This window comes from Chanos chanos, chromosome 2, assembly GCF_902362185.1.
Source record: "Chanos chanos chromosome 2, fChaCha1.1, whole genome shotgun sequence".
NCBI lineage: Eukaryota > Metazoa > Chordata > Actinopteri > Gonorynchiformes > Chanidae > Chanos > Chanos chanos.
This window is the reverse complement of record NC_044496.1, coordinates 9080753-9152841: the sequence shown is the minus strand read 5'-3', so window position 1 is coordinate 9152841 and position 72089 is coordinate 9080753. Positions and strand designations below refer to the sequence as shown.

Below are 72089 nucleotides of genomic sequence, written 5' to 3'. Positions count from 1 at the left end.
GAGCTCTTGATTCAGTTTTCCAGTGGAGGATACTTACTGTAGTAATACAAGCACAGTCAAGACTGAAAAATATAGAATTTCCATACCCTATGCATAGAATTTCCATACCCTCTCATCATCTGTCATTCCAACAAAAACAAAAACATAAAGAACAATATAAGACTTCAACCATATCTTTCTGTGGTTCGGGCTTATCAGTTTTGTCTGGGTGAAGTGGTAAAAGAATCATTGTGCAGACTGCGGCATGCTGTCATACATTGTTAAACTGCGGAATTTGATTTAGAAAGAAACGCGTTCGGGATGAATCTGCTGAAATCACGATGAAGGAAGGTTGTCAGTTATTTAGAGCTTCCAGAAAAGTTAGCACTCTATGTCTCAATCCAGTATGAGACCACTACCCCTCCCTCCCTGTCTCTTTCAGCACAGTCAGTTCTTGCATTAAAGTTAACATCAGATATGGACAGCAGCACATTAAATTGGCACGTCTCATCCCTTCCCACCAAAGTGAAAATGAGATATTGCAGCAGAATACAAATAGCCCGGATCAAATTGACTAGGGCTTGAGCCTGTTATCTCTGCCAGTCAGTCAACGTTGAATCAGTCAGACTACAAAGACCTGGAGAACACTGTGCCCTCTTCCTTCCCCCTGGCACTGCCTGGCACAAACAGCATGATAACATCTACTGTCTGTCTCACAATGAACGTTTCCAAACTGTTTTCTCCTTACTTGTAATTCCTCTGCAGTTTAAGGAAGGGAGAATGACTGCAGTCGGAACTGTCCCAGAGGATTATGTCTTTTGTGACGACCAGGATAGTGAATAGACCATTTTCCATACCCAGGCAGCTTTTTCCAATTGACTTTAAAGGACGGTGTTTTCAGCAGGCACACAATGAGTGAGGCAGAGGTTAGGCTTAAACTGACAGAAATGTCAAATGGCTGAATGGTTGACTGGAAAGATGGACTCTGTTTCTCAATTAATATGTTAATTTGCCAATGTCATGACAGAGAAATGTGTCTGGCAAGAGGTTGACAGGTAAGAAGGTAGTGGATTAGAATCAAAGAACTTTCACAGTTCATGATCAGAGACCACCCAGATTTAGAGGAAAAGCATGGTGCAGGCAGAGTTTTTCAGAGATGCAAGGGATCCGATTCATGATTTAATAGATTGCAAGCAAAATAAGAGGTTCTGTATTTCACTGCTCTGGCATAAAAGAGGACAAATATACACAAGTTATGGTATTTTTAGTTTGCACAAGCAGCACAGTAACAACCAGAACTATGCGCATTAATGAAGATACAGTCCTACATGTCTCTGAAAGAGGAAATCACAGTGATGTGTGTTTCGGTACTGAAATTCACACTGGTATTAAATTTTTTTTGTCTCACTTGTATCTCATCTCCAAATGAGATTTTTAATTCAAAACACTTGCCTATGTGTAAGTGCATAACAGAGCAAATAAAACCAAAGAGCAGTGTTTGCAAAGAGCAGATAAAGGTTAAAAGGGTCATCATGAAGATTGTTTAAGGAGAGGTATTGGATCATGGTCTGGATAAAGGCTATTGGTATAGTGAACACGGAAGATGTCGAGTTCCTCTGTTTACAGTGAGAATAGCATCTTCTTCGTTTAAGGCAGTGCTGGTCGGATAACATCACAAATGAAGTATCTTTTATTCAGTAAAGGGCCAGCATTGTTGAATAAGCCTCATCTGATAGGAAAACACAATCTCATAATGGGTTACTAAACTCTGACTTTAAAATGTGTAGACATTCTTGGGCACATACATAAAAAAAAATAAACCTGACTTATGAGTGGCCTTGACTCTTTGACAAAGATTAAAAAGGAAGACCGAATGCAAATGTAAATGGTATGCAAAAGGTACATGTTTATGTCTGATTATTGCACAAAAGGAATATAATTTAATCTGTCCTCTGATATTGTTATGTTTAAGGTACAACACCGAAATTTCTCATATTTCATATTTCTCTTACAATTTTTCTCAGTTAAGAAATTTTGTCAGATTTGGTCATTGCAACTATTACGAGACTAAGCGAATCAAGAGGTTTTTTTGTTTTGTTTTGTTTATTGTTAAGCTTGTACTCATCTTACATGCATATATATTACATACTGAAAATGGACAATGTTCAAGCAAGGCTGCAGATGTCTGGAATATACCCTTGGAAATGGCTTATTACTACAGAGTAAACGCTGTACGAACACGAGTTACGAATGGTGATCTGCAATGTCAATCATGTTGTAAACAGGAACTCTAGACTTTCATTGGAAAATGTACTCAGCACCGATCCAATCGCTTCTATCTCGCAGTATCTCGCGACAATTGGGGATGAGGTCTACTGCTTGCAATGTTAAAGGAATTGAGATGTACACAGTAAGATATTGGCGGTGGTGGAGTAAGAGGTAGCTGCTCTTTCATGGTAAAGCCAAGTGTAACTTACCAATACCGATTTTAAGAGTCCCCAACATTGCTTTCTTTCCTTCAGGGGAGCTCTAAAAAGTTCTTAGCTCCATGGTTCTATGGTAAGTTTAAAGTGTTTCTAAACGGCTAACGTTAAGAAATTAATGTGGGGATGTTTCATCTTTTCTTGGGGAGCAATGCTAACATGTCGACAGCGCTTGCCTTTAAATATGCAGCATTGTTATCCACGCTGCTAACCGCTAAACTCCTGCTTGTGTTTATCAGTGGCATATATGTTTTTGCAAAGCTCTGTAGATTTGATGCGAGTTCTGTCTGTTTGAATTTACAGTAGGGGGTTGTTTATCAGTCTTTTGCAACTGCCGAGGATGCAAAGAAGTTATCCGCCTGCTAGTCGTGCTAGTTAGAATGGATAACTTAGCTGTAGACAGTGTGGCAAAACTTAAATGCACTTACAGTGAAGAAGCGAATACTTGGTAATATGTATTTTTTGGAATAATACATTAGTATGAGTCCGTTCTCATGCGCTCAACGAACTGTATGGCGTGTCCTGTGTTAGAGCTTGCTTACAGGCTTAGCCAAGTATAAACCTTTCAGTTTCTGAGCGGTTCGGTAAAACATTAACTTAGCCCTCGCTGACTTTTTATCGCTGTAAATTAGTGAGTCCATGGGATGGCCGGCAAAGAGTTTTGGGTCCTATCTGATCGCTTATGTTACTTTAACAGTATAGTCACTTTCCTGAACAATTGTAATTTAGAATGAAAATTCTCCATTAAGAATTCAGGGTCTGATCTAGTGCTTGTCTGATAATACAGTCCTAGATGTTTTTCGAGCACCTAAATTATATAAGATTTTGAAATACGGAAAGAGACCGTTGATGCGAAAAGAAACCACTGTTTCAGTTCCTCTGGCTTTAGTTTTCATTTTATTTACCAATCTTGACCTTAAAATAGGGCTGTTGGGGAATATGTGATTAGAACTTTTTTCCTTCGCATATACCTGTAACAAATATAAATAAATTAGATTACAGCCCAAAGGCTGGGTGTCCCCACAGTGTTTAGTCTAAACTTCGATATTTATCTCGGAGAGCTCTGGAGTTTCATGATGTTTATAAAAGCTAATGTGTTTTTGAACTCTCAATATTTCATTATTTGGAAAATGTAGCTAACGTCTTTTTTTCCCAGCAAGAGGTACCGAGAGTTGATACTGTCTCAGATTGTAAATATTCTACTCAAAACGGTTTAATAGTTTTGTGTAGCTTGCATTGGTGTTACTCCTCTTGCATAGTGATAAGAGAACTCTGTCAGGCCTTGGCAGGTATAGCATGTCTTTCAATAAATGTGATTTATGACTGATATTGGCCTTTCCCGATCCAGTTTAGAATCGCAACTTTGACAAATTTGACGATTACGACTGTTAAGACTGCTGTGACTGCTGTTAAAATATGGAGTACACCAGAGAGTTGGTGCCAACTGCAGTGTGTAACAAACGAATGCAGGTATCTTCCAAAATAATGATGTGGGAAATGAGGAGCATAAAATATATCAAAGCAAGTGTCTCCGCACATGTCATTGTAAAAGATAACATTCTGTGTGAAGATAGGTTTACGTACCTTGGCAAGAGGAGGTGATATCAATGTTTTTGAAATGCCGGTGGTTGTTGGGGCATGTTTAACAGGATCTTGAGTTGGGAAGACTGCTTAGTTTCCTCATGTAATGGAAACATGAGGGAAAGATATCATCAGTACCCCTTGACCTTGATATCTGTGGTTTGAGATGCAAGGGAGAACCAACAAACAATATTTTGAATCGCTTCAATTCAGATAACGATCATGGTTGTAACTGTGCAGTTTCCTCCACAACAGTCCTCTGAGAATTCTAGGGAAGGATAGTGCATTTGAGTTGTACTGGTTGTTCCTAAGATGGTGCTAAGAACCCTTGTTTAATTTTCATTGCATTTTCTGGCATGGTTTAGGTTCATTCAGTGCCAGAGAGTTCAAGATAAATGCCTGCAATTGCAAAGTTATTCTAAGTTATTGCCGTCATTTGATGGTGAAGGATTTCTAATGCTGATAGAAGTCTCATCTCGAATGACGGTACATCAATGTACAGTACATTCATCTATAGGGGGTTGAGAGGTCACTGAATGATTTGTTGAAAACAACAAGCTGTTGCCATCTAAATCACCAGGTCTCAACTCAGTTGAGATTCTGGTGGGACAGCTAAGATCTCTCACGGATGACTTGTGTCACACCCCAGACCATTTCCAGACACAGTACAGTCTTTGCCAGTGGAGTTATTCTGGTGGCCCGTGATGTCCCAATACTGTAGGAGGATTCTTTGTTTAGGTGTCCTGTTTACATCTCCAGACGCCTCTAGGTCAGGGCAGAGTTGCCTATTATGGACTATGATGTGCCTATTTGAAATATTTTGTGCCTTACATTTGTGCTGTACTGACATAAAGAACATCTTAAACAGACGCTCGGTTTCTTTGTAATTCCGGTGTCGGGAAGTAAATAATAATAGTATTTATGACTTAGAAGCATTTTGTTTAGGGCTATTTAGCCTATCTGTCAAAACGAAAGCTTCTCTTGCAGTCTGAGTGTATTTAAATGTCAGGTCAACTGAGCTGATTTTCTTTTAAATGACCCAGAAATGCATCCATATTGTCTGGTTTGTATGCCTGCCAAGAAGCTGAAATTCACAAGCCTACGTATTTTTTTTTTTCTGTCTCTGTAAACATTTCAATGTGTTTAGGTTCAGTTTGTGTTGTCAGCTAAGTTGTTATTCATTTTTTTTGCTCTCATGAGCTGAACTGTTGGTAATATGCTCCATTTAGAGGGTGTTTGTTTTCTTAATGTCCATGCAGTTGTGTGAAACAGTAATTAAACACAATTAACGTTTTTTTCCCTTCAAATTGAGTTCCACTAGCAAATCCCTTACAAAGTTTTTTTTTTTTTTCTTGATTGTGCTTCATTCATTGAAAGGTTCAACTACACTTATCTCAAATCATTTGTTGATGTAAACTGTGTTTTGTTGTTGTTGTTGTTGTTGTTTGGTTTTGGTCACTTGTAACACAAACAATAAAATGTATCGATTAATATCTTGTCGAACTTACGTCTGCAAAAAGGACACTTAAACAGGAAGGCTGAGGCGAGTAAAGGAAGAAGTGCATCTAATCTGATGGAGTATTTTAGCTGAGGCATCGCTTTGAAAGGGGAGCAGTCTTTGACTCCCTGTGAAAAACAGGTCAGTTAAATTGTCTCCCTCTCCTCTGGCCATTCACTCAAATCTTAAGTGTCTGGCAGGAGTAGCAGGACCTCTGATTCTACCGACTCGGATCGTTTTGAGAGTTGTTGTCATGCAGTACATTGTTTACTAAAATAAATGCTTCACTCTGAGCAACCACAAAAAATTGATAATGTTAAAAACAATCATTCTTCTACATTTGCTGGTTTTATTTAATAATGTGCATTACTTGTGCGCTTGATCTTTAAGATAAAGCAGTGTTCATGGATGATGTTTGAAAACCTAGTGCCGTAGAAGTTGTTTTTGTAAAAAAGGAAGAAAACTGTATTGTAAACATATGTGGCAAAATGGTTGTGTCTGAAGAAACAGTCAATTGATTTTAAATCACAAACAGTGCTCAGAAATTCCTCAAGACCTAGAGTGGTTTCCTAGAGTATTTTCATTGATCTGAATGAAGCTGTAAATGAACCGTGTCTGGTGAATTAGCATTGTGCCACCTTTTCCGTGACCAGGTGGCAGATGGTCACTCTTTACTCTTTATTTTGAGGGGGAGTTAACCCTTAAATCCTCTTTATTTAACTTCTGTCTCCTTTAAAGAGTGACCAATAAGATACTCTGGTCTTCTGTGTCTGACAGCTCTGGTAGCGAGCCTAAATCTCCAATAGGATATGTCTTTGTTCTCATGTTCGCTTCAGATAAATCAGTACATATGAGAATAACACTACATCAAATGATCAGAAGTGCTTTTAGGATTTGAAGTTTGGAGGTGTTGTAGGAATGACCATCATGAAACTCATTTGAACGGCAGTCTCTGTGGAGTGCTTGCTTTTCATCATCTGTGCTCAGATTTACAACACAAGGCCCATTAGCATTCAAAAGAAATAACCAATGTCGTTCAAAATCAGTATTTTCAAAATGTAATTAAAAACTCTATTCTGATTCCAAAGAAGAAAAACACAATCTCACCTGGATTAGTTGTTAAGATGGAGCACTTCAGATCCCTTTCCTTTATTGTCTGTTGTTAAGGCATTAGGGACTTCACCAAGGCCAAAGCAGTGCTTTGATTAAGAAGCGTATGATATTGTACTTGGCTAATTAGGCCAGAAGGACTTTTGGGAATTTTTGATTGTGATTTTGGCTGAGGAGACTTTTGGAGCAAAAATGAATCTGAGGTGAAGCTGGGAGAGTAAAAAAAAAATGTCCTTGTTCAACCTAATGATAAGGTCTATTTTTAATACACCAGAGAGGTGTGTGTTAGTGAGCTTCTATAACCCTGCTTTAAAAGGCAGTCAGATTGGAAGGAAATGTACGAAGACACATCATCGCGTAGTGAACCCTAAGCCAGCTATGGTTCTGACGCGGTCAGTGACTACTCTCGGATAGTGGCGGTGTCTTTGCTTTTCTCCATCTGTTGCCAGTGTCCATCTTGCTTGTTTGGATTTGAAAGGAGCTCTACGCCGCCTCATAGTCCATCAGATGATTCTATTTCTGTCCCTTTATCTTTCCAACTTCTCCAGCAGATAGAATCAGTTCATGGAGCGTTTTTTGTGCCCTTTGCTGGAACCACTATAAAGTGCCAAGGCCCCCTATAGTGGCTAATAATAGTGTTATGCGGGAAGTTGGCCCTGCTAGGCTCTTAGCTGGGCACTTCCTGATGCCCTGCAGCCTAGAAGCCACTCTGGTAATTTGGATCACTTGGAAGCCTTGGGTTACTGGGTAACTGGCCAAGGAGCAAGGCTGTCAGAACCTTCGCCAACATAGCTAATCCAGTGCTGCCGCACTTAGACTGAAACACAGCCTTGTTTCAGCGAAACACAAGAAAAAGCTTGCTGCATTCTAGTAAGGACACAAAGGCCAATAAATGCAAGATGCTCTAATGGATTTTAAGCATCTGAGATCAATAAAACCTGGAGACAGCAATGTGTGTTGTACCCTTGTAATCAATATGCCAACGCTGGAGTAGACTTTTAAATGGACAATAAGGTGTTTTGTTTGGAAAGAAGGACGTAGCCATGTCTCTTTTTTTTTCCGTTTCATTTTCCACGTAGGGCTCTCCGTTGTTGCGTTAGTTCCATTACAAAGGAAAGGAAGCTTTTGAGAAGTTGACCTTTGATCACTGCAGTGCTTAATGATGTTTGGACAGAGGTCCATGAATCGATAAATGTCAGATTAACAATTGCCTCACTCTTATTTAGGGGAGCAATTTTTTATCTGTTGTATAGTAAAGGGAGGCCCACGTGCTTTGGAACTGAAACCTATTGATTTTGCTTTTAGTATCCTCATCTCAAGTGTGCATTGATGACTCTTGATCGCAACACAGTGGTCTTTTTGTCGTGTTTTGGCAGAGGGCTTCTCTGTCACCCAGTAAGGATAGCAGTGTATTCCAAAAATGAGTTTTCAACGCCAAAGACAGCTTCCAAAAATTTGAAAACAGTGTTCTTTGTTTAGTCAGGGCTCGACGCTTACTTTTTTTTTCCCCCCAAGGAGCACGTGTACTCCTAATACCCCTAAGTTGAAAAATTTAGGAGTGCATAAGGAACTTTAGGGCCGCAATGAACATTTATCAAATAATGTGTTTTTCCTTCATAAGGGGATACGAGGAGACATTTACGAGCAAAAAACGATTTAATTTATTTGAATACAAAAAGTACACTAGGTTTTTTAATTGTGCTTCAAATCTTCAGTTTCTGCATATCTCATAACATCTTAAGCTCTGCTCTGTATTAAGCGACGTATTCTCCTCAGCTCAAACCAAATTATTGGCAGTCCATGACAGTAATGCAGGCTGCATGGCTTAATTTTTCTCCCACGGCCATTCACCTGCAATTTGAACCAACCAAATCTGTCAGCTGACATTAACCATTGCGCATAACTTTTTTTTTTTTACTCTGCCATTTTAATCAGATGTGACGGTGGTTAAGGAGGAAATACAATAGCTTTACAAACAGGCCTGTTTTCTCTCTGTCCCTCCACACCAAATCAGTGTCACGGTCTGCTCACAGTGCATGCTGTGACCTCGATCAGTATTATGAGTTTCACGGGGGTCCTTGTGTGCTCCCCGGCTGTCTGGGATTGTTTGTCCTGGCGCCTTGGCCCCAAGCTGTGTTTCCCTCAGGGTCCATGGTCTGGTTCACACATCCCACCGTGTCAACAGTAATGCTGTCCTGCCCAGGATTCCCTAATCCTATCCCCTAAAATGCAAAGCCCAGCAGCCCATGGACAAAAGACCATAGGCTTCGCTGCCTATGGTCCAGACAAACAGATATGCAATTGTGTTGTTACTCGCTCTGGTGTTTCATCTATGCCACTGAAAGAATAGAGAAAAGGGTGATTTTTTTTTTTTGTCTTTTTTTTTTCTTTTTATTGTCTGGAAGCATAACTCCTGGCCAGACCTTTTCAGTAGATGCCAGCTTTGTGCAGCAGCCAAAGTGATTGTGACTACTCTCCAAGACTTGTTTTTTTTTTTTCAGGCAGAATTGGACATCTCCCATTGGCCTGCTGTGCCTCCTGCTGTCCGGTGAGATGCCAGACACTTGACATGTCTGTTGGTCATGGCTCCCACCTGCCCTGTTTTCATATCCAGCTGAGATCAGGTCTGCAAGGCTGAAGGCAAATCCCAAATGTCTCCTTGTTCACTGCTTAGTGTTCCATAGATAGCCTGAATTTTCAGCTCGGTTCAAAAGAAGTCCTCTAACCAGGGTGCCCATGAGTCATTCGTGACACACTCTCTCTCAGATGGCAAGTTCTTGCAACAGAAGCCTTCAAAGATGGAATTAAACAGCAGTTGTCATGAAAGGCCATCTAGTGTGTCATCTTCTGGGTAAATGAGGTTGTTGACTGTCATGTCATCTACCACCCCCCCCCCCCCCCCCCCCCCTTTTTTTTTTTTTTTTTTTTTTTTTTTTTTTTTTTTTTTTTTTTTTACAAACTTTGGTTTTGGCGTAAATTGCTCTGTGGTGTTGTTCCCAAAGCAGACACTTATGGGGACCTGTCGAAGGTTAATAGTGATGCCTCCGTTACGCTTCTTTTTTTTTTGGTCTGTTTTCACATGTACGGTACTCGGGTTTTGTCTCGTTGTCAAATGTTATTTTCAGCTTTTCGTGTCTATTCGTGTGACCATCCTCTCAGCCTTGGGCCCTCATGTCTTGTTGGTCCTCTGGATGGGAAAATGGCAGACTGTTATGTCAGTGCTTGCAGCTGTGAGCTTTTGCCTTGACCCTGTGCCCATTCATGCTGGGGGTTGTCAAGGGTGATTATCTGAAACTTTACTGCAGCATGGAAGAGAATTCAGACTCGGTCGGTCACGTGGCCACCGTAGTGCCTCACTCCAGACACATGATCAGAAATAATAGCTTTGTGATTTCAGCCTAAAATAAGGCTGAAATCCACAATGGAATTTTCATTGATGCTGGATATTATACAGCTGGCTGTGCTTTGCATTGTTAGTGTGATTTACCATAGTTACACGTGTTGTAATGTTACAGTTACACGTCGTTCAGTTGGAAGCTTATTGGGAATTTTTGAAGAATCTGGTAAGGGCGTGTAAATAGGTCAGCTTTGTTGTGTGCAGATTCTTGTCTCAGAATACACCAGAAGTAGGCTCATGATTTGCTGCTACGAACACTCAAATATTGAAACTCGGAGCTCTTTTCCTGTGTGTCCTCTCGGAAATGAGCGCCTGATTAATCATCCTCAGCCCCCACCCCACCCCCCCAACACCCCCACCTCGTCCTCTCAGTCCAATGTCTGGAGCTCTTCGTTCAATGTCGCAAACAGAAGTGTCGCTCAGGCTTTCTCATCCCTTAGTCAAAACGTCTCATTCCTCAAGCCCCTTCACCCAGGAGGGAAAAGAAATCCACTTGTGTGATGTGCCTCTGCAGATTAATTTCGTTCGCTCAAATTCTCCCAGTGTGGGAGAAAGTCAGGCTGGAAGACCTTTTTCTCTCCTTCACTCTAAAGCAGGGAGAGAAATGGGAGGTGTTAGATGGGGATGCTTTGAAGCTTCTCCTCACAAGCTTCTGCTCAATCATCTGCTCCTGCACTCTCTCTCTTTCAATAGCCCTCATCACGGCAGTCTTTGTCCTACTCTGGCCGCTCAGACTGATGAAGCGCTTTGGGGTCAAGAGATCTACCATTTGTCCCCTTGTTTCATACGAAGCCTGGAGGAATGATTCCCTTCCAGCGCTAAACTGTTGTCCATTTCTCGAAAAACTCTTTCCTATCCGTCAAAAACTTTTCAGCTCGCATTACAGAATTGCAAATTTTTTCGTAGTCAGTCTCTGTGTCAGAGACACTTTGAACTGGAAATAGAATGTGTGTATGCGAATTCTGAATCTTTAGCAGCAGAATACAAAATAATTTTGCTCGGAGGCTGGCCTTGCATGTGTACTGTCAGAATGTGCAGATAAGAAGTGGCAAATTTTGAGCCACACACATTTTTGCACAGCCCACGTCTGTGAGGACCATTCATCTTTCACCCATACTGACTCTGTCAATAGGCTCTAGAATTGTGTGCTATAGGCTAGAGGAGATAATGAGAGAAAAACCCGACTGTATGTTCAGCTATTTGTCTTCTTTTTCCTCTATATTTAGGAGGCTTTTTTCAAATTGTAGATTTTAAAAGCAAGTCTATACTTATTCTAACAGGCGAGCCAGAACCGATTTTTTTTTTTTTGGGAAGGGGAGGGGGGAGGGAGGGGGGGGAAGCTCAAAAGGCGCTGGCTTTTTGTGTCTGTATTTCATAAGAGACAGAGCAGTCTAGAAACAGCGGAGTCTGAAGCAGGAAGTCTTTACTGAGCTGACAGGCTTGAAATAAAACCATAAAGAGAAGTGATTCTACTTCCCTGCTGAGAGTTTGTGTTCAGCTGTTTTCTGGAGACGTACACAAACCCGTTCGTATGCCCGTTTTCTCTCTCGCTCGCTCGCTCTCTCTCTGTCTGTCTGTCTGTCTGTCTGTCTGTCTGTCTCTTTCTCTCTCTCTCTCACACACACACACTCACACACATGCACACAGAGACACACACAAATACACCTGTGTATTTGTTACCCTATCTCTCTGTGACACTCACATACACACAGGCTCTGCAGTGCGTATGTACGTTATCCGTCTCTGTCGCTCTCTTAGCCACATATGTACTTGCATGCTGTATCACACACAGCCACACAGAACCGCTAATGTGCTTATACTGGTAAAATCAAACAGACGTTCATTTGTGGCATGCCTCCTCCATGCCAGTTTTCCTTCTGGGACATGTGCTCATGGCACTAAGGCAAGCTAAACGTGTCCTCAAGGCTCCACCCTCCCTTTGAAGACGAGACACACCTTGGACATCTGCTAATTTGGAAACTCATCTGAAAGGACTTTGGACTGAAGTATGTAGTTTAGTTTACAAAGAGGAAAACAGGCCAGGTTTCTTTGCAATTACAGGGGTTTGCATCAAAGGAAGCTTCAAGAGGTCTGTGAGCACAGGTCTCTATGGACTCAGGATGCTAGTGTGCTCTTCTGACAGGACTTTTATGTAAGGTTGTAAAGAAAAGCACTCTGAATTCATTCTCAAGAGCTCTATTTTGGTTTTGGCACCGCTGCAGAAGGAACGTCTGCTTCCTCGAATGGCACGGTCTCATTTTCACCAACACCCTACAGGTTGAAAAAGGTTATGTGAAGTTCCCCATCTACTTCAGAATACCTATACTTAGATCACTATTCTTTTCATGCGCCAAGTAAGAACTACCCACAGTTCACTTTTGTTTTCCCCATATGAACATACATACACAGAAAGGCTGTAGTTTCTCCCTCACGCTCATACGTGCACCCCTCACGCGTAAGATTCTTTGTATGCTCTCTCTCTCTTTCTCTTTCTCTCCCTGGTTGTCTCTGAGTTACTGACATCACACCTAATGCACTCCCCTCAGGTCTCTCTTCCTCCTGTAGATTATTCCACCATAGAAGCAGGGCTGCTTGGCTGCGTGGCATTTTTACCCCCGCTCAGCTCTCTCACTGGGGCACACAGACACCCTCTCTCTCTCTCTCTTTCTCTCTCTCTTAGAGGATTTATCCTTGATGTCTGCGGTGCCAGGTGGGAAGGTCAGGAGGCCTTCGTTAGCTTTGTAAGCACAGCTTCAGACGACCCAGGAGATGGAGCGAAAACCACAGAGAAACTTTTTCAGCAGGCCTGCTCTGTAGGTTGAATAGAAAGCAGCTTGCGGCGCTGATTATTATCAAGCCTCGCTTTATGCTTTTTGATCTTTTTAAAAATAATTTTTAAATAAATATTCATGAGGGTTTTTTTTTTTTTTTTTTTTTTGAGTAGGTCTTCTTATTGACTGTGTAAGCCTGAGCTGTGAAAGCCTACTGCCGGAGTTTATCAGGATTTGGAAACGACGCTATGTAAAAATCCAAACGCATGCTTCAGATTTGGCCTAGGCTCCAGTGTTAATATTTGCATTTCTGCCAGTGAATCGGAGACTGTCACCACCGCTCAGACATGGCCCGTGAGAACTTACAATATGCTGCAATCTGACAGGATTCCACTTGCTTTATATATAGGCCGAAAACAAACATCTCCAGACGTATCTGGTTATCCTTTGCCTCTTTATTTGGCTTCTGTATAGCTATATGGTTTATGATTAATGCTGTTAAGCTCTGGGACTAAAGCAGGTTTCGGGGGGGGGGGGGGGGGGGGGTGAAAGAATGCTACCTCGGATATATTTTGACATTTCAAGTGAATGCACCTGTTCTCCTCAACCACAGTGGCTTTGCTTCCATTCATCATTTAAATCTGTAAAATCTCATGCAGCCCACAGCGAGACGTTACCAAATAATTTGACAAAAGACGACTGAGCGTTTATGTCGCTTTAGGTTAAGCGCCGTGCTCCACTTCCATGATTGAAATATTACAGGTGTGTAAATATGTTCTCAGTATTTTTTTTTTTTTTTTGGCCCCTCCTTCCCGTGGACCCATTCCATTCCTTCCACCAATCAGTCTTCCACTTTTATGCAATGCACACAGACCACAGTGGGCCTTCATAAAAAGACTAACTAAACTGTTGTGACAGTGTGAACGTGAGTTAATGCTGTTATCCTTTTAACAGTATGAGACAGATCAGACCGGGCTGGTTAAAGATTTGTTGCGGAGTCTCACGCGTTCTCACGCTGCTTTTCCCAGTTTGAGCATTGTCTGTGCGGCGTTTTCATGCTATTTCGCCCGAAGAAGTGTGCGCTTGAAGCCGCGCCTCGCGGTGGAACTTTAATTCCTCCGATTTTAAGTGCTGTGCTAAATTACAATTAGAGCCCGTGGGCTTCTCGTTCCACCTGGTTATATCTCTGAGTATTGTATTTCTTTTTAAATATCGGATTGCCTCTTTTCTTTTTCTTCCCAGAGCTCGCGTTAAGAAGCTGGCATGCCTTACGTGTCTTGGAATCAGTGCGGCTCTGTGTTTTGGGCCTACATTACAGGACTCTTAAAGGTTGCCAGTTGCCATTTGTTTTGATTTCAAACTCATGCGCAGCTATTCCTTCTCGTCGAGTCGTGAGTCAGATGGTACTGGTGTTGGATTGATTCATAGTGTGTCCTACACATGCTTGTCAGCCTACCTTTGTCATATGTTAGGGGAGGGACATCTGCTGACCCTCTGTAGATTGATGAGAATTTTATTCCAGTCTCAGGCTGTCGACCGTCGTCAGCCGACGGGTTTCTATCTGTATGGGTAGAGATGGATGCTCAGAAGAAGTCTTCTCTTGTCCCACTTTCTGTCTCTTTTTTTTTTTTTTCTCTCTGCCACTTTTCTCTCTTTTCCTTCCTCCCCTCACATCTCTCTCCCTCTCTGCTCGTCTGTTTTTTTTCTCTCTCAGTTGCAGGATCAGAAAGTCTGATGTGAAAAGGAAGCCTTTGATTAGTGAATAATATCTGGGTGCCTATGCGTGGTTCTGATATGGGTGAATAATCTCTCTCCCCCCCCCCCCCCCCCCACCCCCTTCTCTTCCTTGGTAGCTTTTCTCTTCCCCTGTCTTTATTCATTCTCTCTGTCATATCTGGAGCTTTACAGAGATGGTGTGATATCGCTGCAACTCTTTTGTTTTTCTTCCTTTTTTTTTTTTTCTTTCCTTCCCCCTCCTTTTCCTGAAATACGTCGCTTTTCAAACTTGCTTTTGATTTCACATGCTTGCTGTTTAATATTCCAGTCTAGTTGGCATCCTTTCATAGACCTACAAGGTGGAGAGGGGATGTGGGGCTTGTATTTATCTGCTGACAGCTGGGCTAAGACACTCTCCATCTCGGCTCCAACACGGCGATCGGGATACTTTTAAAAGGCCTCCTTCCCTGGAAGGCAGCCTGTTTTTAGAAGTGAGTTCATACGAGTGATATTCTGTTGCAGTGCTGTTTCTTTATTAACACAACACCAAGGGACTGAGGAAGTACAGACGCCGTAGGTCTGTATGGCCTAGATCATTTTAAAGCTGTGAGGTGAGTTGCTATCCTTGGTGATTCATACATATGTGTTTGTGTTTAGACATGTGTCTGTAGTCTTTGTGATGTTGTTTGCAGTCGACTTCATGCGCTGGTGTCCCCTCCCCCCCCCCCCGTCTCCCCCTCCCAGTAAAGATGACTACTTCATCTTAAGTCAGTGCTTTGAAATGTCTAACACTCCACTCCTTTTTTATGTTGGGTACCGAGGCTGTTTGTGCTGCAACACAGGAATCCAGCTCCGTCTTTCAACTCTGCGCCTTTTTTATATCAAGTTTTTCTCTTCAGTTTCAGGCTCTGTGTGCTGGGGGTTTTTTTTTGTTTTTTTTTTTGACCAGGTGGAGAGAAGCTGTCTCCCTTCATACATAGTTTCCTCTAGTCTCTCCAGAGCTGCCACAGTTTGTGGATTTTAAAGTATGTTTTCTAAAGTGTCCTAGATGTGAGTTTTTTCGAAACAAAAAAAAAGCAGATTATGTAATAAAATTATAGGCAAAACACTACACCTTATTCTTGTTACATTGTACGTTATATAAAACCTTCAAAGGCAAATATTGTGGATGTGTTTTGAAATCCATGTTTGAAGGGTTCGTATAGCCTAACCGTAACAAGGGTAAAAGAAATGTCTTGCTTTGTTATTTTGTTTTTTTTCCCCTCCACCCTTTTGAACTTGCATTAATGTCTTCCCAGCTGTATTTAAGACCAGGGCGGTTCTGCTCTTACTGTTTCAGAGCAGTAGAGTAGAAGAGTTGCCATGTGAAGCTGTTGCCAGGCGCCTGCTTAGTTAGAGTTCTGAGGCTACTGTGCTGGAGAGGAAATGGTTGGACGTCCAGCGGTGGGAAATGAGGTTGTAAGACAGAGAAAGGGCAGAGAGACACAGAAGAGTTAGGAGGGTGCAGATGAGGCCAGAGAAGAAAAGACCCGAGATGAGGAAACAGACGTACAGTGATGGGTCGGAGTAACAGCTGCTACCGTCTGCTGATAATCCACAGTGCAGACTGATGGATCTTCTATCTGCAGCGCGAAGCTCGCAGTTGAGTACGGCGACCAAATCTGTATGCAAAGCCTCCCAGAAAAAACCATTGGAATGTACTGACAAGTCTATGTTCCTGAGAGCTTCTGACAACCACAGCGCTTCTCCCCGCCTGCAGCTCTCAGCCATTCAGCACCTCTTTGTTTGTTAAATCCACTGTGACAAGGACGGCTATGTTTTGAGTGTCTCAGGGGCCAACCAGGGAGGAGTTGGCAGATCACAGAAACCATTTTGAGGGGACACAACATGTTGGGGTCCCATTTTTTGTTCACACAGGGGTGAACAAAAGAGACTTTCTCTTCCACAAAATACCCACTGTCTTTTTTTCTTTTCTTTTTTTTTTTTTTTTTTAGGCTTTGTTTCGCAGAATTATTTAAAGTGTCTGTTTTTTTTTTTTTTAAGAGTTTTTAAAAGGGCGAAGCTTACGCAAAGTAATGAAATCCAAATGGGAAGCTGGAAGGTCCATTTTTTTCCCTGTTGGTTTGTATAGCTCTCAATACTCCCATCAAATTTCAGTAGTACTTGATCCTCTGGCCTGATGTGGAACTAGACGGTGTGTATGAAGATATTTTTCAGCAGTCCATCTTTACATGTGGCATATCTGACAGACTGCTATAAATCTGGAATGAGAAGGATTCCTTTTTTCTTTCAAGTGCACATCTATAATTTAATCTGCTATATTTTATGCAGAATGGAAATTAGCTTGGAAAGAACCACTTTCTTCTCCATCTTTATCTGCTGCTGCTGCTGGACAGAGTATTTATGTGGCTTAGTGTCAGATGATTCAAGGCTAGTGTTTCTGTCTGTAGTTCTCTGATGTGTCTCAGCACACTTTCCGTTCCTCAGACGTCTCTTTGTGTGCATTTTCCACCCCCCCCCCCACCCCCCGCCAAGTTCTTTCTTTTCTGTATTGCAATTGTTATAAATTAAGGCCATAAACATTCCCTTTAGAAGATTTACTTGAAAGCCTAGCTGTATTCTCATCTCTTGCAGTTAATCATGTTTGACGTGATAGAAAACAGAACAATGTCTATACTGTTATTGTCTATTTGTTTTCTACTGCAGCATTTCACGAGAGACAGTTTACTGGATTCTTCTCTCTGTTTGCATTCAGAACACCTCCATGAATCTTTTATCACCTCCTACAGAGCACAAAAGGATTGAGGGTTTGTTGGAGTTGATTTGGTGTGATTATGTTCTATAAGTTGAGTGTCTTCAGGAACCTTCCAGAACAGGCTGCTTTCCTGATGGTGAAGAGAGTGTCACAGTGCTTTGAGAATATTGGAAATCTCATCCAAGAGACTCTGCCTCTGGGTAGTGTCTGCCTTTGGATGTGTGTGCATTGTTTGTTGATGATGCAGGTCAATATGCGCTAAGTGTGTTTTTTGAAAGCGCTAAGTGTGTTTTCAAAGCCCGCCTTCATTCATTTGATTTTGTGCCTTTTCCACACATTAAATAGCTCAGTCAGTTTAAAGCCACTTTTTCATAAGATTCTCGCCGGTAACCTGTTTTTGCTCTCTCTAGCTCCGACTTGTTGCTTTCCCAAGCTCCTGTTGTAGTTCGTTACTTTATCTCAAGATGCCTAAGGGCAACGTGATGAATGCCAGTCTACGGCAGACAGTGACGATCCAAACTCCTAACTCCAAAAAACAGTTCTCGTTTGCCCTACCGATTATGCTGTTCTTTAACGAGTCACAGTGATGGTACAAGAGAAGATCCCTAGTACTAGTATGCTCTGGCTTTAATTACAGCCCTCTGTAAGGACTTCTTTGGGTGGCCACATGTGCCTTTTGGCTAAGCCGGGTTAGAACTCACTTTGTCCAGATGCACATTCCAATGAGCAAACTATCCTGAGGGAATGCCACGTTAGCACTCGAGGAGTGGAGCTGTTGAAATGGCTTAGTGTGATTTCGCTCAGACTTGTTTAGAATGTGTCATTCTCATAACTTTCAGGTCATTGCCTCGCTATTCTCCACGTTATCGAGCTTTGGTGCACTTTTTTTTTTTTGTGGATTATCGAGTCCGACGCCGACTAACGGGGGCAGTCGCTTGCATTGCACCGGTGAGTGTCTGTGAAAAACAGTTTGCGGGTTGTCTTTTTCACTTCATCTTTCTCTATTAATTTGAAGTTTTTAAACAGGCAGTGTAACTGAGAGTCGTCCTACTTTGCGGTGCTGTGCTTATGTGATTCAACCTCGTATACCGTGACGTCGTGTTAAAGGCTCGGTCCGCGCTCTGTATCCCAAGGACCCGCTCCACTCGGTGTTCGTTTGGAGGAATGAGCTTTGCTAAAGCTCTGTGTGATCTCCCGAAGACAGCTGGGGCAATTGAAAATCCTGTTTAATGTCACGCTTCTTGAGTGTGCTGCTCTCCTCCTCCTAGACCATAGGCCGGGGAGCTTTGCAGAGTGCAACCTGAAGGAATTGCTAAATAGCTGGGGTTTCGTTGCAGTGCTGATGTGATCTTTTTTTTCTGATGATAAAGCTGCCATGTCAGGTGTGTGTGGGTGGGTGTGTTTGTGTATTTGGGTGTGTTTATGTGCCAAATTGTGGGCATCTACCTGCGGTTAAGATTAAAGAGGTTCCTTGAGCTGCTAGACAGTGTGTCCTGACTATTGTATTAGCCAGTGTTGAGATTTGAAATTCTCACTTGGGTGTGTTTATTTGGTTCAAATATGGGGAGTTTTGAATTGTGTGGAGTTTGCACACGCACAAATACTTTGAACAGTTTCACCACAAACTGCACCAACAAGATTCTTCATAGAATACTGTGTTGCCTTCAAACCTTCACAAAACCTTGACGTTTTAGTAGCTTAAGAGTGTCGCTAAGTCTTTAGTCAGTGAGGCCTGTTTAAAATACATCTCTCTGCTGTTTTCAAATAAAGCTAATGACAGCATAGTATGAACAACTGAGAATTATTCATCGCTCTGATGCTCTGAAGTGGACTGATAATTTGCGAGGGTTTATTTCATGTCAGATCACATTGACAGTCTACCAATGAAATGTCCCATCTCTGAGGTCTTCAGCCAAACACCCCAGTCTCTCAGAGTAACCTTTTTGTGTATCCTTCAGTTCCCCGTTCAGTCCTTTCTTACAACCCCCATCAATGAGCAATGTATTTGACAGAATGTTATACACTTTCTAATACCTGATTTAAGTGCTTTGTCAATAAGCTCATTTTATGAAACGATCGATCCACTCTTTGCGACGTGATTTAGGGCTGTCTTTTATTTAACAACCGTCCCTCTGGTGCTGGAGGGGCTTTATATGGTAGAGATTAATTGCAGGGCAGAGAACCCCAGTCACTTGCACCTGATGGATTGTCAGTACATTAATGACCCAGCTGTTGAGACGCCTGTAAATTCATCATGGATGCAATTACAAATATGTATTTGTTTCCCCAGCGTGGTTTATGGCCTATTTAAGGCCTGTAAGTCAATGCAGTGTGATGTAGGAGTGTACTTTGTGCCTGGTCAGACATTGTTATGCCAGGCAATTTGACTTGTAAAGCCCCCCCCCTCCTGCCCCCACCCCTCCCAAATAAACGTTCTGTCAGTATGGAGGTGATCAGTCATGATATACTCCAGAAAACATGTGACTGCATTTCAGAAACATTGCACCATCCAAACACGCAGCACTGCGCGTCTGTATTGGAAATATGATGACAGCCAAATTCTGCACTAACTTGATACTGTGGTATTCTGAGCACTGATGGCTCCACAATTGTTACAGACATTGTGAGGGTAAGTCGTGAGATAGCAGTGTGAAATCCCTGTTATTTTCCATCACGGATATTTATTCCCAACTGAGCCATATGTAAACTAATCAGATTGGCTGGAATTAACAGATGATATCTCATTAGTCATTATTCAGACGCTCATCCGAGCATCACTGGGTTGGGTATTACTGAAGGCTGATGGGTCTTTTGCGGAAAGTTCCAGTTAGGGAATATGCTGAGGGAAAAATCTTCAAAGAAACATTGGCAGAACAGTGGAATGTGGAAAACCAAGGCAATAAAGGAGAAGTTTTTATTCCCAGCCCTGCTGTTCAGGGGTCTTAATTGCCTCAGTAACTCATGACTGTTTTGACTATCTTGCAGGTGCTGAACAAACTGCATCTGGAGCGCACGGCCAGATGAAGTAGTGCAGAAGACCGATCCGGCCACCTCGGACATGATGAAATCACATTCAGACATTCTCTGGTGAATGGATCAGGGTAAGATACCCAAAGCTATGTCTGATGTTTTAATCCGTAATAAAACAGTGTTGAAAAGCGAAGTGTGAGAACGGAGAACGTTCGACACGGAAGGAACGTCAGTATGGAACCTGAGCCTAAAGGAATCCAAATCTGTCTCTGTATTGTTTATTTAATAACCGCTCCCCGTCTCCGCTAATCTTAACAAACTGAGAGTGACTGGTAGATTTCTTTTAGAGTTTTTGGCAAAAGGAATGGAAGTTTTGTTAGCCTCAGTCAATGTAGTATCAGGACGTTTTGCCACAGACAATCTGCAGCTGCCTATGGGTCTGCCTCTGGGTCAGATGGGAATAAATTCTGTGTCCCACTGCGTCACACACTACTTCGAACCTTTTTTTTTTCAAAGAATAACAACAACAAGAGTAATTATACTTTGTTTTCGTTTTATAAGAACATCACAAATGATGCCGGCATGGCACGAAACATCGTTTTTGCAGTCTTCTGGATCCATGACTCTGGATCTTTTTGGATCTGTGACTCTGTACCTTTGAAGCCGACTGCAGTTTGATCTCATCCCCTCTTATAATCTGAAGGAGATTGGTGTTTGTTTGCCCATACTGTTGTGACTTGTTTTTCCTGGTCCTAAGGGCTACAACCGATAGTTTATTTCTCTCTCTCTCTCTCTCTCTCTCTCTCTCTCTCGTCTTGACTTGATGAGAAGTGTGTTTAATCTCCCTGTAGGCTTTAACATTGTAAGCTTTTCAGTAATAACCAGAATAATCCTTTGACTGCAGATGAATTGTATGAAGGACATTAACTTCAAAGCAATTTCCTCCTCTCCCCGACTGTTACGAAAGATATAAATACTGCTTCATTGTGCCGGACTAATTTGAGTTGACTTTTTATTAACCTGTAAATTTGTCTGTCCTCTCAGATTATTTATACACAGCGTTCAAGAATATGCGCTGACCTGCGGTCCAAGTGGTCTGTTGAAAAGGTTGTTTGGATGTAGCAAGGGTTGGGACGGCGAACCGCTTTCCGTGCCTTTACCAGCTCGCCCCGGTATACTATCGAAACAAAGCGGAGCGAGAGCAGATAGAGATATTACAGAGAAATGTAGACAAAGTCCCTTGGGAGAGTCGGTAAAATCAAAGGAGAGAGCTAGAGAGAATTGAATTAAGAGAGTGTTCGAGTGCCAAGCATTCTAAAACGCAGGTCCACTCTTGTCTGTTTGCTCGACTATGAGACAAGGCTTTGGAATGCTGTGTTTTTACTGGCTTTCAGAAAAGATTCAGATTCACATAAAACTCACCTGACTACTCAGAGCTAAGCGCAAAGTGCGCTGAAGAGGACTAAGATGGCATTGCTCACGGTCATTATTTAGGTCTGTTCGCTTGAAAAATGGCCGCACAGTCTCCAGGCAGTTTTTGCTCCCGGCCTGGTTGTCAGTGACTTATAGCTGTATTTGCCCATGCCGATCCTCTACTGATGGAACAGGTGTGTGTCAGAGATTGTTACTCTGGCCGTTTTGATGCCTGTGTCGTGTCTGTTATCAGGTCGACTTGACCACTCCACCTGTCAAGCAGTGTCCGATGTAACTGCAGTGGGGAAGCCTGACTCTGCTGCAGCAAAGATCAGAATTTGAAATGCATTCTGTATCCATCACCACGTTGAGTATTAGGTCTGGGATCAGTTATGTTTCAGGAAGAGTTTTCACCACGGACTTCCCTTTATCCTCAACTTTTTGCCTTTTCTTTTTTCTCTGTACAGTGGAAAAGAAGAAAAAAAATACGTAACAAACAGATTTGGTTATTGTGAGCCATGCATTTGTAGGTTGTTGATCTGTGAATTTCAGTGGGCGTGCCCATGATTTGTTCTCTGCTTGGCTGGCTTTTAATGAGTATTAGACTAGATGACACAGAGGGACTGAAACCCATTATCGTGCTGTCATCAGCCATGGCTGTACTCTGGTTTGTGCCAGTGAGAAAACCCAATAATATGCTCTTGTTGACTCAGTAGCTCAGATAAAAAATTTGTCTCTGTTAATGAGTCTGATAATCATGTTGTTTGTGATGTTGGCAAATGGAAAATGGAAGTGATTCTCTCTGATTACTGACTCAGTTAACAGTAATGTCAATGATGTTGGAATAACAATGACTGTTTTTTTTTTTTTTTTCCATCCCATCTGTAAGTGCTGGCTCATCCTCTCCCTACAGTAATGGGGAATGGGAGATAACAGGCATCTAGATTGTGGTTCAACCTGGTGTTTTGTTTTTTTTTACCCTGTATCCATCCCCAGGATGAATTCACAATGCAAGGAGTGAAAAAGTCGAGAGTTTAGTTGGCATCTTCACACCTGTGCCCTCTCGCGTGACTGCTGCTTTCTCTCTTCCCTGAAGGCCAGTTCCCCGCAGTGTTTTCACATCGGTGAATGTTTTTGCCATAGCAGATTACTCAAAGTGAGATCTGGAGTCAACACACTGTTGTACAAGGCTGTCCTTCATCCTCTGGAGGATCGTACCATGTATTTTGTCTTTGTGTAATATCTCAGCAGAGGAGAAGACAACCAAGCATCTAGATTGTATTCAAGGTCCCTTAATAATTTCCTGGGGCTCCAACTGGACTAAAGAGGATAAAGCATCCGTGAAGATGGAAGACTCGTGATTTTTAAACGTCATATTTGACTGCTTGTCCTGAAAAGTTTCTAACCCATTCTACAAAGCTTTAGTGAACTAGATTACTTAGTATCTGCCTCTTTGCCTTTGCCCATCTGGTTTGATTTGATTAGAGTTTTTTTTTTTCTGAAATAAGCCTATTTCTGTCTGCTAAACCAACTGGGAACTTAAGGGGTCAGAGCTGGAATTTGAGCTTGTTGAGTAGCTGGAGCTTCTGATAGCTGTTAGTTCACGCTGCCATCCATGACATGCTAACAATGTACAACAGCTGCTATAAGCATGTGACCTGTTGGCAAATGGTTCTCCGTAGATACTGGCTCATAGTGATGACTGGAGGAACTGCTGCACCAGCTCCATATAATAGCACCATAGAGACTAATGTAATGTGTGTGTGTGTGTATAGAGATATGTGTGTGTGTATATATATATCTATATAGATATAGATATGTGTGTGTGTGTATGTATGTGTATATATGTGTGTGTGTGTGTGTGTGTGTGTGTGTGTATATATATATATATATATATATATGTATATGTATATATGTATGTATATGTATATATATGTGTGTATATATGTATGTGTGTGTGTATGTATGTATGTATATATATATTGCATAAAATATATATGTTCTCTGTGGCTCCATCTTTTGTTTTAAAGTGCTGAAATCTCTGTCTTGAGTAGAAGTCTCCATATCTTACACTTTATTCATCAGGTTCGGAGTATTGCGTCTCAGGCGCGAGATGTTTGAGCAAAAATTGCATTTTGACAGCAGCTCACCTCAATTTCTCTTCCTCTCTCAGGATATTAAACACAAATCCCTCAAACTTGCCACTGTAAAATAGGGACACTTGCTGAATAAGGATGTATTTGAATTTGTCTGTGCTGAGTGGACAGTTCATCCAGCTCTTTAATTCAAACTCAAACAAAGTTGTTATCCGATAAACCGGCCCGTAATTGCCACGGCCCGGCTGTTTACCTGACACGGACGGTTTGAAAAGCCGGCGGGAAGCCTCGAAAAAGCTTTACCTTCCATCTCCATTCATGAATCCTGATGAGTAACTGTGGCCTTTACCCCTGTTCCTCATTGTTTTCCCTCTGTGTGGAGAGCACATTAAAACACTGAGTGGATAAGACAGCCGTGAGGGCTCTGGGGAGAGTCTGTATGGCCTGTGATGCCATTAGCACTGAAAGCAGCCCATTCATGGAGCCCAGTTTCTCAGTGCCAGCCACGGCCTTCATCGCTTGATGGCCTTCACCAGACCACAATACATCCCCTGTGTTTCCCAGAGCTTAGGATGCCAGCACGGAAGAGCAGGCCAGGGGCACTGGAGCCCTTTGAAGGCAATGCTGGATAATATCTCTAAAGGGAAGATATGTGCTTGTGATCATCCAGTTATCTGGCCGGCTGTATGGCAGGGTTTCAGCCATCGATCCCTTGCCCCTTGTCCCCGTTTGCGTTCTTGGATGTCTCGCTGTAGGGGAAGGTCATGCATCATTCCGATGAGGACGCTCGAAAAGGCGTGGCCGCGGCTAGGTTGTCGTAGCAACGAGGAGAGAATTGAATGCGTACTTAAAAGGAGTTCTGGTCAGAAATTCGTTCAGAAATTCTGTAGCTGTTTTTTTTTTCTAAGTTGGTTTTCTAAGCCTCGCTACTTGTTTTGCCGATTCAAACAATGCGACGATTATACTGCTTTAAGCCTCTGCATTTCATATTACGTTAATTTCCTTGGAATTGTACCAGACTTGCTGTACTATTCCCACTAAGTCGGCAGCACTACTTGATCGGAGGGATTACATCAGTGCAACACTCCTGTGGTGGGTCTGATCTGTGGATTACACAGAGCTCAGCTCTGTCTCCTGCTTTTTAGTGGATTTGAATACAGATGATCCCCATGTGCTGCTGTTGGGTTGTTTGGTCCAGCTGAGCTTTTCTCGTTTCTGTGTTAGAGCATGATTACTTAAGAAAAACACATTAAGAGATTTTTTTTTTATTCACGTCGGCATAGAGAGCAGCGAGAACTTAAGCCCCCGGAAGTTTCACAGAATTTAAATAACGTTCCCGAGACCCCGGAAAAGTCCTGGCGCTTTGCGTTTGACGTAACCGGTCCTCACCTTTATTCTAATAGATGAGTTTATGGTGTGGTTGGGGTTCGTGATGTCTGGGTTGAGCCAGGTTTAGACCACTCTGCTGCTACTTCTCTTCCTCCTATCTTCCCCCTTAGAAAGCTGAAGAAAGAGCAGATTATTTATAGTCTGAGTAAATGAGACAGGCTGCTTATTTTTCAGCAAGCAGTCTCTCTGCATCACCACTGCTCTCTCAGCACAGAGAGGGGGGGTGGGGGGGGGGTGAGAAGAGAAATATCTGACCTGATCTATCATCTGAATATGTAACATCTTTTCACTAGATATGAGCAATATTTTTTTTTTTTTTTTTTTTAGGCAATATTTCATGGTTATCGTGTCTGTCAAAATAGAAATTTCACTGAAGACAGCATTTTGGTCATGAAATACTGAACTGTATTAGAGCATATGAAGTTCTGTCTTTTGAGATTAATGTGTTGTGGAAGCAGACACCTCCTGTAACACCTTTTGAACATTATTATTACAGTGTGCGTTAATTCTCTGTTGTCATTCCCTCACTTAAACGCTTTCAGATCAATCATTTTAATTAGAAGAATCCAGGCACTGTTACCTTGGCAGATTGATGGAGCTCATTGTTGAATTGATGCACGGTCATTGTGCTGCTGACCTTAGACTTGGCTTTGCCTATGCAGAGGCATTGAGTGGAACTTGGAGGTAATGATTTTTTCCTCGGGATATTTGCGGCTGCATCTTTGTCATTGCCTGCTCTGCCCGGCTAAGCCGCGCACTGTAATTAGCAGAGGTAGGAGGCAGCGCGGCTGGCCTATTGATTTTTATTTTTCAGGCAGATTAAATGCCAGAGAGCTGTGATTTGTAAGGGATGCAGACTTCCTTGATTGGCATTTGTAGCTGGCAAGAGGCTTCACTCTGGTCTGTTGGCCCAGAAGTCGCCTACCCTACTTGTTTAGATTTTACAGAGTCTTAGCTGGACCTTTCTTCCGTTTAGTAGTCCATTCTTTACAAAAAAACCCCAAAAAAACGTTTGTCCTTAAAATGTAGCTAAGAGGATATGAGAGTTGAAGGGCTTTTTGACTGATGCATTTGGTCTTTGGCTCTGATCTTACTTTTCTGTATACTTTGCTGAAAGATTTCAACATCTTTTGTAACCTTTTCAATTGAAATGTCATCTTTGGAATGTGTAAACAGAATCACAAAGGAATATGATATTGTATTTTCTGTCAAATTGCTGGCCCACGTGCACTGCAGTCTGTGACTGAACACAGCATGCACTCACCTGCTCAGACTCTTAAGACGTGTCCCCTTGTATTCCACTGCTTGCCTTCAGAGTCGCACGTTGACTGAGCCGATATTGGATTTTCCACTCAAGCTTCGTTTAAGCATTAGTGGAGGGAAATGATATTGATTTGGCTTTTAAACAATATGTGAATTTATATCGACGGACATCGATTTTTTTCTTTAATTGGATTACAGACAACCTGTCAACAATGAAATGTGACTGCTACTTGTGTGGGAATAAACATGTCTCTGTATGTGTGTCTGTCTGTCTGTGTGTGCCTGCAGGTGAGGCGTGAAGATGCGTTGCCTCGCGGCCCGTGTCCACTACAAGACCCTGATTGTGATCTGTGCTCTCCTCACGCTCGTCACAATCTTACTCTGGAACAAATGCACAAGCGAGAAGGCCCTGCGGTTCCTCCCCAGACCCCAACCCGCCCCAAGCCCCAAGGGAGACGTCCACCAGCAGCAGCCGCAGCCTCCAGAACCTCCGCCCGTGGTCGGAGGCGTCCGCTACGAAGAGATCGACTGTCTGATCAATGAAGATGTCACCATCAAAGGCAGACGGGAAGGCCATGAAGTATACCTGCCTTTCAGCTGGATGGAGAAGTACTTTGAGGTTTTTGGTAAAATTGTACAGTACGACGGCTACGACCGGTTCGAGTTCTCCCACAGCTATTCCAGAGTGTACGCTCAGCGGGAGCCATATAACCCCAGCGGAGTGTTCATGTCATTTGAAGGCTACAATGTGGAAGTTAGGGACCGTGTGAAGTGCATCAGTGGAGTGGAAGGTGGGTAGTTCTGTGTCTCCTCCCGTCTTGCATGTATTCGTATCGCGTGTGTGTGTGTGTGTGTGTGTGTGTGCGCGCTCGCGCGCGTGCGTGAGTCTTATAAGACATACATTGCCCTCAAATTGAGTCACGTGGATTGCGACTCACTTTGTACCTGAATGCGTATCACGTCAGTCCTGAACTTAATTGGAGAAAAGGGGACCCGTCTTAAACTCAAACGGCTGGTGTCCATTAATAGTCATTTAGCTACATGGTCCAAGGAGCAGTTTTCCTGGAATCCAGACTTAAGTAATCCACCCCTAGCCTTCTCTGAGTAATGCACCCTCAATTGACTTACATTAAGCAAATGAAAATGGGATTGATTCTGCAGATTACAAGAGCTGATTGTGGTGACCCCAAACTTAATGGAAGACCATTTTATGTTTGTGCCAACATGCATCTTTCATTGCAAGGAGAGATAGAGAAAGGAGAGATAGAGAAAGGAGAGATAGATAAAGAAAGAGAGAGAGAAAATGAGAGGAAGTCCAGTGACGGTGCTCTGACCAGCTGGCATTTCGCTTGTCCTTACAAACAGCGGTAGTGCCTGGCTGTCTAAGAAAGTCATTTTTCTATCTGTCAGTGTCCACCGCGTAACCAGCCATCTCACTCGCCGCACTCCATCACTGTCCTTGCAGTTTGACAGTTGACTTTCATTTATCTTCCTGTGGCTGTTTAAACATGCATTGCTCCTAAGGACAGTTGGGGGGGGGGTGGGGTGGGGGTGGGGAGGGGTTCTTAAGAGCAATGACAAAAAGCACAGACTTTTACGTCCTGGCAGTGCGAAAGTTCGTTCACTTTTACAGGAAGTCGCTGAGACGCTGCCAAATGTGAGAGGGGAGCGCTTCTCAATACGTCTTCTGTGGATGCCCTTCACACTTCATTTTCTTCCTCCCCTTTTTCTCTCTCTCTCTCTTTTCCTGCTCTCTTTACTCTCTCTCTCTCTCTCTCTTTCCCCCTTACTCTCTCTCTCTCACTCTCACTCTCTCCATCGCTCTCTCTCACTCTCACTCTCTCCCTTACTCTCTCTCTCTCCCTCTCCCCCTTACTCTCTCTCTCTCTCTCTCTCTCTCACTCTCTCTCTCTTCCTCCCCTTGTCAATTGCTTGCTCCTGTCATTTCTCTCGCTCATCATTTGACCTTCTCTCTCATATATTTCTGTTGTTTGTGTGCAAGTTGTTTGCCCTTTTAAATAAAGATGAAATATTTCTGTAAGACACATTACATGTGTTCTGTAGAGAATTCAAAGCATAATTAAAAATGCTGATGATCTTTACAGAGAACGACAGGACATGTGTTGTCACCATATGCCATCCATTAAACGTGATTGTTAAGGCTTTACAGCTTGCCTGATCATAGATCATTAGTTAATGCTTTGTTGAAGGTGCTGAGAAGAATCTAAAATGTATCCAAGATATTTAATGTGGCTGTCTCAACACTTTCTAATTGGATGAGACATTCTCTGATACCATAACAGTTAAGACCTAAAATGATCTCTTCATTAGGAACTATTGCAAATAACCACAGTGAGTAATCTCTGTGATGGGTCCAGTCTGCAGTCTGTTCTAAACTATGATGTTAATTGGCATTTCCCCATTATCAAAAAGGATTTGCCATGTCAAAGTATAAAACTGTTTAACTAGACGCAGGACAGGATCACTGAACTACTCACCTAAATAAAAAGTCGCTGTCTGATGATGCTTTCGTCAAACAATGCAAATCTGAAATTCACTGGAAGTGACTGTCCTGACAGCTTTTTTGTTCTCCCGTGAGCAAGCACCCCTTTGACTGTTTGTGCTACAGGGAGTTATTGTGAATGTCCACTGGCCTGAGATACAGGGCACTATTTACAGTGATGGCCTTTACAGTGATGGCCTTCTGCAGATAACAGCAGCATCTTCTAGTCTAGTTACATTCTGCTTAGAGCTGTGTTACACTAAATTAGTCTGACCCCTGATGGACCTCTTCACAACCAACTGAAGACTTTCATCTGCATTCATTATGAAATTAATTACAGAACTTTTGCACTAAAAAAAGGATCTTGAACCTCAGGTTGGCCCTATAAGCGTGAAATGCTTATACCCATTTCATTCTGCTTGCCTTTTCATGGAGGCGTTCAGAGTGGTAAATGGCAATGTCTTTTTTTTCCCTGCGTGCCTTAAAGGGGCAGGTTTACTTCGTAATCCATTGTGGGGGAAATTGGGTCGTCTCTAAATGGAGACAAATCCATTGGCAGTGTGAAAGCGATGGAGTGTGAATTATTCTTGCGCTCTCATATCCTACAGGGCTGAATTTCTTCCCTCTCTGTCTGTCTCTCACACTCTCTCTCTCTCTCTCTCTCTCTCTCTCTCTCTCTCTCTCTCCCTCTCTCCTTTACTCTCTCTCCTTTTCTGTGCATTGCCTGAGTCCATTAATCAAGCGTCAAGCTTACAGCTTCACAGAAGCCTTTACACCTCTACACAAGTTTACGTCTTTAAAGTACGGCCCCACTGCATTAATTACTTCACTGAAGCGTGGGGCCCCACAGCCTCCTGGAGAGTGTGAAATGTTTCTTTTCGTTTCTCTTAGTATCTGTGGAAACTTGCAGAAGAACTCGCCCTGGAAGCATATGCACTGAAAATGGTAGAGATGGAGCTTCGGTTGAGTAGCTGTTCTCAGATTCATCAGTAGGCATTTTCACGCAAAAGAGGAAACAGGCTCTGGAAATGTGTAATTAATGATGTTTTTCTGTTTGAATTTGAGGGATCACCCACCCATTTTGTAAAGTTTGGTTAATTTAAAACCAACTCTAGGCTTAAGCAACACCTTTTTGGCTTTGAAACTTAACTCACTTGGTGTGTTCTCCAGTGTACGTGCACAGGGTCTCACTTGCATGTTCCTTTTCCCAGGCATATTTTCAAGTAGAGGTGTTAAACAGAGTAACTGATGGTCTTTTTTTTTTTTTCCATCTAGGGGTTCGTTCCTAGCACAGTGGCTCTCTAGCACTGAGACATAATGAGACAATATAGACAGAAGCCTTGGGCAGTGAGTGAAAGCTCAAACTCGTATAATTAGATGGAGGGGTATGGACCACAGCTCTCCGCACCACGGCGCTAAACGAGAACACTTCCTGTCCACACAGTCCTGTGACAGATAACTCTCCTCAAGCAAGGCCAAAAAAAAAAAAAAAATAATAATAATAAAAGAACTGGACCTGAAAAGAATCTAGGCCAGACACTATTGCCACAGACTCCATTTGACTCCTGATGTGGATTCCACTTTCTCTCTCCCTCTGTGTGTGTGTGTGTGTGTGTGTGTGTGTGTGTGTGTGTGTGGGTCTTTGCTGCTTGCACAACCACAGAGATGGCCTGGAGAAATGAAATGAAGTGCCTATGATTAGTGCATGTGGGTGCTCACTGAATCCAAATGCATACATGTGTGTCTGTGGGTGTCTGATGTATCTCTGTGTCTCTGCACAATTAATACCCCCTTTCCTCTCCAAGTTACTTGTAAAGCAGCGTTGCCCTGGCATGAAATGCTTTAGTTGTTAGTGTTGGCATGCACTGCTGTTAAACAGAGCTGAAATGCTGTGAGAATGAACCTCCACTTGCTGTATGAGAGAAAAACAGACATGTTTAGTCATGAAGGAAGCCCTGATCTTTCACACAGCTATTTCACCATTGTTGGTTACATGACATCGTAGATGAGGACTGGTGTTGAAATCAACACAAATATGCAAACTGAATTAAGTGTGTGCACAATCCTTATTCTAGATTTAGTGGTGCTTTGCAAGATTGAATGCAGTAGGTTTTTATTTCCTATGTTTGTAACCTTCTCAGTCATCTGCTCTTTAAGGAAACAAACTCACTATGGGGACACCACATTTCTTCTCGAATAGACTTTCTGCCAGGAGAGCTGAAAATGGACCTGCTTAATTTAATTTCTGCAGCAAAACATTGCTAAATTACCTATTTATAACCTCCCATACTTCTTTTTGTTAGATTGTTTCATTTAGGTTTCTATGTATGAGCTACTAATTGTATTTCAAACCAGTTAACGGATGACCTCCTTTACACTTTATCCAATAGGATGATAATGATACTTGTTGGTGCAATTGAGAACTCATAACCATTCATCCTGACCTTACCAACTTTTTTCCTCAAATTCAAATGTTTTGTTTTCTCTCTGTGTTTGCTGCCAAACTCAAAATGAATGTTTCTTGCCCCGTGTAGGCGTGCCCTTATCCACTCAGTGGGGTCCACAGGGTTATTTCTATGCGATTCAGATAGCCCAGTATGGCCTGAGTCACTACAGTAAGAATCTGACAGAGCGGCCGCCCCACGTGGAAGTGTATGATACGGCTGAGGAAAGGGACAGCAGACCCAGTGCTTGGACTGTCCCTAAAGGCTGCACCATCACCAAAACCTACGACAAGACCCGAACCAGCTGGGTCCGACACTTCAGTGCACCAGGTACAGCTGAGCTCTGGACGGCGTTTGTCTTGTTTTGGTTTTGCTATCTTATCTCTGATTTTCATTTTATCTTCATGTTAATCCACTCTTCTGTTCCCATCAGTCTTTAAAGGTTATAAATAGGGCTCCAACCTACCTTCCTGGCTTTGCTTTCAACTTTCCATCTTGTCCTGCTTACCCACTCTGTTCGCTGATTTGTCTTTAAAGTCGTAATGGAGTCCACAGTTTCGCTGCATCGGTCTGTCATTCAGACACTGACTCATAGGGCTCTCTGGAGTTTGTGCCAACTTTAAGGAAGTGCAGTCAGCAGGACCTTCAGAAAAGATCACCATTCAAATGCTTTTAACACCCGCAGTCTTTTCAAACCCTCTAATCCTGTCTTCTCCTCTAAAACGTGTTCATCTATTCATACATTCTGCCCGCCTCTCTCTTAGTCTCTTTCTTTATCGCCCTCTGTCCAATCATTTACATTCTTATTTTATTACTGCAATCAACAATAACTGCTGAGCAGTTCCTTACTGTTCCTCATGAGAAAAATCAATTTGTGCATTGCAGTAAAGAAAACACTGCGTACTGGAAACAGTGTGAACAGTGAAGAAATTTTGCCAACATAAAAGCAAAGCTTTCATGCTTTCAAACCAATACAGTATGTGTTCTGTTCTTAATAATACAGTGAGGCATTTTGGGGTCTCAGATAATCAATACCCATTAGAATTAGCTGGGCTGCTGTTGAGGCAAGCAGTAATTGGTGTCATCACCCCCAAGCATTGATCTCTTTGGAGCCAAGCATGGATGCAATGCCGTGCCGCCCTGGCTATGCACTGGAGCCGGGATCTTGTCTGTATTCCCTGCTCATCCTTTATTGATGGTGGAGTAATCAGCAGGCCACAGTACAAATCCACTTACTCACAAGCTTGCCTTAAGTAATGGATTTATGAGTGCATTAAACAGTGGTAGGAATTGTGCTTGCCAGACAGTCAGAGACTGGCTCTGTTATGCGCTCTTTCTTTCTGTCTTTCTCTAGTTCTAACAGAGGAGCACTCTTGCACTTTTTGTTTTTTTTGGTAATCTTGGAAGGGAATGTACTAGATCAAGGAAGAGGCTTCGTGATGAGTGTACAGTAAAGTACCAATTTGCAAGAGTTTCTGAATCTGTGTTTTTAACATGTACAGCAGACATTGGAGGTAGATTCAAGATGACTTTAATCCCCCACTGTGAATAGCACGCATGTGCCTTTAGCTGTGATCTCCTAGAAAGACTCTGGAACTCCAGGACTCTCGTCTCAATGCTGGACAAATTGCCCCCCCCCCCCCCCCCCCCAATCCACTGCTATTTCAGCCAAATACCCCCTCTCTCTAAGCCAGTCCAACCTCTTTGTTTAATGAACCAGTGGTAATGCATGTGACCCAGTCTCTCGTTGGACTCCTTTCTGCTAGAATTATCAGACTCTCTTTGACTGTGATCTGTGTGTGAATAGAACAGTGAGAAAAGGGGAAAGATGGGGACAGAGGTAGGGAATTGAGACAACTTATGTATAATTTTCTCCTTTTTTCCCCTTTCTGTTTTTGATATTACACAGAAAACTCGGAGGGCATCTCTCTTCCATTGAGCAACACCAAGGACTTCATCATTTCTTTCGACTTGAAATTCACATCCAATGGCAGCGTTTCTGTTGTCCTGGAGACCACAGAGAAGGGGGCTCCGTTTATCATCCGCTATGTCACCAATACTCAGCTCATTGCTTTTAAGGACAGAGACATCACCTATGGGATCGGCCCTCGGACATCTTGGAGCACAGTCACCAGAGATCTTCTCACCGATCTGAGGAAGGGTATTGGCCTCTCCAACACCAAAGCGGTCAAAGCTACCAAGACCATGCCACGTCGTGTAGTCAGACTCATTCTGCATGGTCGAGGAGCCATCGACAATATCACCATATCGACCACCTCCCATATGGCAGCCTTCTACGCTGCCAGCGATTGGTTGGTGCGAAACCAGGACGAAAGGGGCGGTTGGCCAATCATGGTGACTCGTAGGCTGGGGGAGGGGTTTAAGGCACTGGAGCCAGGCTGGTACTCTGCCATGGCACAAGGGCAGGCCATGTCCACTCTGGTGCGTGCCTACCTTCTCACAAAAGATGAGACATACCTCAAATCCGCCCTGCGAGCCACGGGGCCTTTCCGTCTGCCCTCTGAACAGCACGGTGTCAAAGCTGTCTTCATGAACAAGTACGACTGGTATGAGGAGTACCCCACCACTCCCAGTTCCTTTGTACTCAATGGTTTCATCTATTCTCTCATTGGACTCTATGATGTGGCTGAAACAGCAGGGGACAAACTGGGCAGAGAAGCAGGTCAGCTCTTCAGCAAAGGCATGGAGTCACTTAAAGCCATGCTTCCCCTCTATGACACAGGCTCAGGCACCATCTATGACCTGCGGCATTTTATGCTGGGCACTGCACCCAATTTGGCTCGCTGGGACTACCACACCACGCACATCAACCAACTCCAGCTGCTGGCAACTGTGGACAACTCGCCCATCTTTAGGGACTTTGTCAAGCGCTGGAAGAGCTACTTGAAAGGAGGACGGGCCAAGCACAATTAGCACTGCCCATTTAAAAGTTTTAAACTTAGAAAAATGGTCTGACCGACCAGTGTTCTGGTCTGGTGGAGGGAGTTGGGTGCCTTCAGGTGAAAGAACACAATCTGCTGTCGTGTCCAGCAGGAAGAAGTCACTGAGCTCCGCCCCCCAGTTTGCTCTCTGAGACTGTGATTGCAGTGCTTGTTGTCTCTGTGCTACAGGTTATAATTATAAGTACAAATGTGGCTTCCTGTAGTGGGTTCTGAATGAAAGGAAAGATTTTCCTTTATTTATCTAGAAAATAGTATATTTGCAGCTTTGAATGGGAAATGTTTGTCAGTGAGGTCAAGGACTGTTCATGTTGTGGTGCACAGTTAAAGGACCTGAAGTGCAAAACAGCATCTGTCAAAAATTAATTTAATTTTTTTTTCCTTTCCTGTTTGTCTTCTTATTTGTTGGGGGTGGCTGTGAGTGAGTGGCAAACAACACTGAATAAGTCATAGATCATGAATATTCATCAAAAATAATCAGATGGAAAGGAAGGAAAAGGAAAACTTTAAAGCTGAATTGATTTGGGGGTTTTTTCCAGAAGATTCTCTGAGTATGAATTATATAAAGACACTCCAAGTTCAACCAAAAAAAAAAAAAAAAAAAAGAGGACAAATACACTAAAAAGTAGCTACATTTATAAAAGTATACAGCTATTTGGCTTCAAGTGTTCTACCGGTTCTCCAACACTATTTATGCCCATCCTGTAATATGTCAGCTTTCCATACTCTTACATCTTATATACAGCAGAAATCTTCCACCCTCTGTTCTGAACAGCCTGACCACAATCTCATTGTGTTCACACTAATGCTGCCTATACCAGAGTCGTAACGAGATTAGGGCTTTGGTCTGATGTTCTCAGGTCAGTTAGGCACTGCGTGAAAGCCCGAGGTTCTCTATGGAGGTCGTATCCTTATTCCTGTCCGCAATTGAGTGCCATTTCGGGCTTTTTACTCCAGAGACAGGATGAAGTGGTGTTTCTCATCTTATGACTAGCTGCTTTGTTAAACCACCATCTGCTGATCTGAGTGTCATCGTTTCTGCAGGTTACTCCATAACATTTGTGGCGTAGGATTTGGTTAAAGAACAGGTTGTGGTTCAGAAGTTAAAAGGAGGGAAAGAGCAAACCATGTACTGTAGAGGCTTCATCACTTTAGGCAAGTTTTTGGAGGGTTCGAAAGAACAGAACAACCGAATTGAAAGGCTTGGTACTTCAGTCCACAGCTTTATGGAAACTATGAAATAATGTGGCTGAAATTTTTGCCATTTGCTCGAGTACTTCAGTGTCATAATATAACCATTTGTTACAAGTCAAGTTCTCTGGAGCCACCGTCCACTTGCTTTTGATTCTGGCCAAATCCAGTTTAGTACGGTTTGTATTCCTGAACAGTGACATAACTGGATATCATTTAGTACTGAAACAGAGGGAAAAGAAACCAGGCTGTGAGTCTCCTGGACTGCATTTGAAAATCGTAGCTGTAAACTATACAACATAAGGAAATCAAGACAGAATGCAGCTTCTCAGCGTTCAGATTACTACCCCCCCCCACACACACACCCACACCCACACCCACACCCACACCAAAAAGGTTGGGTCATTTCATACATCCGCCTTATTATGGATGGCAGTTTCTTCATCATATGTAGAAGAATGGGAACTCCTTAGCTCTCTGTGTTTACTCAGTGAATGATTGAGACACTAAGTCTCTCTTCAGTCTCTTTGCACTTTACCCATGGCATACGTCAAGGTGAGGCCTTCAGAAGCTTTTCTTCCTGACTGAGATGTTTTAGACATGCTCCATTGTCCCTTAGTTTGAATAGCTTCCACTTAGTTTGGATCATATGGCATGTGTTGATTAGTTCTCTTCAACCTGCCTGTCTGATTTCACAGAAGCTATAAACAGACTAAGAAACAGTTGGAAGTCTGTTTTCTTTTCCCCGTAGACTTTTTACATTCTCGCATATCGTTGGAAGAACAGAATGTCATCACCAGGTCTGAATAGTAAGCATTACTCTGCGGAGCATAAAATGTGTGTGTTTTTGGGTTTTTTGTTTTTGTTTTTTTCTGCCATGAGGTCTGTATGAACGTCAAGACAGTCCTCCTTCAGTATTTATCAGTCCGGATATAATTCCTTAGTCTTCTCGTCAATGTTCCTTTGCGAAGTCACAGTGTCAGTGATCAATAATCGGTTTACTTCAGCGACGACACATTAACGTGCCAGTATATTCCAGGAAGACAAGGGCCACATAACAGGCTTGTACACACATCCCCCTGCACACTACCTTTACGGTCCTGAGAACTTTCACTCATTACATGGTCTGATACGAACATCTTGTGTCTTTTGTTGGTCGCTCACACACGATTTGAAATGTAGCTTAGAGACAGGGGAAGGGCAGTGATTTGACCCTGTGCTGCCTGTGAAAGGGAGAATAAGTTTGAAGAGTGGAGTTACGGTAATATTAGTTTGGTAATTAGCAGTTAAATTGGGTATGGTCTGTCTGGTGTTGTAGTTTCCAGAATATGGAGATCAGATTTTCCATTAACACTTATTTTGTTGGTAAAGGACACTCTTTGAATATTCAAAATGTGGGATGGAGAGCTCTTTGCAGGGTAAAACTGAGAGGAAAAAAAAATTACCATTCCCCTTAACGTTGACTTGTCTGTTCTCTAAATAGAGATGTTCTGCTGTTGAAATGTTTCGACCTTCTGCTCTCTTCCTGTTCCTCCAAGTGATCGTTCACTGGACCTCAGTAATGACCTTTTGACCTTTGCCCTGGTGTTTGGCTTGATGTCAGGTTGCTGACAGAGTAGAGCTTTTGCAAATCTATCGTGATTCGCTTAACAGAGATTCGTTTTCTTGTTTTTTTCTTCTTCTTCTTCTTTTCTTTTGAACATTGGGTGGCTAGCGTTTTGTCTAGCAATCACATTTACTATGCACATTTCATACTTGCCACTTAATGAGACTGAAAAAACAGCGTGTTCTTAAAAGGGAAATTGAATCTGTCAAGTTACCATGAGGGACTTTAAAGAAAGCTCATAATTTTTTTCATACCAAAGTCTTTAAGTCTGGGTTGTTAGTAATATGATTGTTATTATTATTATTTTTTAAAGATTTTTTGTTTGTTTGTTTGTGTGTTTACTGTTTACCATTGAACATTCATAATCATAGACATTTGGAATGGAGCGATGTTAGATGTCATGGAATGGAATATTTTGATTGTTGAATGCCTTCCTTTTGAAGGGTAAATGCTTTTTTTTTTTTTACTTTAATGCTGTTTTAGTTTTTTAAAGCATAGAGTTCTATAGAGTAGAGGTGTTCATCTAAAAAAAAACAAAAAAAAAACAAAACAGAAATGTAATCACAGCTGTCTAAGGGGACATGTGCAACTGTTCAAGTAATGTTAAAATCCAGTACTATTTCCAAGGGAAAAGTAGAAGCTTACAGTGTACATTTTTAGGAGTTTCATTTTAAACCTGCTTAATTTTGAAATCTGCATTTGAATTTATTTGAAATGAGGTAATAGTTTGACCTATTTTAAGCTGTTCGTCAATGTAAACAGCAGAAAAAAGCACAAGTTCTGTCTCTGGTTTCACTCATTCTCACTTTTTTTTTTTTTTTTCCTGGACAATGTGCAAGGCCTTCCTCTGAGAGCTGCTATTATTGTTCACTGTGTAATTGTAACTTTTTTTTTCCTCCTTCTTCTTTTTCTTCTATTCTACTCCTCCTTCTCCTTCACTGTCCTGACATGTGCAGTCACATGTGATGTATGCAATAAGATGTTAAACTGGATCGCTGTAGCTGCAAGCATCCAGGGAGGTTGTACAGACTTTGCAATTCAAGCACAATGTGCACATGCGACCATTTTTATGCAGAAATTAAGAGTGTTTATATAAAAGAGTCAAATCTTTGTGCTTTAAATTGCTTTTTAAAGTTGTAAAATAAAGGCATTTTTCTTAAATTGGTTGTCTGGTTATTGTACTTGTACTTGGACCAGCATTGTTTTGGAGAGGAACGTGCAAACATCAGCCATTGTCAAATTGCTTATTGTTTCTCATTTTGATGGATTCAATTAAGCCTTGGATTTCATATATCTACTCCCCCACACACACACACACACACACACACACACAGGCAGAGACACTCGGTCGCGCACGCACACACACACATGAACAGAGCTCTATGTAAACAGTGATGTCGGAAAAGGACAATAGGCCATAAACTGAGGCAGTGAGGCTGACCTTTGCATTGCCCTCTAAAGGCAAGTCTTAACCACATTACCTGTGGTATCTGCCCTCTGTGGCTTTTGTCTTCACGCATAAATAACACACTCTGGCTCCAAGGCTTTTCCACAGCATACTGATCACTGTCTCTCTCTCTCTCTCTCTTTCTTACTCTCTCTCTTTTTTTTCTCTCTCTCTCTCTCTCTCTGAGCTCCAGCAGATATGACTCTGATAACATTAGAGGAGTTTATGGCAAAGGGGAAGCAGGGGAGCAGGCAGTACTGAGCTCATTTCAATGCCTGTCTGATCCGATTACCACCTGCATGAACCAGCCATCCCTCTACCGACTGCCTCATGTGTCGGGGCTGTGTCCAGGGCTAGAGGGGACAGTGGAAGAGCAGGAGCTGAGGGGATTTAATTTTTCTTTACAGGCAGGGAGTGAAGGATGGCGCGCTGTAAACGCGTACAATAGCATGCAAAGTGGATTTATCACACATCACTTGCCGAGTAGCAAACAGAGCCGAGGCCTTCACAGACCTCTGCAGGGGGTAGGCTAGAAAGGATCGAACCAGAGGTGGCCGTCCAGCATCTGGCAGCCTGAACATTCCTAATCCAGTGGCGATCTTAACACGCTGGTCTTGAAAATTAAAATTCTTCAGAGGGCTCGAGTCAAATCGGGTGTCTTAGATTAAAACTGAATCAAAATGCTTCAAGAAGGCAAGGTACAGGATAGAGCCATCCCTGTTCTGGACTGAAACCTTTATTGGTTATCTTAGACTCTGGTACATTTCTGGCATATTTTCATCCATTGTTTTAAGCCTGCCTGTTATTTCCTGCATTATTGTTCACTCCCATGGACCCGTGTGGCATAAATATTCTTCCTACACGGGCAGTCGTGTCAGAGGTGGCATCAGGGGCAGGGCTGGCATATTGTGCTCATCTGGGTGTGTGCGACCCTGTGCCCCAGCCGGCATGCATCTGTGCTTCTCTCGGTCTCTCTCTTTAATTATGCATCAGGGAGAGGGCAGATTGGACCAAACGGCTGCTGCTTGGGTACGTCCATTGGGTGGTATAATCGGGGAAAAGCAAGGAAATAGTAAGAGTGAAACTGGTTTTAAAAAAAATGCATGGGGAAAATATCAGACAAGAGCTGAAAAATATAATTAATGTATATTTCTCAAAAATCAAGATTGATACCTTGAATCAAAAGTGTGTCAAAAGAAGCCAAAGTGTGTCAAAAATTCTACACTCTTTTTTTTTAATCTGATAATAACTGCGTAAATACATGTTGTTTTATTTGCTTTGTGAACTTTTGTCACGTTACTAATTGACTTTTCCATCCCACGTTGCGACACAAAAGTTACAGTGAATATGGACGAGTTAATGAGTAAATGCTCATTCATTAGACCTAAAAAGAAAGCGCCGTATTAAACACAGCATGAAGACAGAGCTCAGCAATTGACCGAAACAGGAGGTTGCCTCGCCTCCACTCAACCACTGCCCACCTAAGTTCAGAGACTAGACAAAAAAGGTTTTAACAGCCAGACTCTGGGATCCGGGGCAGGGCTTCTATTGCTCAGACACTCAGGACTCTGTGGAAAGTGTTCGCCTGCAGAGCAAGAGGTCTTCTGTGCTGTGTTATGGGGTGAAAATGAGAGGCGTGGGTGGAAGGAAAGGTTGGTGCTGAATACCATTCTGTTTTTTTTGTTTTTTTCTCTCTTATAGTCTCTTTCTCCTCCCTCTTTTTTTTCCATTCAGGGGAATTTGCCAGTAGAACTCAACTCCCAGGTTTGAGGACTACAATGTTTCTACAGTGGTTAATGATGAAGCTAGGAGTGAGTTTGCTAGCTTTTTTTCAAGTTGATTGCTTTTGAATACGTTTAGCTGCAAGCTAATACATACTGTGACACTTAAACACTCAGAAATGTAACATGATGATTCATTTCTGATCAGCCAAGGGGCCCCCACAAGCCTAATTCTTGTCCTTGGACACTGGTTGACTCCATAAAGCTGAATTACATTCTGGAGTGAGGAATGATTTGTTGACAAGGGTCTTGGCAGGTGAAGACTCACATTATATTTCTTCGGCAAACCCTTGCAATGCTTTACAAAGGAATATTCTGCTGTCTGGGAGTGTCCTTTCTCTGTCAGAGAGTGACTCTGTCATTCCTCTCTTCTGCAGTGCAGTGTTGTTTGACCGAAACCTGAATGTGACCACAGTTATTGTACTGTACAGCTAATGGATCAGGGTCCAATAGATATTTCACATTGTTTTGGTTAATTTAAAGTCCAATTCCTGGCCCTCCAGTTTGAGATAAAACCACGTTACATTGATGTATGAACAAGACATTGGTTTGTTTATGACTGTGCTGGACTGTTGCCCATAGCAGGACTCTAAAATACGAATAGACTGCCCCCCTGTGTTTAAATATCTCATTACATGAACCTGAGAATGAGAAGGATCAGTATATGACTGTACAATATCAACATGTCCTGCATGTTCTAGTCTATTTTATTTTTATCTAACAGTGTAAGGGTAATACTTATTGTCAGTGCTGTCTTTTCTACATTTTAATGTTTGCCAATTTGCACTGCTTTGAACAACTAAAGCACTTCAAACTCTTTAATTGTTAACATAGTGTATAATGCAGAAATGCTATGTGAATACCTTGTACTGTGATCGATGGACACCATACATATGTCAGTTGACTTTCTTAAGAGCAGATAACGGAGTTCTAACATCCAGTGATGAGACATTTGTTAGAATTTCATACCTGTATTTGACTACGTCACTTTACTTGTTTTGGCGTTTACGACTTGCCTGCACTCGTTAGCGTAATCAAAACTTTGAATGGACTGGCAATAGTGAGGAAGTTCAGTTGCCCTTTGAAACTCAGCTAAGTAAATTTTCCTCACCAATATCTGTCTCAGGTTCCCAGGCTCTTGAATCTGTCCCATTAAAGAACTAAATGCCTCACCTGAGCAGGAAATTAAGTCATTAGATGCCCGGAGAAAAGAGAACAGCTGAAAATGGACGTGAGATTTCATCATAATAGAGATAATTAATTGCATAATACTTTTATCTGAACTCCAAATATTCTGTGACCTAAGAGTATGTGTGTTTGAAAAATTATACAAGAATATGTAAATTAAGAGTACAGTTAATGAACTGAGTAATGATCTATGCCCAAAAGCCTGTTAAAAAGAAAATAAACAGATGAAAATTGTGTTGGCACCCTTGAATATGAATACTGATGTTTATTCTCCAAGGAGGTGGAAGACAGTTTCTTGTGCTGAAGAGGAATCCAAGGTGCTTTTCACACTGAAGTGTTACTACATTAAAATGCCTTTGTTTTGTTCTTTTTGATCGCCCATACCAGGATTACATAAAGAACAAAAACATATGACTCTCAGATTCGCAGAAAAATCTGGCAGCTATGTACTCCGAGAAAGCACAGACATTCTTTCGGGCGGAATCCAAGGCAGTAGAATTGTATGTGTAAACAGGTGTACACCCAGATTCTAGCATTGGTTTGGATCTCTTGTGAAATTCTTATTGTCTGAGTCGCCCACACACAATGTACTTGGCACTACTTAACATTTTACAGCTTATTATTGCTTGTATCTAATTTGCACTTCTCAGCAGAAGCAAGACCATGTTTGTCATAAGAGATGTTGACTGTATTTCATAGTTTAAGTTTTTTTTTTTTTATGTTTTAAAGTTTGAAGAAGATAACGTGTTGTGCCTGAGGGAATGGAATGAAAGGTCTTTGTTTGCTCTTCGACAGTCGTCATTTACTCACACCCTCCAGCAGAGTTACACCTTCGCTTTAGCTCATCGAAACTGATAAGCACTTTACCCAAACAAATCAAAAAAATCCAGAGATGGGAAAACTCTATATCACACCTGTCGTTGGATGCTGTTCAAATGGCAGCTTGTTCTATAAATAAGTACAGATTGTGAAGCCTTTTCTAGTGATGTCAGTTACATCTGGTTCAGTGTAACTGAAGAGAGGGTTTGGTCCCTCTTGTTGTTATCTCATCGTGCTAAACTTGTTTGACTTGTTGGATTCTCCTATAACGTAACATGTGATGATGCTCTTGCCACTTCAACAGAATTTTTGGCTGTTTGTAAGTGAACCGACCCTTTGACATTGTGCTGATCCAGTGTTTTGTCCACAGTGCGATATTACTTACCGTGCGTGCGTGTGTGTGTGTGCGTGTGTTTACTTACTCGTTTCTCCTTTTCTGTGCCCTCTGTGTCTATGCGCATGTATGAATGTGTGTGTCTGAGTGGGCGTGTACGTTTGTATTACTCAAGTTGGCCTGGGAGTTTTCTCACTGGCACTTTGTGCACTGGGAGGGGGAAGCGCTCCTCAGGTGCACTGGGTGGAGAGGTGGGCAGGGAATACAGACAGAGAGTTATAACCAGCCATACATTCTCACACTCATTAGTTAGTGTCTGTGGTTCTCTTGATTGTGGAGTTGTATGTGGAGTCCTCTCTCCTGTGGATCATGCTAAGCTTGATCAAACTACCTCGAGTCTTCACTGTCAACCAAGTGCCAAAGGCAAGTTACTTCTTTTACCTGTAAAATCTACCTTTCTTTCTATTAAATCATAAATTACACTTTGAATGTTCTACATACTAAAGGATGATGTACGTATGTATGTTGAGTATGTACAGTTTTTAATAGTCATTGGTTTGTAGTTACCATACTGTAGAGTTATGAAGAGGACATTTTGTAACCCAGCTTACCTTCATAGCATATCTGATATATTCGTTTCTGTAAATGTAAACAAGTGATAATGAACCAAACAGTTTGTCACTGTTCTTTCTCACATCTACTCTCAAGTTTTATTGCTTATTTTATAGATGTATTTCACAGGCAACAGTATGGGTGATATACATTATATGAGGCATGAAGTTAGCCCAATGTACGACAAGGTTTCTGTCTCCTGTAGGCATTCCATGAGGACAGCATCATTTCGGGTTATCGACACCCTCGTAGTTCAGCCACAGACTGCGTCCTCAGCCTCTTCCAGTTAACCAATGAGACTCTCAATGTCTGGACACACTTCTTACCGACATGGTAAAGTTATCCATACATACACTCATTTTTTCCATTAATGTTGACAAGACATCTTAACTCTCCTCTACGTTGTAATGACTGTTGGGTTTAAAATGTACAAATAACAGTGCAGCGAACTCACTGCGGACCCACTACATGTCTCGAACCTACGGCAGAGACACTAAGCCTGTCTCTCTGACAACACTGGATGCTTTTGTTTACTGGTGCAGTATGTGGAGTTCATTTCAACAGGGGGTGAAACAAGAGAATTACTCTCTTGAGTTTCCAGAGTTAATGCATACTTCCCCAGCTGAGAGTTGACATAGCAGGAATGTTCCTAAGAGAACATACCTGCTGCTCACCTGTTAATCTCTCAGCACTGTTAATGAGCTCCCAGCATGAACTTCACATGTGTTTGTGCTGTGAGTAAACACTGCAGAGCAAAGTGATATCACATAAAAATGACAATCACACCTTAAAAAAAAAAATGCATAATGACATTGGTGCCTGAGACCAGCTTTCCTTCTATGTCACGTTTATGCTAAAAAAAAAAAAAAAAAAGGTAAGATTTGGACTGAATTTGGTTAACAGGACAAATTTACCACAAAAAAATATTATACCATCAAGAAATGATCTGTCTCTGGAGGAAAGGAGTGTATTATAGTACTGGTATGAATTATGTCTCTGTCCCAAATCAACATCTCCTCCTTCCCGGATATCTACCTAATAGATATAAAGTCACCGGAGATAACTCCTGCACCCCCAGTGAGCAGACTTTTAAAAATGATTTTATTAAAGATTAATGTGGCTAAAAGGGGCTGAATTAGTTGCCTCCACCATTTGGCAAGACTCACTGACGTTTCATTCACTGAAGAATAATGGATTTGGTCTTATTCAGTTCAGCTTTATGTATTTACTGCCTTTTACAATAGATAATGCCGATACATATCAGTCTTGCAATCGTTCCAGAGGTTCATCCCTTACCTTTCACTCTCTTCATCCTTGTGTGTGTGTGTGCAGTTCAATGGGAGGAGCAGGAGGGTGGGAGGGGAGGAGAGAGACAGAGAACCAGAAGTGGAAAAATACCCCCCCCCCCCCAAAAAAAAACACTTGTGATGTAACACTTTTAAGCAAAAGAAACAGCTAGAAAACATTTCGTTACCTGAAAACTGTGTTTTCCTACATGTTTTCCTCCATTGCTTGATATATCAATGCACTGTACATTTAGCAAGGGCCGTAACTTGCTATATTGTTATAAATTTTGTGTCCTCAGTTTTGTGAAAGGACCTTTCATCTTCTCCTAAATTTAAATTCCGGAAAGAGACAGAGGTGCTCTGTAATTTATCCATAACCATTACGCTGCCCTTATCACAATGCTAACAACAGATTATGAATTCACCATGAGCAAACAAAATGGTTGTATCTGCCTAGTACGGATGTGACTGTTTTTTTCCGCTGTATAACTGTCATTGTGTCAGAGATTCTTGCGGTCCCTCAACTATTAAAGGGTACAATATGGAAAGAATATGAAAATTGATCAGAAAGGCAAGACATGGGAACTACGGAGATGTATGGGTCGTTATCAAGTCACTTACCTTATTTAAATACAATGTCTTTCCAAATGCTGTTGCTGTACCCACTCTCTTACATAATACAAAGGGCACAGTTCAGCATGGAAACAATGCTTTGCACTGTAAAACAAACTGAAGCACACTGATTAGACTTGTTTGATTACTTACTGGGGTGGGGGGGGGATCTACCCTTGACAAGTCTAGACAGGTAAAAGCATTTCACAAAGCATAGACATCATGTCAAATGAGGATGATCGACTGATACGTACACTTTGGTCTGTAAGGATAGCGTGCATGCATTTGCCCTCACTTTGATGGTGTCTGTAACCGTTTTCCGTGACACGTGCGTGCATGTGTGTATTGGTGTGTTTTCCAGTGTGTGAATATATATGTATGTACACTAAAATATTCTCACTTTGACAGGTGTGTGTGTGTGTGTGTGTGTGCGTGTGTGCGCATTTGCACAAATATTTATATTTAGCATGAGTATGTATATATACCCTCACTCTGACAGGTGAGTGTGTGTGCATGACTCTCAACAGGTATTTCTTATGGAAGCTGCTGACAGTGGTGTTGATGAAGGATGTGTGGAATGATGCGTTTACCTGGCCTCTGCTGGTGTTCCTGTTGTCTTGCTGCATGTACCCGCTGGCTTCCAGCTGTGCCCACACATTCAGCACCATGTCAACCACATCCAGGCACATCTGCTTCTTCTTCGACTACGGAGCTCTCAGTTTCTACAGCCTGGGTCAGTATGGGAAGCAATAGCAAAAAAAAAAAAAAAAAAAAGGACGCACAAAGACAAATGAGAATACACATGCCTCAGTCCCTTAGCACAAATGTACTTAGACACATACCTGCGGTGATCACACACACGCATGCACCTACACATGCGGGATGTTTGTCCAACTGTGTGTTTCAATGTCTCTGCAGCGTCAGCCATCTCGTATTCTGTGTACGTGACTCCTGACATTTGGGTCAACAGTACTTTTCATCAGTACTTCATCCCCATAGCTGTGTTTAACACAGTCGTCTGCACTGCGTTAGCCTGCTACTCACGGTAAGACGACCTGTAATAACACACTGTGCTTTCAGAATGCAGCCAAAGAAATATTACTTGAATGCTCTGGCTCGCGACAGTCTAGACTGTTAGTGCTAATTACACATCTTAGCAAGAGTTAGGTAACCCAGCGTTGTGACACTACAAAGAAAATGTTATAATGGTCAAAGTCACACTCATGCTCATATAAGAGTTCCTTTGAAGAAGAAGAAGGAGAAGAAGATGAAGAAAAGACCTTTCTGTGTATGTTCAGATCAAAAAACTTTAAAGTATGGAGATGAATCCAAAATAAAAAGCTATGAGGAATCTAAAAAAACATCTATAATAAAACAAAAAACTGCCTGGTAGTTAGAATGTATATCTTACATCAGCTATTTAATCCTTTCACTTTAGCTCTCCAGAAAACACCAGGAATAGCTCTGATTCCATTTTCAAAAAATGTTGTTTTTCTCAATGAGTTACTGTACCGTCTAATGGTATGTTTGGTATCGATACCATTGTGTGTTATGTTTTCAGATTTAGAGCATCATGCTGTTTCTTTGGTCACATGTCCATCCATGAGTCTACTTTTGCTCCAGTGTTTTACGTTTTAGCTTAACCTAGCATGACAGGTTTCTAAAACACTCTCTTCCTCTCTTCTCCTTTGCTAAGGCTTGGTTTGACATTTCTACAATATAACCATAACAGCCTAAAGAGGTAAAACAAAACAAAACAAAACAAAACAAACCAAAGACAAATGACATCACAAAACCTTATTCAGTGCACATACAGTAATCATTTACCTGCGTAAACATGAGCTAGCTAACTTAGGCCTACTCTCCAAACAGTGAATTAATTAGCTTGTTTCCTATATAGCCATTAAATTGATTGGTCAATTAACATCACAGTCAAACTGAAAATAATTATCACTCAGGATCAGTTTCAGAATTTCTTCAGATCTCTACCAGCTCTAACATTAAGAGGTCTGATGATACAGTACATTTGTGTTTACCGGTATGTAGTGTGTATTTAGCATTTTCTCAGTTGGAGCCTAATATTCACTGATGTAGGACACATAGCTCTGCATACAATGGTTTGAATCATGTGATTACATAATGCAGATAAATTCAGTATGGTTTTACTGTTTTTGAGCAAAGAGCCTATCAATGACATTAGTCAAACATTATTCCTTCAGTTCTTTAAAGTTATCATTTGTGACCTCCAGTGGTTTACTGGTGAGTGGCTGTCTTTTGAGCACTTGGTTATATCACACTCAAAAAATAATTGTGAATTTAAATACATGTTTCAGAATCTTTTGACCAAAACTGATATTATCTGCCTCTGTCTCTCTCAAAGATTTCCAGAATTCCACAGTCCAAGGCTTGGAAAAACACTGCGCATTGTTGCCTTTGCTTACCCCTACCTGTTTGACAACATTCCTCTCTTCTACAGGGTAAGTTTCTCAACGCACGCGTTCAAACCCATATCCACTCGCACACATCTCGAATCTTCCAGATTAAACTGATACTACCTGTCAGCTTAGCATGACAGCGCAAAAGCAAATAAAAAAGGGAGATTAGGTTTGGGTGTTTAACTGCTGAATTCACATAAAACCACACAGGCAAGAATTGGTTTCCCACTTAATACATTCTGATTTAAATTCATTTGAGTACCCAAAAACACGAATATTTAGGACTGTGACAGTTCAAATGTAGTCAGAGAAATGTAAGTATGTTAGCACATAAACTAATGTAAACTGTAAACTAACCAATTGTATGATCTCTTTTTTGAGGACAGTTAAGCTCAGGGAACAGTGTATTTCAGTATTTTACACTGTACAGTTTCCACTTTACTTCTCTAAAGTATGTAGACACAGACCTTGACATTTTTTTTTATTTGGGTAGGGTGTTGGCTCTTTTGTTTGAAGCAGCCTCTTTGCTGCACCCTCTGAATGGTTCAGAGGTTATTTCAAGGACTCAACAGTACCAAACTGAGACAGGGATAACCAAGCATTCAACTCCAAGCTACCTTGGCAGTTTTCCCTGTCACAACGAAACCCACGGAAGTGCTTCCCTCACTTTTTACGCTTACCTGTCACCTACGCGTTAGGCATACCTTACTCTAGTGTGGTTCCTCATACGCCTATAAGTACACTGTACAATATTGTCTGTGGAAAACGTTTCGGCCGAAAACAAATTAGTGACAGCAGAACCCCAGAACCTTCTGTTATACAAACCTATCAGAGTCAATGCATTATAGCTATAGGCGTGCCGTGGAAAGCGTGACGCTTTACTGTCCCTATCTCTCTTCTGTGTGCAGTTATTTCTGTGTGCAGGTGAAGGCTGTACTGATAACCAAGCTAATACTCTGCACTTCTATCACACTGGCCTGGCATTCCTCACGGGATTTCTGTTCGCCACCCATCTCCCCGAGAGACTGGCACCAGGACGCTTTGACTATATAGGTATATTATGAGTCATTCGTTTCTGTTCAATTGTCAGTTAGTCCGTAATCTGTGTTATGCAATCCATAACAGCTCTATAGGGTAGGATATGGTAAAAATGCACTGTGACTGATAGGGGAAAGAATGTGACCTGGCTACAGCAGAGGTGAAACAGCAGAACTTTCGAGAAACAAATAAAGTATGACAGTTTGTTTTTTTTCTTATGTAATAGCAAACATATTAGGAACGTAGCATTTGGTATGCTATACCGCTAAATGGTCTCAGTCGTAAGTTTCTGGTGTAGTTACTCATAAATGCATGAATTTCGACGTGTTTCCCTTATTGATTTTTCTTGTGTATTAATTACAGGTCACAGCCACCAGCTGTTCCACGTGTGTGCGATCATAGGCACTCATTTCCAGATGCAAGCCATAGAGCAGGACATGGGACTGCGCAGAGACTGGCTGCTCGCTCACGCTCCACCCATTACCTTCGCCAACACTCTCGGTGCAGGGCTGCTGTGTATCACCGTTAGCCTTTTCATCATCCTCATCTTCAGTCTGTGCCTGGTGCATGGCCCCCTCTTAAAGAGCAAACGGAGAACCAGTGTGGGTTTTACCACCGCTGGAGTCAAACAGCAGTCAGAGAATCACTGAAGAGCCTTAAGAAAGGAGTGATTAAGGCGTTGATACTTCCTTTTTTGTTTTATGACGGGGAGAGAGTGGATCACTGCTGATCTCACACAGTGCTGAAGGAGGGATCCCTTTCCTCAGAGAGCTATCATCTGCATAAACAAATCTCATATGAAATCAGATCTTTTGGAACGTTTGAAGAGAACAGAACCAAACAGTGGCATCTGACACAGACGTTACTGTCATGATTTCTGAGTCACTGTATGTGGTCACTGTATTCTTAAACAGTTAGTCATGAGTGTATTCCAACCTTTATGCCACTGTATCCCACTGAATCTTTTTTGTATGTACGTATGAATGTGTGGAGAATGATATTTATTTCTTGTGAGTGTTTTTTTGACATGAAGTGGTACGTGTGCTGACTGCACCACACTGAAATCCGTTCATAAGGACCATTCTTGGGTGGACCTTTTTTTCTAGTCATTGTCCTCTACTGCCCTCTATGGGTAGACCTTAGGGGCTGTGTGAGATATTGAATGCACAGTACTATGTACTGTGCGGGAACTACATAACCTTTGTGGACACAGAAATGAATGTGTAATTATTGGCGTTACTGTTGTAAAAGTTTTATTTTCATATTCATTTCGACATTAAAGTGGAACCCAAATGAATAAGCTTAAGTCTCGTACATCAATACAGTATTTCTAAAGAACGGCTTAAAAGACAATGAGTGGCTTGAAGGGGTTTGTTTTTCTCTCTTCTGTGTCCAAAATACAGTGTGAATCATAAAAAAAAACTTCATGATGCAAACCCTATTTACTACTCTCTTGACACAAGAAATTCAACAGTTTCTGTATTAGTGTCAAACAGACGTTCGTCCTCAGAGGCTTCATCAGACCCACTACACTGATTAGACTCTGTCTGTCCTGTTTCTTCTCAAAATTAGACTGGGCAGAGCCATCAAACAGACACTGAGACCTGATTTCAGTTCAGTGAAATTTTACGTGTATAATGCTTTTTTTTCCAAAGCAGACTTTCAGGATAATGGGCCATAGACATCTAATGAGCAAGTCTAAAGGGGATCATCACAAGGACAAACTCCACTGGGCTGAGGTAGTAGGAAACCTTGAGAGGAACTAACACTCACAAAAAAAAAAAACATAACATCCTCCTCTGGCTGGCACCAGGTGAGTTGTTAGTCTATTATGCAAAGTATGGGTGGAACAATCTAGGAAGAAAGAGCAGGAAATTTTGGGAGATGTGAGATACATCTTACGCTGTTTGTTGTGTAAGCACAGAACTAATGAGGTTTATGATCCATTAGTTTCAGTGCCTGCTGAATGAGCTATACACTGAAGAGAGGACTTTGGATTCAAATATTGAGACATCGTGAGATCCATGCAGTAGATTGAATAGTTACATATCATAAGGGTAATGTTTGAGATTTAAAGGTAAATACCAAGGTAAACTATAGAGATGTTCTCTTTGTAAGTTTATGTTGTTACGGAAATACAAAATGGCTGCACAAAGCTTAGTGAATTAGGGCTCGACACCAGAACCTAGAAGGGTGTTAGTTTGAATCCAGACAGGACAGGGGACTTGAAGGTACTCAGTAGGCAGGCAGCTGGTTGTAATGTGTCTGGCCCTGTTTTGGTGCTCTGCATTTACCCCAGGTTACTCCCTATATTTATATATCTAAACATAGATTGTATATCATAGCACTGTTATCACTGTCAGAACACTTCATGTACAACAGTTTGATTGCTGTATGCTTCTTTGTTAGATCAACTGCTTTGATTAAGTTTACTTGGTCAGTAATTCCGCTGATGTACATAATGTAGAGTACAGTTGTCGGGCGTGGAGTGGAGGTGGACCCAAGCGCAAGACACACTGATGGTGGTGACAAAAAAAGGAGGACTTTACTTACAAAATGTAGATAAATAAACAGGTGCAAACAGGAACAAAGACCAGTAACAAACCGGTGCAGCTTAACAGAGTGTATCCAAACACAAACAACAATAGACAAGGGATAGGTTAAACACAGGGCTTAAATATAAGAGGAGAACTAAACAGGGGAAACATGATTGGTGCAAATTAACAAGGGTGAAACGAGGTTAATAAATAGAACAAACAGGATCAGGTGAGGGGCGGAGACAGACAGAACAGGAGCACAAGACATTTCAAAACAAAAGTCCAAACCAAGGTGCAGGCTGTGACAAGAGTCCAATATCAAAATAAACTTGCTCTTGGTAATAAACTTGTTTTTGGTAATAAACTAAAATACAAAGAGAAAAAACTGGAATGACAGGTTGGGTACATAATCTGAAAAAGCCTGGTGTTGACACTAAATGCCACATATATGATATTTTTCTTAATTTAATATAATTTAATTTAATATTTACATGTCGGTATTCACAAATGGTCAGAAACATAATTACGAATGATTAATGGATAAATCTTTTTGTCACTGCCTTAAGTGTGTTACCGCTGTCTCTGTTCAGATGTATGCCATTTTGACTCAGCTTCTAACCTCAGCGAAATAACGCGGGAGAGTAAAAATATGCAAAGGTCAGGCGAGCAAACAGAACTAGTCTGAGGGTTAGTGGGTATCTCCTGCCCTGCGTGACAGGGTCAGTTCCTCTGAAGCAGAGAGTCTGAGCATTCAGTTTACTGTGCACACAGTGTGTGAGATGGAGTTTGCCCAGCAGTCTTTGTTCTGTTAACAGACGATGAGAAACATCAGGGTAAACGGAATGGGCAAACACAGGCACACACTAACATGTCTGTATGTTTTGCCACCCTGCTGTGAAAACCCTGTAAGCTGAGATTTACTGGCCCCTGCTACGGGCGATGACACATTGAAGAGATACATTGAAAAAGACGGGGCTAAAGATGGCTTTCGGAGGAGGATTTGAAGCTGTCGCTTTGTTTAAACATGAGATGACGTTATGTTTTATGCATTCTCAGCTTTGGATTTAATAATACTGAAGATCAGAATGGAAATCTTTGCACGGTATCTGAAATATTAAGCTTTATTTTTTAGGATGTGGTGTCCTCAGACTCAGAGATTATTAAGTACATGGTGCAAATATAGTAAAATGTTATATGTCTACTAGTTGTGTTTTCATTTTCATTATCACTGTGTTGCTTGTAATTTGCCCACTGGGTTGGCACCTTTTGCACACCTGGCTGGCCTAGAAGGGGTCTCCTCACTCTGTGGTCCTTCTCAAGATTTCTCCTATTTTCCCTAGCATCTGTTTTTTTTGAGGAGTTTTTTCTTGCCCGCTATGAGGATCAAGTCAGGGGGTGCCACCCTGCTCTGTTTGTTGTAATCCTGTGGGCATGTAAAGCCCTTTGAGACTGTAAACAGTGATATTGGGCTTTAAATAAACTTAAACTTGAAACTTGAAACTTACTTGCTCAAAACAAAAATTCCACCAATTATTAGAAAATCATAACCTGTAAATCATAACTTTCATGCAAATAAATCACAGTGTTACTGGGAGTTCTTTTTTTTAAATAGCAGTATCTTTTTTGTAGAAAGATTCCCAGGATTGGTGTTGTAAGTCTGCAGCACTACCAGCAGATGGCAGCAGTGGAATATAGAAATATCCTTAACTGCCTCGCTGTGGCCTTTCCAGAGACCACAGCTTTTTTGTTTGAAGTTTAAATCTTAGGGTTTAAAGATAACTGATATCACCGATAAATAAGACATTGTCCGCGATAAGTGAGTTCTGATGCAAACCGCTGGAACATAAGTCATCTGAGCTCAACAATCTCAGTACATTGTATTAAAGTGCTACTCACAGTAAACACGTCATATGTTTCCAAAGGAAGGGAAAAATACTTTTGAGTTTCATTTTATTTGTGCTGAATGAACTGTACCTTACACCTCTCCTCACTGGTGATTTGTAGGGAGTAAATTCTGTCATGTTTAATTCCACTGGACAGGAAAACAGCTGTCAGTTCACTCCATGCTCAGCCAGTCAGTGTGTTTCCAGCACTGTGTGTAATAATATTGACCTTCCTCAGGCTGTGTTTGTCTAGGCAGCTTTTAAGCTTGGTTCCAGCAAATAACAAATGGGCCCACAGCTCTCAAAACCTGCCATTTCACTCAAACACATGCTAATTGTTGCTTAAATACTCTCTTATCTTTGTGTCCTTGATGTTTGTTTTGGAACACAGCAAACAGTTGGTCGTCTTAATATGCATCAAACCACTGTGAAAGATGGAAACGATAAACTCATGTATTTCTTTGCCTCCAGAGCGCTTTCATTCTGTCATCAAGTCAAGACATTTTAAATGCAATTGCTCTGGATGTCTGATACACTTAGATAAAAAAAAATCATTATGTGTAAAATCGTTTTATAAACTTGTACACTACATAGTGATACACATTAATAAAATGAGATCTTCAGTGGACCTATCCCGCTGGGAAACATTTATCTTTAACTCTGTGTGAAAAGCAAGTCCATAAGACTGCATGAGTTAACATAATGGCATTCCACTGTATGCATAATGGCGGTGTCAAATCAGGCCATTTTTCAGGGACTGACACTGTTTGTGTTGGTTGATAAATTCAACTAAGGCCGTATTTGCCTAACCCTCAGTGCACTTTTGCTGTGACTCCTCTGTAATGGAAAATACATGAGGGCCTTCTGTCCTTTCCCGCATACTATTTCCACCCCTATCTGGGCCTAATTAAACACGCTGTGTTTGTTCAGCCGGCGTAGTGTGTTCAAAGAACACAAACAGGGTTTTGAAGCTATTGTTGACCTCCTCTGTTTCCTTTTCCCTCATTTTGGGGTTGCATCCACCTGTTAAATAGGGTTCATCCTGTCAGTGGCTGGTCTAAAGTTTCACTCACTTCTCCTTGTTACTGTCACAGTGTAACTCAGTGAAGACTAAAAGAGAGAGAGAGAGAGAGAGAGAGAGAGAGAGAGAGAGAAAAGAAATAGTGGCAATGAAAAGTGTGGCTTACAGAAAAAAAAAAAAATTCACAGGATTCTTCAAATGTGCTCAGCATAGGTAAATATTGCTATACGTCTGGCATATGTCAAGTTGCTCCATCTGGAAAAGGAGAAAAAGGCATAGTTGGGTGAGTGAGTGAGAGAGAGAGAGAGAGAGAGAGAGAGAGAGTCAAAGCAAAAAGAGCAAGAGCTAGAGGTGAGAGAAGAAAACAACCTCCCTCCAACACACTTTAGTATTAAATAAGAGCAAAACAATTAAGAGAACATTTCCTTAACTTAAAACTGTTTTCCTCCATTTCTCGACACATTGATGTGCTTTAAGTTTAGCTGTGGTTTTCGTCAGCAGTATTGTTGTAAATCCTCTGTCCAATATCTCTCTCTCTCTCTCTCTCTCTCTCTCTCTCTCTCTCTCTCTCTCTCTCTCTTTCTCTGTCTCAGGTAAATCATAAACACATGTATGCAGTTTTATTGGCTGGCAGACCCAAAATACAGTTAATTCTCCACATGTAACTGGTAGCTTATTGTGTTTGTTTTCATAAAGTCAAACTAATGCTGGCTGAACAATTACAGGCCTGATATACTGACATGCATGTTCACAATGAGCTTTCATGTATAAAGTTCTCCACTGATTACTGGATACTGAATGTCAGTGGGCTGATGGGAAACAGACTCTCTGTATTCAGTCATTTATTATAACAATTTACAGTACTGAGTCCCGCTGCTTTTACAAAGGCAAGGGCATCTGGTTACTAAAAAGGAGGTATTGTATAATAACATAGTCAAACCAAAAGAGAGCTAATCCCCAGGTAAATCCATTTGATAATCATGCCCCCATCAGTGTAACCTGGGTTGCTGTTTATAACAACATCTCAGAGGCAAGACACAGACCATTCTACGACAAAGCAACGAGTTTCCAGAAACAGATCCTTAACAGGTCATTTGTGAGTTACGACCAGTAAAATACGATTCCTTGGATAAACACATAATCTCTCTTATTTCACAACCACTAGACGAAGTACACCGTTCAGAATCAGAGTCAATATCAGAAATACACTCAACCGAGCAACAATTGACCAGTGGCAAAGTCTTGAAACCGGTGAATAGAATATAAATGACACAATTATGCCGTTTTCAGACTGGGATCGTGGCACTATATTCTCTCAAAAGGCCCATGTGCTTTGGACTGTGCGGTTCCCTTTTTTCGGCTGAGAATATTAAAGAGTTATTAAATTAATCTATGCCAAGTGGTGCATGTTATTGCAGGGGACAGATTTGTGGTGAATGAAGCTGTGAGGACCGAGGCTAAGCTGATTTAATAAGAAGTGCCTGGAATCACCAAATCAACTCCATAACCTGGTTTAGTTTGCAGAAATAAAGCGAACACTTACCGCCCGCCAAAGCCGATTATATTCACTTCCTTTCTTGCTTTTTTTTCTTTTTTTGTTTGTTTGTTTTTACGCAAGATTTCTCCTGTGTCGAAACTGACCAATATAGAAGGAGATGAGAGAAAGAGGACAGTTGAGCCAAGTCAATTTACATCTTATTTAACGTTGTTTGGTCCTTTTCCTTAACGTAGAAACTCTGCTCAGTGATATATATATAAGAAAATATTAATTTTCAGTGCACAAGGCCTATTCATGTCATTTCATGTATTATCTTATTTTACCAAGGTGGTGCTTTGTTTATGAACATCGGTTATTTCTATACGTTACGCTCTGTGATCAACTAAAAACCAACAAACCTAAGGCAATGATTAAATATGTCCATGTTGACATGACTATACAGTGAACATTAAGACTAATCTAATCACAGAGTCATTTGTGGCATTTTTTTCATTGACAACTGGTCACAACTCTTTTAGCAAATTAGGTCACACACTGCAGTTAAACAGAAATGTGACTGATCCATTCTGTCCAAAATGCATGTCCGTAAGATAAAAGATGCGAATTAAATCTGCCCCTCGTTGTATAATACTCTTTTTCTCATCTACGTTTCAGTTGGGAGTGACCTACGATGAGGTGAAAGTAACTTGTGGGATAGTTCTGTCACAAACTTTAACTAAAGCAACGGCAGACGGCCTACCTGTATGAGCGGGGACAGGACATCGGTAAAGGCACCGTGCGAGGCCATCTGCCGGAGTGCTGTTGGGGAGGAGTTGGGAGTGTTGTGGGAGCACTCAGTGACTGGTTCAACAGAGTTAGTGCTCACTGATCCAGGGCTGGAATTTTGCCCCATTTATGAAAGTGTGTGCCGACACTGTAAACATTTAATCCAGCGTGAGATTTTTAGGCCCCTCTGGGTCAACAGTTAAGCTTTCTTTTTTTTTTTTTCTTTTTTTTTTTTTTGTAAACAAAGTCTGCTTTCAATTACTCCTGTGAAATTGCTTTATGGGGTCTATGCATGATTAAATATTCATTATGTTAAACTAGGCACTTTCTTTGTAAATAAATCCATATTAGATTTGCCTGGCGGCTTGCCCAAACCCACATGAGATGTGTTCTTGGTGTGTAAACCCAAACTCCTTAGCAGCCCTTTTCTCTGTAGGGTTTATTTGTTTTTGTTCTGATGTAAATGACGACTTGTTGATATTTTCCTACATTTTTTTTTTCTTTGGTTGGCCGCTCATAGCACACACGGATCCTTTCAGAGAGGGGAAATGTCGGAATTTGTGGTAGGCATGGAAAAAATAAACAAATGTGTTGGTCTGCCTGGCAGCCCAGGAATAACACTCCTCCACACACACACAAAAAAAGAGAAACACTGAAAACTCTGGTCTGGAAGAGGAGTAGAGAAAAAAGAACAAGCATTCTTCTTTCAAATAGGGCCAGTTCCTTGAAAATATTTATTCATTTTTTTTCCCAAGCAAAAGTTTTACCTCCCAATTGAAAAGACTACTTCTAAGACCAATTGGAAACATAACCAAAATATTGGAGAGGATTTGCTTCGCCTACTTAGCATGAACTGTTGTTTATTAGTCCAGCTCTGGCCGAGAGAGACGTCCCTGTGTTGAAATGGAAGGTATGCAATGGGTCTTATGTAGTGGCTATGATGAAAAAGCTCTCTCTCTCTCTCTCTCTCTCTCTCTCTGACACAGATGGCCAAGCCTCACAGTTAAACTCAAACCGGCTGGATATTTTATCTTCTAATTTGGACCAAATGAAACAAAGAGAAAAATGTTCTTCAAATGAAAAAAAAAAAGGAAAAAAAAAAAAGAATTTGTTTCCGTGCCAGGCAATAACATACAGTACGTCTCTGTTTGTTTTTTGATTTGAAACGCTCATTGGCTAGTTTTAAATTCCTTCCTCATACACTCTGCTACCTGTAGTTTGACCGAGCGCGGCAGGAAGTCTTCCCCCGAGAACCGCGGCCAACAGTAATGAGCTGTGGAATGCATAACATTCCTCATTGGACTGAGCAGGACACACAGCACAAAAAAAAGAGCCATATTCACTTCTGAGAAGTTTAGAATTGAATCAAAATGCATTCTGAGACACACAGTATCTGTCTCCTGTATCTGTCCTTGGGCACATGCATTTATATGGCATATTTTATTCTTCTGAATCTAATTCACGCTATATGCCAGCTATAAAAAAAAAGAAAACTGAGAGCTCTATGACCGCTTTGATTTAGAGACCAGTACAACAGATAAATGACAAACAGGTTTCTTTGAGAGTGCTGTGCGCTATATACCATCAGAAGCCTTTTTTTTTTATATTAGTCGATGTCACTGTTAACTGGCATTCTCTGCTGTGTTGACATCTGAATAGAAAGTTTCGATTATGATTGAAGATCTGCAGTTTAGAGCTGCGGTTTCCCCGGACACATTTATCACCACGTGTAATTGAAACCTGTGAGAAAAGGATGCACAGCACGGCGTCTCTGACTGCAGTGTGTGAAAAGACTGGAAAGTTCTCGGTCTTCTAAGCCATAGGCATCTCAGAATCCCCTTATGCATTCCTCTGGCCCTGACTCCAACAGAGAAGCAGACCACACACGCAGTCACATAAAGGTCACGGGACATCACAAGACCTCATTAGACATTTGGTACGACTTTTTTTTAAGTCACTCTGCATAAGTGATATAAGTGGATAAAGGTGGGGGGGTGGGGGGGGGGGGGGTGACAAAAAGAAAAAAAAAAAAATCAAAGATGGGCCTCACAATGGTAATACGTAACAATTTACAATTACAATTTGGTATTTGGCAGACGCTTTTAGCCAAAGCGACTTACAATCAGTGCATCAGTCGGATTTCTAATACCTCATGAGCACTTCACTACTGAGGCAGCATGGTGATTATCAGCTGAAATGATCTCCTCAGCGCTTATCTTTTGTAAATTTTAGGAACAAACAGAAAAAAAAAATCATACAATCAGAAATGATTTGTTTCCTTTTTTCGTTTGTATCTTCATTATCACCCATTTGATTTTTACTGTATCACTTCTTTCAAGCTCTTGTGTGTATGATAAAGCTCGTTCCTCCGGTTATTCTCTGAGACAGAGTCATCTGAGGAGAGACATGTATAGGAGTGCATTCCCACACATGGCCTAACAGTACCTTCTTTAGTCTACATACCCATTCAACATACCTGTCCTTCACCTGCCCCTGTAATCCCTAAACCCCTCTTCCCTGTGTGGAACATTGTCTGCAGACACCAAGCATCATAACAGGATAGGCAGAACAATGGAGCCATTTCCATTAAATGAATGAATGTAAGCGGAGCTACAGAGAGGGTTACGTTAATGGACCATGTACAGTCAGTTAACTTAATTGCTCCATTTGCGAAAACCTCAGAACATTCCGTGCGCACAGAGAGGATGTAGAAAGGAGAGGCTGATCTGTGCGTGAGTGTGCGTGTGTGCGCACGCACGTGTGTGTGTGTATGTGTGTGTGTTTGAGTGTGTGCATGTCTGTGTGTGTGTGTGTGTGTGTGTGATTAGGATTGATTGAGTGGGTGATGATATTGGGAAGAGCAGCTGTTAACTGAGGGACGTCAACAGCAAGACCGTCAGGATGTTCCAGAGCCGATGAAATCAGCTCGAGAACTATATCCCTCCTCACAAATCAACATTCATTTCAAATAACACATTTCGCCAAACAAACCAACCAAAAGAAACAAACAAGCAAACATTAAAAGCAAACATATGATGATTCACATGAAGCAGAGAAAGAGTTCAAACAAAAAACATCTGAAATGGCACCAAGGAAATAAAAAAGTTAATGGAGTTTTATTTAGCACAGCACTGCATTTTTTCACTGTGCCAACCCATGTATCTGAAGTGAATGACCTCCTCTTTTTTCTTTATTTGAGTGAGTCCATAATAGGCCCATGTCTGAGTAAATGGCTGAGTTATAATGGAGTTATTTCAATAATATGTATCACATTGCTGAGTTTTCATACTCTGTGGCTATCAGACTGATTCTGTGTTGACCTTGGATGTACAAATTAGTTTATCAGAAAACAGAGAGCACAAAGCTGTTCCTATCCACAATTATGAACCTCTTTAAAGTTTCTTACAACATATATAAAGAAAGACAGAAAGACAGACAGAAAGAAAGAAAGAAAGAAAGAATGAAAGAAAGAAAGAAAGAAAGAAAGAAAGAAAGAAAAAGAAAGAAAGAAAGAAAGAAATTTGTGGATTATTGTTTGCATTATGGAATTTTTACTGCTATGTCTTCCTGCTACCTGGAACCCTGGGACACCATTTGTGGTGTTCAAATTTCCACTGATATGATGAAAAAGAACAGAAGTGTTATAATCTTGTACTAATTCTCCTGAGCTAATGTTGTACTTGTTGAAGTGGTTCTAAACTATACATGAAACATGCTGCCTCAAATTTCCTTTCCTTTTGCACCAGTTTCGTTTTATTTCTCAAATCACATTTTATATATATATATATAAATGCATATTTTATATATGTATGTATGTATGTATATGTTTATGTATATTTTGATTAGTGAATATATATACACATATATTCACTAATGAAAACTTATATATTTTCTAGTGGAGTACTGGTTCACAAAACTCACAGTTTGATGTATACCATACTTTTAAGGTCATGTCTGATAAATTTACGTTAAGCAAAAAAGTAACATTAGATGTGCATTTGCTGCTGACAGACATTAACTGCCAAAGCAAGTCCATCCATCACAATAAGAATTATGAAATACATGTTTAGCACTGGGTAACTGTAACTTGTGTAGTAAGCATGAGCATGTACCTGTTTTTAAAGGCTTTAGGGACTGGACTGATAGTGTAATCTGTGTTTTTCTGCTCATGACTACTCATGTGAAAATTGCCCTGCAAGCAGTGTGTTTTTCCCCATGTAGCACTAATCACTGTGCAGCAAAAAGTTGTTCAGTTTACAATTTACACCAAACTACACTGAGCCATAAGGTTTAGTAGGAATACAGTTACACTGTACAGTTACACCCCTAATATTCACATATTTCATTGAACCATTAATAAATATGTGACAGAATTCTTGTAGTGAGCCAAGAACCCATGCGTTAAAGCCTGATAACAGAAGACAAATGGAAAAAATGTGAGAGAAAAATCGAAGGTGGAGCAGTGATCTGTGTGTGAACTGTGATGGCTGACTGTGTGCTGTCATGCAGTGTATGGTGATGCATGCTGGGAGGGTATGGCTATTGGAGCTGAGTCTCCTGTGACACACACAGACGCTGTGGTGTGGAAAAGTGCTGCGCTCTATGCTGTGCGCATTACTAAGCCCTCTGTCACCTCCCCACTGCAAGGGCACGTTAGGGGGCTAAAGAACACGTCTCCTGACCGGCACATCTGAGTGGTGATCTCTCTCTCTCTCTCTCTGTATCTCTGTATCTCTCTGTCTCTGACTCACTCACTCTCTCTTGCTCTTTCTTCAGTTTCTCCAGAGATAAACCATCACATTTCTGTATGCCTCTCTCTCTCTCTCTCTCTCTCTCTCTCTGTCTCTCACTGGTTCTGTTTCAATTTGAAATTGCTGGAGAGTAACTAACATGTGGCCCACTGGAGAAGGTCAAGGACTCAGTGCGGTGAGCGGCCATTAAACTCACTTGTCTGAGATATGGAGTGCTCTGCTTTTTGACCGTGGAGTGTTTGATGAGCCGCACTACAATATAATGACTTGCTCTCAGCAGTGGAAGCCTAGGCAAGGGTGTGAGAACGTTAGGAGAGTTATACAACTCTACATTGAAAAACTGCTGTCAAGCAGAGACAAATAAGCTCCCAGGTGGTCATGAGAGGGAGAAAGAGAGCGGAGAGAGGGGGAGGTAGAGAGAGAGAGAGAGAGTGAGAGAGAGAGTGAGAGAGAGAGAGAGAGAGAGAGAGAGAGAGAGAGGAACAAAGAAAGAAAGAAAGATTGAAATCTATTATCTATATAATTAGACCGTTTGCAGAGAAAAAGAATTTCTCTTTAGTTCTAAAACTTCTAAAGGATCATTTGAAGCATGCGCATGTATTTGTGTGTGTATATGTGTGCGTGCGTGTGTGTGTGTGTGTGAGTTAGTGGTTTTTCAAATGAATCAGTGTGTTTTACTTTTTGAGATGACTGTGTACATTTCTGTTATTGTTACAGTTAAGCGTCTAGGTACAGTGTGGTCAAAAATTAGCGTAGAAAATGATTATTTCTTGGCTTGATTCAGTACTACAATGATAACGCAAGATGTAGGGAGGTCAGGGACCACTTAACAGGTAATTTAAAAAATGCACAGGCATATTTTTAAAAATAACCAATCAGCAAGTGGAAAAATTAAATTCTGTACTACATAATTAACTTTGGAAGTAAAACCAATTGAAGTCTATTAAGTAATTAAACGAGCTCAGGTAAAACTAAAATGGTTATACAGAGAGAGAGAGAGAGACAGAGAGAGAGAGAGAGAGAGAGAGAGAGAGAGAGAGAGAGAGAGAGAGAGAGAGATCTGTCCAAAGTCTTTGAGGAGTTGAAATGATTCTTTCTTTGAAGCATTAAATTGTGGTGTGCGCAGTGCAATTATACTTGTCAGAGAGACAGTGACTTTCTGCATGAATTCACAATGTTAATTAGCTGGTCTGGGTTTTTAAAAATGAATTATTGCTATGCTTTATCTGTGATTTGGGTGAGTAAGTCTTATGAAGCTGGGTGAGGAATTTGTGCAGTACAATTTCTGCCGTGGGAGGGGTAAATATGGCACCGGCAGTTCCCTCTTCCAACAGCGTCGCACATAAATCACACTGTTTAACATGCAAATGGCCGATACTTATGCACAGCATATCAAAGTCAACATGCAAAATCGATGTGGCACTCTGGGTAATATTTACTCACAATTACAATATTTTACTCATTCATGCACTTTTGAATTGTCGGCCCAACCAGCAAACCAGCTGTTCGTCAAGATATGAATGTAAATATAGATTATCCTTCATGGTTTCTCCCCTTTCCTCGTCAAGCCAAGGATGGTAACCCCCTGACAAGTTCTTGTAGGTTGATTATTTACAATATGTAGCCTATATATTTTGCTATTTGGCAAAGAAGGCTAGAATACATTCTTGTCAACTCTTTGGGGTATTGGAGATATTCTATTTTATTATACCTAAATGAAGCAATGAAAACATTGACACATAAAAGGCAATGCTGCAGGGGGTAATAAGTATAGTCACAGTTAAAATGTTTTGTTACGCTCGACAGTATGCAGACCTCTATTCTTCTGAACAGTTATCGTGCATTAAAAACAAAGGCTGGAACACATTTTCATTAAAGATTTTCTTTAAGTAAATTATGTGTAATCCATACAAAAATATTCCCCCGGAACAGAGCTGCACAAACACTACACTCTGGCCAGGTGAGAGTTTCCTTTCAATTTTCACTCCTAACTGAATAGTAAAACAGAGTCAGTTAACACAGTAATGTTTTAACAAGGTATGGTAAAAAAAAAAAAAAAAAAAAAAAGGGAAAGATGTAATGGGTGTGTCTACACCAGGTAATTAAGCATGGCTCTGACAGTAAATGTTTTACAAAAATAAATATATCACCCTGCAGTAGCTTTCCACTAATCTTTGAACAAAGCTTGAAACAACCATATGTTGACAGAATTGCTTTGTATTTCAGAGATATGTTGTGAAACAGCAAAAAAAAAAAATCGTTCATATCCATTTTCTTATGTTTTGTGGTGTGCCCAGTGAAATTTTAAGTCAATGTTATGACAGAGTTAAGTCTTGTTTATGCAGGAGTAATAGAAATATACACAAGGAACTTTGACCCTGAGTTACCTTTTGACCTACTGAACCTAACTGCTTCTGCTGTCTTTGAAGCATGATCAGTGGATCTTGTGTGGAGACTTTGGGTTGAATGTGGAGTGAAATGGCTGTACCATGGTTTTAAGACTGCTGAACAGCAGAGAGGGAGGGAAGGTTACGTCAGGTCATTCCTCGTCAGTGCTGACCTTTCCAGCAGTCACAGTCAGCCAGCTATCATCTATCAGGATCTTAACTTTCACTGTGCAGTCAAACACGCACAGGAGAGCAGTCACTGACATTAAAACTCAATTAGCGGCCCACTCTCTAAATAATGCATTAGGAAAGTGCATCACCGACAACCGAAAGCCCACAGCATGGTTCCTGCTCTACATCTCAATATGTCAGACTCTACAACTGCCTATAAGCTAATGTGTCAGAACAGCAGAAGAGAGAGAGAGAGAGAGAGAGCGAGAGAGAGAGAGAGAGAGAGAGAGAGAGAGAGAGAGAGAGAGAGAGAGGTCCTCTCACAATACTGCAGATACAAAATTTATAGTAATACTGCTGTGTACAGCCCTAGCTGAACATACATGACATGAATGTATTTTCAAGTTAGAAAATGTTGTCTAATCATTCCTCTTACATTAAGAACTTAATGCTAAAGTGTATTAAGTAAAAAGGAAATTGTGTGAGAGAATTAGAAATGAGAGAACTGAAATATAGAATAGAATAGAATAGAATAGAATAGAATAGAATAGAATAGAACTTCAGTGCCCAGGCCACGAACTAACTAAACAACTAAATAAATAGCCACATTAATAAATAAATTGTGGATCAGGTTAAGTGCATTGGGAACATGTTATGTGGATGTTTGTCATTTAGTGAGGTGGTATCTTTTGACAGCAGCGCTTGCAGGGACTTGGTAATGGATACTGGCTCTCTCCTCCAATTCTCTCCTTGCACAAGTGTACCTAAAAGCGTATCAGTGTAACTTTGCCAGAATTAGTGTCAGCGTAGGCATTTCCCAGGCCTAATAACATGGTGGCAGAATTCATCTAGCATTAAGGTGTACACGGTTCAAAATGCAAAAAAACAACAAAGAATCTATTTATCCATTATATTAATTGCATTCTTTGTGTGACAGTCCGTTGCTGTATATACATGCTACTCCAATCATAAAATTAAATGTCAAAGACATGTTGAATTTGTGTAAATGCATCTCTTTCACTGTTACATGAATTTGTTGGACAAATAATTGTCCAACCAACTAAAGTAATAACAAAAGAGATGTATCTTCTTTAGTACTGCAACTGAGCTATAGTTTAAGCTCATAAAACACAATCACTAAGACAAAATAGCACTAACAATATGCACAACCTGAACATTTGATGACATGAAGGCACATAAAATGCTAGTCTTTAGATTTGAGTCTAAATGAATGTAAGAAACCCCCACACACACACACAAAATTAGAGTTAATAATAATCAGAGTTAATCACTTACAATGGTCTTAAATCATTTAGATCCAGCGCTTTACTGTTTCTCACCTCGGGCATAGTCTCAACAAACATTTATTCTCATTACAAACATCTTATCCCATTGAAAATACCTTAACATGGACAGGGCTTTAGTTTCTATATACTTTAGGTTCCTGGAGGAAAAAAAAAGTGCACTACCAAATCCATTCACCTGTCAGTGAAAATGATTGCACTCTTAGCAGGGAGCTCTTGGGGGGGGGGCGGCCAGAGAAGAGCAATGTGAAACTAACAACTACAAAAATGGTCTGCCCTTTATCAGGCCTCTCAGAGCTGCTGCACCAATTTAAGGTGCTGTCACACAAAGCCGTTCTACTGTTGCCAACTACGGCCAATACACCAAGAGATCAGAGTCAGCTGTCTCGCTCTTGCAGGGGATTTGGCCAAAGTTACTCTCCCTCTCACAGTTTGGTGATCAATTTGCATATGAAGTTGGTAGCATTGCCATACAAATATGATTGTTCTCATCCAAGTATGTTATATGTCACCCATCTCATAGTGTGTAAAAGTGTCCTTCATTTGTGTCAGTGGAAGTGTGTACTCACCTTGACTGACCTTGCCTGAGTTAACTGCTGAGGGCAAGGTATATGAGAGCTCATTTAGAATTGGACATCGTATCAAGAAAAGAGAGAGAAATTCAGATGTTATTTTCTCTTTTCCCTGGTACATAATGAAGACACATTGCTTGCATGATGTTCTCATTGACAGAAAAAGTAACAATGTTTAAGTTCTCTGACAGAATAAATGTAAACAGAAACACAGACAAACAGATATATAGATAGATAGATAGATAGATAGATAGATAGATAGATAGATAGATAGATAGATAGATAGATAGATAGATAGATAGATAGATAGGACATAATCGGTGTGATGCAATGCTATGCTCTAATACAAAATATTCAACTCTACAGTCCGTAATCACACACAACACCGGATGAGAAGGGAGCATGGGATTGGTCTGTACTTACTTTCAACATCAGTCACACACACACACACACCCACACACACACACACACACACACACACACACACTCTCTCACACACACACACACACACACACACACACACACACACACACACACACACACACACTAAGCAGATTAGGGATAGATCCCTGTCTCACACAAAGCTGTGTCTGTGTACAGTGAGAAAACGTGTTAGTCCGTCTTTGTTTTATAAGCCTCTTGTCCTTATAACACTGTGCCCTGGAATGTGCTGCTTACTTTCAAATGTACAGGCTCATGAAACAAACCATTGTGTTTTTTTTTTTTTTATTGGCTGCCTGGCAGAGCGCCTCCTCTGATATTAGTGAGTAAACAGCTCAGCAGACAAACACTAAATGTTATTCCCTGTACTTCTCCTAATTGCTCCACGCACCGTGCGTTTGATATGGTACTGTGCAACCATCACAGTCACACACCATAAATGATAAAGACATCTACAGTGATATTCATTAAGCAAGACCCTTGTGAATAGAACTGAGGATGCATTGAACCATCACTGCCAACGCTCAGGGTTGCTTTGAGGAGAAACACTGGAACACGGTGTTAAAGCATGGTGATTAGGGCAAAGGTATTGGCTGTATTTCTCTCCCATTCTCTCTCAGGTTCAGTGAGATCCAGACTGTCTCAGTGAATAATATGCTGGCAACAGCATCTCTCTCTCTCTCTGTGATTGTCTGGTCTTGGATCATACCGAAACCTATATGACATATGTGGAAATATGTTGTATGAGTAAGTAACATATTTCAAAAGAACCGTGGTGCTTTGAAATTCCCAGAGTGCTTTAGCCTGCCAGTTGACACCAGTTAAAAGATTTCAAAATACTTTCTGGGGATTGATTTTCTACCTCTCGGAATAACCATAATTCTAACTCTAACACCAAAAAATAATACCACCATTAATAACCCTAAACAATTCTGACAAAGAGCACAAGACAGGAAAAAAAAAAGAAGGATTTTTACAAAAGAAAAAAAAAAAAATTGCAACACAAGTTATCACATCACATCCAATGTAGCATTTGAAAAAGTAATTGAGCAGCATGTCTGGGTACTGTGCTTGAGAAGCTAAATGAGCTTTCAGTGTAGCAGAGGCCCATTCTGCTGTAGAGAAAAACACCTAATGCGATTTGCAGTCTGCTTGCTTTGAAGCGACTCCAGTTTCCGCCATGCTAATTGTTCCTGTAGTGGGAAAGCTGGCGGTGGCTGCCCCCACAGTCCTCTTGGGCTTTTCTGGGTTTTTTTTTTTTTTTTAAGCCGAAACTCAGGCTTTCTCTGCTCAAATGTTAGGGGAATATTAGCTAAAACCACCTGTGTTGTGTACTTAGCCTCCAGTCTCTTTAGTGGTGGATTAAGGAGTGACCAGAAATCCCCTGGTGAATGCTTGTGGAGCTGACGCGTTGCAATCATTGAATGAGTGACTCATTTATCACGATAAAAAGGGGAAATTATCACATTTCCTCTGTTGTTTGGTCTGAGTGGTTGATAAAAACCTCTCACACACACAAAGCAACATGAGCCGGCTTAAGAGAGCACTACTTTATGAGTACTTTACAACTTGATTGTGCTTGAGATTGAGTGTGTGTGAGGGAGATAAGAGTATGTGAGTGTGTGCATGCGTGCATGCATATGTGTGTGTGTGTGTGGGGGGGGGGGGTGAAGCAAAGGAGGAGAGAGAGACTGAGAAACAGAGAGAAAAAGGGAGGGAGAGAGAGAGAGAGAGAGAGAGAGAGAGAGAGAGAGAGAAGGGGGGGGGGGGTCCAAAAACCACGTAAGATTTATTTGATGATTTTGACTTGATAATCTGAACGTGATTGTGCTAATGATCATTTGATTGCCAGTCTTATCCATACAGCCTTTATGGCCCTCTCTATAATATATGTTTGCAAAAGAAGCAAGGTCTACCCAGAAGGCAAAGTCTGTGCATAATTGTTGTGTGAAAGAAAAAACAAAAAAAACACTGTAAACTTATATCACTGCTGTGATTAGTCTATTCCGTACATATTTACAGTTCCCTAAGATACTGCAAATAATCTGCACTATCATATTTTCTCACGAGATATTGTTAAGTCTCACGGCATGAACTGACCAAACAGGTATTGTATCGCTTGTGTGGCTGACATTAATCTTTAACTAGTACAATGCACTTGAGAGTAACTTCACAGAGCAAATACACCTCCTTTTGACCTTGAGATCAAGATTTAACATTTGTTGAAGGTGGTGCTGCGTGTATGAGTGTATACCCCACTGTGTGCATGGATGTGTGTGTTTGACAATACCCACCTCAATCAATACCTCCTTCAATCATTTCATTAGAACCAAGGGCTAGTAGTTGACTGAGCATGGTTAAGTAAATTTCAGACTTTTGATGAAACAGCTTGAAAGGAAAATTTACGCAAACACATAATTTCACCACCTTTTTACGTGTGGTTTCATTATCATAAAAGCCTGCTATGACTAAACCTCCTCATGATTCTCTCAGTATAATGGAGCACTGAGTTCATTTTCTCAGTCGCCCGGTCTCACCTATTGAGGTTCATGCATAAACATCTATTGTATGTTTTATGAATAATATAAATGTCTAGTAGCCGACAAATAATATTTACGACGTTTTTAACACCTTCAAAATAAACCAAACAACACCCTGGTAACGTTGCAATTACACCGTCAAAAAAGCATGCTCACAAAGTTACATACAGCCTGCCCACACTTCAGTATTCAAATACACAAGCACATATGATACCATATGTAAGACTATTGCAGCTTCTGTCACCCTGGTAACAGTGAAAGAGCGAAAGAAAATAAAAAGGAAAGACCCCCAGAGAGAGAGAGAGAGAGAGAGAGAGAGAGACAGCCAACACAAAAAAGTCAGAGTGAAAGACACGGATGAAATTGGCAGGTTACAGAAGTGAAGAGCTCCACAGAAAGTATCTCAAGGTTATCCGTCATAATGGACCAGTGCTGAAGGTTTCATGCCCGTGCCAGCTGAGAAATACACACCAGCATGCAGCACCCCGTCATTATAATGCATTAATGCAGTCATGTGTGTGGGTGGGTGGGTGTGTGGATGGGAGGGGGTCTCGGAGCCGTCCACCAACTTCGAGAGCACTCAGAGCGGAAGGCTTTACTCCACTTCAGCCATGAGAGCAACAGAATGGAGGGGCTTTTTGTTTCTCTTCTCTTAATGCGTTCAGAAATGAAAGCAGCAATTTTTTTTTTCTTTCTTTTTTTTTTTGCCCCTGCTGTAGTAGACTCCATTTCTCATGAATAAAGAGGTGTAGAAACAAGACACACTGTTTCATGTCAATGGCTGACCTATTAGAGCATAGAGGACATTTTTGATTCTGTCTGATCTTCTTTTAGGAAATGTTCGTGGTTGATGGAATTGGATGTAATTGGATATTACATAAGCCAATGAGTCTAAATCTGTATTAATATGGTAATAATGTACACTTTCGCATTTACAAACTCCATCTGGGTACTTTACAAGAATCCTTTAGGTCATAAAATAATTCCTTTCCAAGAACCTTATTACTATTTTGTTTTCTCTCAAAACATGCTGTCTGAACGTCAGAATTAGGCTCTGCGGCATAGATGTAGGTGGGCAGATTTTCTTGAGGTAGACAGGTGGAATTGATTTTGATTTGGTAAGAGGCAGACTTTTTTTTTTTTTCTGGGCAGTGGGCGAGGGCATGATCTGTTTGATCACGGACAGAGACAGCTGCCACGGCCCTGGGGAAAACACATCTTCGTGCCTGCCCGGTGCCCTGCCAATTCCCCCCAGACCCACTGCCTCAGCGCGATCAATACCCACATCAAAGGTGAGGTGGAGGTAGCCACATTCTTTGAAGCTGTTTGCTCAGTGCAGCGTTTGCTGAGCTAACACCAGGCTGGAAACCTTCTCCAATAACTGTGTTTGCCCAGCTCTGCCTCTGTTTGCTGAAACACCTAGTGGATTCTAATAGAGAACAGACTTTGCTTTCCTCATACTTTTCTCTTTTTCTATTCATTTCTTTTTTGACCACCTTTTCCTAAGCTGTTGAATCCATAAGTCAATCAATAGAGGGAGTGATGTCTCTGAGCTGACATGTTCTGTTAGTGTGACAGCCAGCCAACACTAATATTTATCTAAGCTTTTATTGACTGGGGCTTGTTCGAAACAGTAAAAGGCAAGACAGAGTTTCTCAACAAGGAGACAATGAAGGTTGTCCATTACCTCTTGCCAAGTCAAAGCAAATGGGATAATTACTTCAGAACATGGTGGGGAATGTTGGCAAACAGTATAATTGCTGTTACTGACATGGTTATTACTCATCATCAAAAAAAAAAAAAAAAATCTCCAGGGACTCTCACATGAGGTATCTTCTTCACTCATTGAGGAGTGTTATGGTGAAACTTTGACCCATGGAAATGATTCTCTGATTGACTCAACTGCTATTCAAAGCCTGTTTGGGGGACTACAAAATGGAAGCACAAAACAAACATTATTATCCTTTAATAACAGAGATGATGAGTAATAGTCTTGTGATCTGTCATGTGGTCTGTGTTGTGGTCTATAAAGGGTTAATGATCACCCCCCCCCCCACACACACACACACACACACATATTCACAGGCTGTATGTAATGCGTATGAATCATTCAGGCTATGTGTACTGTGTAAGTATTTGATGGAATGTGCTGAAATGGGAACATTTTAATGTAATTTTAATTTCATTGTAATTAAATGTTTTTTTGTTGTTTTTTTTTTCTGTGGGACATCCATAAAACTGCCACAGATGGTTTTGTCTGAAAGAAAAAAAGACTATGAGAGCTAAGAGCTGGTTTGCTTATTATAAAACATTGAAAACAGGTGGTCTTAGCTGAGATAAATCAAAATACTCTCATGACAAGTCAGGCAAATCAAGTGTGTCCAGAAGATGGCACTACTGCCTATATGTCTATCAGTGACATATCGGTGACAGTCAGGGAAATCTCTCTCTCTCTCTCCCCCTCTCTCTCTCTGTCACACACACATACATACACACACACACACACACACAAAGCACAGAGTGAAACCACAAAGACTTCATTAACAGTAAGCAGCATCCCATCTGATGAAGCACACATTGTTCTCAGTATGGCTCTTCAGCAGGTGATGACACTCTGATTTTACTGTTTGTGTAATTTTATGGCTGCTTAGGTAAAGTCAGATATCGTGCCATACACTCATTTCCACCTGTTAGCTATCACAGACCATAAACCCTTATCACTCCAATGGAAACTCATAGTCAGACTGTTGCAAGGTTGTTCCCCCTCCCAACTATGAGGCATTTCACAACAAACATCATGAGGAAAGCTGATGAACTGATAAACTAATGACCCAAATAAAAAAGTAAACTGTTTGACTTTCATGTTGATTCTGCTTTCTTTTTCTTTTCTTTTTTTTTTTTTTAATTGTATTGATAATTTTCCTCAGTAACTCTGGAAATCTATTTTTGGACGTTACAAATAAAAGGCACATTAGGGAGAACAATACTTCTTTTCCTACTTCTTTTTTTTTGTTTGTTTTTGACATAAATAGTCATATAGCACTGACAGAGCCTGCCTTCAACACTTTAACCTCAGGATCAATTATCTTCAGCTTCCCCCCGCTAAAGTGCTAATCCGTAAATATTAAAAGAGACAAAGATGGAAGCGGGCAAACAAGCAGCAGTGAAAACCACCTGTTCAGAGTGACAGAGTGTGAGAAGATGTCCTCATTCCTTCCTCCCATTGCCTTCTCTATAAAGGCTTTACCCTGAAGGCGGAGGCTCTGAGTTTGGGCTGTTATTCCACTGTTGCTGTAATGCTGGTCAAACATTATTTTGAATGACTAAACTCAATAGTGGCAGTGTTAGTCTGCAAAGTCAATATTAACAAAGCACACACACGGAGCGGGAGGGGTTGCTATGTGTGTAGCCATGTGCTAAGTGCACAGGGCTTGTGAACTCTACCCACACAGGGCAACAAAGACAATAAAGTTGAGCTGAGGAAGAGAAAAAAAAAGGGTGGGGGGGGGGGGGGGTGGCAAAGGAATTCTGTTCGCTCCTGC

At 41.3% G+C, this 72089-nt stretch overlaps 2 protein-coding genes across 2 annotated transcripts; both read left to right on the top strand.

Moving 5' to 3' along the window:
* Positions 1–20356: 20356 nt before the first annotated feature.
* glceb (glucuronic acid epimerase b) lies at positions 20357–34469 on the top strand. Its single transcript, XM_030766611.1, has 4 exons — positions 20357–20391; positions 26710–27212; positions 31459–31698; positions 33278–34469. The coding sequence occupies exons 2-4, from the start codon at positions 26723–26725 to the stop codon at positions 34300–34302; spliced, it is 1755 nt and encodes a 584-aa protein (XP_030622471.1). The 5' UTR covers positions 20357–20391; positions 26710–26722; the 3' UTR covers positions 34303–34469.
* An 8594-nt stretch (positions 34470–43063) lies between these two features.
* paqr5b (progestin and adipoQ receptor family member Vb) lies at positions 43064–49327 on the top strand. The gene is made up of 8 exons (XM_030794166.1): positions 43064–43117; positions 43512–43639; positions 45732–45937; positions 46123–46249; positions 46901–46945; positions 47585–47681; positions 48548–48692; positions 49041–49327. The coding sequence occupies exons 1-8, from the start codon at positions 43064–43066 to the stop codon at positions 49325–49327; spliced, it is 1089 nt and encodes a 362-aa protein (XP_030650026.1).
* Positions 49328–72089: the final 22762 nt, after the last annotated feature.

What these genes read in the sequence shown, in the direction of transcription:
- glceb (XM_030766611.1), top strand. Translation starts at nt 26,723, where the DNA reads ATGCGTTGCCTCGCGGCCCGTGTCCACTACAAGACCCTGATTGTGATC. An exon ending in GTGCATCAGTGGAGTGGAAG is followed by an intron (nt 27,213 to 31,458) that starts GTGGGTAGTTCT and finishes TGCCCCGTGTAG; the next exon opens with GCGTGCCCTTATCCACTCAG. An exon ending in CCGACACTTCAGTGCACCAG is followed by an intron (nt 31,699 to 33,277) that starts GTACAGCTGAGC and finishes GATATTACACAG; the next exon opens with AAAACTCGGAGGGCATCTCT.
- paqr5b (XM_030794166.1), top strand. Translation starts at nt 43,064, where the DNA reads ATGCTAAGCTTGATCAAACTACCTCGAGTCTTCACTGTCAACCAAGTG. An exon ending in AACCATAACAGCCTAAAGAG is followed by an intron (nt 46,946 to 47,584) that starts GTAAAACAAAAC and finishes TCTCTCTCAAAG; the next exon opens with ATTTCCAGAATTCCACAGTC. An exon ending in ACATTCCTCTCTTCTACAGG is followed by an intron (nt 47,682 to 48,547) that starts GTAAGTTTCTCA and finishes TTCTGTGTGCAG; the next exon opens with TTATTTCTGTGTGCAGGTGA.